Source organism: Rutidosis leptorrhynchoides, chromosome 5, assembly GCF_046630445.1.
Source record: "Rutidosis leptorrhynchoides isolate AG116_Rl617_1_P2 chromosome 5, CSIRO_AGI_Rlap_v1, whole genome shotgun sequence".
NCBI classification, from domain to species: Eukaryota; Viridiplantae; Streptophyta; class Magnoliopsida; order Asterales; family Asteraceae; genus Rutidosis; species Rutidosis leptorrhynchoides.
This window is the reverse complement of record NC_092337.1, coordinates 129,990,036-130,062,124: the sequence shown is the minus strand read 5'-3', so window position 1 is coordinate 130,062,124 and position 72,089 is coordinate 129,990,036. Positions and strand designations below refer to the sequence as shown.

Here is a 72,089-nt window from a genome sequence, read left to right as displayed (position 1 = left end):
AACTATCTAACGACAAAATTAAGCATACAAGCATGCATAATCCTATATATTCGAGCACTAGTCAGGGATACACTAATAATATATAAAAGTTAAGTTATGAGTGCTCACATATCAATATTGTGATTCAATATTGCAGGAAAGTACGTAGACGCAACGGAGATGATAAACACTAGATTGACCTCACGAGCATACCCTCGAACATTACCAATAATCTCCATAGTTATAACCCATAATTTCCTTAGCTCTATCCCTCTCAAAAAACTCATTTTGAAAACATGCGAGCAGAACCTCGTCGTAGTATTTTATGTATAATAATAATTATACTGCCACTAATAATAAGATTAATAATAATATTATTAATAATAATAATAATAATAATAATAATAATAATAATAATAATAATAATAATAATAATAATAATAATAATAATAATAATAATAATAATAATAATATTTATATATGTATTAAGAGTAGTTGAGAGATAGATAGATGAGAACTGAATCAAACGAAACTGAAATCGATCATTTTAAAGAGATGTAATCCCAACTACCACCTCATTCGATCGCATGGGAGGCAATGGAAGAAGCCATGCGATCGCATGAGCTTCTTTTTCATTCCATATTCGATTGCCGACACTTATATTATGCATATTTATATTTATTTAATATATAATATATTTAATCATTAGAATTAATTAAATATTATATTATATTCTCGTGCATAGTTGATTTGTAATTTTAGCACCGATGAATTGTACGTTGACGCTCGACTTACGTGCCAGTTCCGGTTTTTCGAACGTCCTTTCGTACACTTAGAAAACTTGTACTTTACGTTTCGCGACACGTACCTTTATCAATAATTAGACTTATTTCACCAATAATTATACTCCATGAAATGTAACTTATACATTTGAATGTTTTGGTCATTTGCTTCTATAAATCGACGTCTCGTTATATATACATATGATAATTTAAATCAAAACGTTTTGTATCTAGTTAATATTATATTTAATCACTTTGCAAAATATATATATATAGTGGTAGGATCAAGAAGGAAGTAACCATTCGGGGAGAAGCTGGGGGAAGCAAATTTTTTTTTTTTCGTTTTTTGAAAAAACTTTGTTCACGAACATTATAGATGAGATGAAAATATGAATATTTAGTAGAGACACTTTGTGATAAATGTTTTTATTTTGGCGGGAAAACGCTCGAAGAAGTAATATATAGCAATTATCGTGTTTTTCGAGCGTATTTTGAGGTTTTAGCTATTGGGGTTTAGATATTAGGGTTTAGATATTAGGGTTTAGAAATTTAGGGTTTAGGGTTTAGATTTAGGATTTAAATTGACTTTTTAACACGAACGGTTTAGAGTTTAGGGTTTAGGGTTTAGGGTTTGGTGTTTTGGGTTTATGGAATAAACCAAAAACACCAAACCCTAAACCTTAAACCCTAAACCCTAAACTCTAAATCGGACTAAATTTTACTTCACAAAACATGAAGAAAAAAAACGTTCATATTCTTCACGAACAATATTATCTTGAATGTTATTTTTGTCGATCATTTTTCCGCCTAAATAATAACATTCATCACGAAGTGTCTCTTCTAAATGTTCATATTTTCGTGTGATTTTGATGCCGGAAAAAAACTTTTCAAAAAAAACGAAAAATAAAATTTGCTTCCCCCCGCTTCCCTCCGATTGGTTACTTCCCCATTGATCCTGCCCCTATATATATATATATATATATATATATATATATATATATATATTCTCAAAGAAAAATATAATTTTGTACATATTGTATCGGATTGAAATATTTATTTAATAATATTATATTTTAGTTTTTCAAAAATAATTATATTTCAACGTTCAATATATATAATTTAAAATCGTTTAAATAATATATATTATTATATCACCTAACGTTTATGCTCTAGAACTTAATTTGATATAATTAATTTATGCGCCAACATTTATTTTAACTTCTCAAACGTTCTAAAAAACAATCAAATCGAATAACCAAATGTTACTATCGTCTATTTAACTAATTTTGAAATAATATATATTCAATATTCATAAACACATTTTAAATACACGATGCAAGTTATTTATATATATAGTTCTAACAATTTACATTCCGACTTATTGTATATATTCAACTTTATTCTTTAAAAGGTTTCACCTATATCATAAACGTTTTCAATAATATGAAAACTAAATAATTATCTTATCACAGACACGAGGCAATCACTGTATTGAAAGTTAAGCAGGAATCTCTACTAACCTTTGTCCAGTTATCATATTTGTTCTTACTTGTAATTCACTTTACCATATTCCTAATATTGTTAAAATGGAAAGATTTCTCAAATCAAAGTGGACCTCATAACAGAGACCCGTAATCATATCACTATGTATCTGATAGTTCAATCATTTGAAATTATCTTTTAATTTCGTCGATAATATATTGAACATATATTGAAACTAATACGTTTAGGTAAAGTATTATTATTCATCAAATACTTTGTTAACGTTTTCAAGTCATATAATAATTTCATAACTTATTTTCATATCAACCAAACTGTTAAATGTTTTATTAATATTCCTCAATTTAATAATCACACATATGTATATATTCATACATATCTATTTACACATAATTATTCGTGAATCATCGTAACAGTCGAAGTGTAATTGATTACATGAACACAGTTCAAAGTTTTTGAGATTTCAACATTACAAACTTTGCTTATCGTGTCAGAAACATTAAATCATATAAAGATAAAGTTTAAATTTGTTCGGAAATTTCTGGGTTGTCACAGTACCTACCCGTTAAAGAAATTTCGTCCCGAAATTTGATTGGGATGTTCATGGCTGACAATAAGTATGTTTTCATGACCCATACGAGCTGAAAATTAGAGTTTTATCATCATCAAGTAATGTAGACAAACCAATTTGATTTTGTGAAGAGTACGAGTGAAGCTATCCCAAAAGAGTGAAATGAGTAAATGTAGATTCGTCATATCTTTTGACATAGATAGGATTAATTTCTAGAGTTTATGGTGTAGTGACCCGAACTTTTCCATGTTTATATATATTAATTGAGATTGATATTTACATGATTAAATATTTCCAACATGTTAAGCAATCAAACTTGTTAAGACTTGATTAATTAAAATATGTTTCATATAGACAATTGACCACCCAAGTTGACCGGTGATTCACGAACGTTAAAACTTGTAAAAACTATATGATGACATATATATGGATATATATATAGTTAACATGATACTATGATAAGTAAACATATCATTAAGTATATTAACAATGAACTACATATGTAAAAATAAGACTACTAACTTAATGATTTTTAAACGAGACATATATGTAACGATTATCGTTGTAAAGACATTTAATGTATATATATCATATTAAGAGATATTCATACATGATAATATCATGATAATATAATAATTTAAAATCTCATTTGATATTATAAACATTGGGTTAACAACATTTAACAAGATCGTTAACCTAAAGGTTTCAAAACAACACTTACATGTAACGACTAACGATGACTTAACGACTCAGTTAAAATGTATATACATCTAGTGTTTTAATATGTATTTATACACTTTTGAAAGACTTAAATACACTTATCAAAATACTCCTACTTAACAAAAATGCTTACAATTACATCCTCGTTCAGTTTCATCAACAATTCTACTCGCATGCACCCGTATTCGTACTCGTACAATACACAGCTTTTAGATGTATGTACTATTGGTATATACACTCCAATGATCAGCTCTTAGTAGCCCATGTGAGTCACCTAACACATGTGGGAACCATCATTTGGCAACTAGCATGAAATATCTCATAAAATTACAAAAATATGAGTAATCATTCATGACTTATTTACATGAAAACAAAATTACATATCCTTTATATCTAATCCATACACCAACGACCAAAAACACCTACAAACACTTTCATTCTTCAATTTTCTTCATCTAATTTATCTCTCTCAAGTTCTATCTTCAAGTTCTAAGTGTTCTTCATAAATTCCAAAAGTTCTAGTTTCATAAAATCAAGAATACTTTCAAGTTTGCTAGCTCACTTCCAATCTTGTAAGGTGATCATCCAACCTCAAGAAATCTTTGTTTCTTACAGTAGGTTATCATTCTAATACAAGGTAATAATCATATTCAAACTTTGGTTCAATTTCTATAACTATAACAATCTTATTTCAAGTGATGATCTTACTTGAACTTGTTTTCGTGTCATGATTCTGCTTCAAGAACTTCGAGCCATCCAAGGATCCATTGAAGCTAGATCCATTTTTCTCTTTTCCAGTAGGTTTATCCAAGGAACTTAAGGTAGTAATGATGTTCATAACATCATTCGATTCATACATATAAAGCTATCTTATTCGAAGGTTTAAACTTGTAATCACTAGAACATAGTTTAGTTAATTCTAAACTTGTTCGCAAACAAAAGTTAATCCTTCTAACTTGACTTTTAAAATCAACTAAACACATGTTCTATATCTATATGATATGCTAACTTAATGATTTAAAACCTGGAAACACGAAAAACACCGTAAAACCGGATTTACGCCGTCGTAGTAACACCGCGGGCTGTTTTGGGTTAGTTAATTAAAAACTATGATAAACTTTGATTTAAAAGTTGTTATTCTGAGAAAATAATTTTTATTATGAACATGAAACTATATCCAAAAATTATGGTTAAACTCAAAGTGGAAGTATGTTTTCTAAAATGGTCATCTAGACGTCGTTCTTTCGACTGAAATGACTACCTTTACAAAAACGACTTGTAACTTATTTTTCCGACTATAAACCTATACTTTTCTGTTTAGATTCATAAAATAGAGTTCAATATGAAACCATAGCAATTTGATTCACTCAAAACGGATTTAAAACGAAGAAGTTATGGGTAAAACAAGATTGGATAATTTTTCTCATTTTAGCTACGTGAAAATTGGTAACAAATCTATTCCAACCATAACTTAATCAACTTGTATTGTATATTATGTAATCTTGAGATACCATATACACGTATACAATGTTTCGACCTATCATGTCGACACATCTATATATAGTTCGGAACAACCATAGACACTCTATATGTGAATGTTGGAGTTAGCTATACAGGGTTGAGGTTGATTCTAAAATATATATAGTTTGAGTTGTGATCAATACTGAGATACGTATACACTGGGTCGTGGATTGATTCAAGATAATATTTATTGATTTATTTCTGTACATCTAATTGTGGACAACTAGTTGTAGGTTACTAACGAGGACAGCTGACTTAATAAACTTAAAACATCAAAATATATTAAAAGTGTTGTAAATATATTTTGAACATACTTTGATATATATGTATATATTGTTATAGGTTCGTGAATCAACCAGTGGCCAAGTCTTACTTCCCGACGAAGTAAAAATCTGTGAAAGTGAGTTATAGTCCCACTTTTAAAATCTAATATTTTTGGGATGAGAATACATGCAGGTTTTATAAATGATTTACAAAATAGACACAAGTACGTGAAACTACATTCTATGGTTGAATTATCGAAATCGAATATGCCCCTTTTTATTAAGTCTGGTAATCTAAGAATTAGGGAACAGACACCCTAATTGACGCGAATCCTAAAGATAGATCTATTGGGTCTAACAAACCCCATCCAAAGTACCGGATGCTTTAGTACTTCGAAATTTATATCATATCCGAAGGGTGTCCCGGAATGATGGGGATATTCTTATATATGCATCTTGTTAATGTCGGTTACCAGGTGTTCACCATATGAATGATTTTTATCTCTATGTATGGGATGTGTATTGAAATATGAAATCTTGTGGTCTATTGTTACGATTTAATATATATAGGTTAAACCTATAACTCACCAACATTTTTGTTGACGTTTAAAGCATGTTTATTCTCAGGTGAATACTAAGAGCTTCCGCTGTTGCATACTAAAATAAGGACAAGATTTGGAGTCCATGTTTGTATAATATTGTGTAAAAACTGCATTCAAGAAACTGATTTCGATGTAACATATTTGTATTGTAAACCATTATGTAATGGTCGTGTGTAAACAGGATATTTTAGATTATCATTATTTGATAATCTACATAAAGCTTTTTAAACCTTTATTTATGAAATAAAGGTTATGGTTTGTTTTAAAATGAATGCAGTCTTTGAAAAACGTCTCATATAGAGGTCAAAACCTCGCAACGAAATCAATTAATATGGAACGTTTTTAATCAATAAGAACGGGACATTTCAGTTGGTATCAGAGCGTTGGTCTTAGAGAACCAGAATTTTGCATTAGTGTGTCTTATCGAGTTTGTTAGGATGCATTAGTGAGTCTGGACTTCGACCGTGTTTACTTGAAAAATGATTGCTTAACAAATTTTGTTGGAAACTATATATTTTTAACATGTGAATATTATGTGATATATTAATCTCTTAACGCGTTTGATATTATGTGATAGATGTCTACCTCTAGAACAAGTCCCATTGACTCACCTAATAATAATGAAGAGTCAAATGTAAATTGTAATGATTCGTGGACTGATTCACAAGTTCCCGAAGAGGAACCGGAAGAAGAGTCGGAACCGGAAGAAGAATCGGAACCGGAAGAAGAATCGGAACCGGATGAAGAAATAGAACCGGTGGGGGAAATAATAAAACGGTTAAGTAAAAGAAAATCCTCAACCAACCGACCAAGGTTAATTATGGTCAATGGTGTTTCCGCCAAGGAAGCAAAATATTGGGAGGATTACCAATTCTCCGATGAATCGGATTCCGACGAGAATTCCGATGATATTATAGAAATTACCCCAACTGAATTTAAAAAGGCAAAAGAAAATAATAAGGGAAAGGGCATAAAAATAGAGAAATCTAATTCCAACCCCGATGAACTTTATATGTATCGTCAACCCCCGAAGTCCTTAAGTTGTAACAATGACCCGGGAACCTCTAAACCACCAGGTTTTTCTAAACCGTTGTGGAAAACGACAGTTAGTATTAGGGGAACATCATATATTCCTAGAAACTTGGCAAAACGAACCAAAACCGAAGAAGAAGAAACGAGCGAGTCGGAATAAGATAGTTGTATTCGTGTGGTGTAATATATGTAATATAGTGTGCTTATGCTTTATGATATATGTAAAAATTGCTTGTATTAATAAGTATTTTTTTATGAATCTAACTCTTGTCTATTTTACAGTTTAAAAACACAAAATGGATAGACAACCCAATATTTTAAGAGACCTACCCGGAGACATGATTGATGAAATCTTGTCTAGAGTCGGTCAGAATTCCTCGGCACAACTATTTAAGGCGAGATCAGTTTGTAAGACATTCGAAGAACGTTCCAAGAATGTCTTGGTTTATAAGAGACTTTCGTTTGAAAGATGGGGGATATCACATTGGGAAACCCATAAGTTACGATGTGTTTACTTTGACGCATATATTGCGGGGAACCCAAATGCTATTTTACGCAACGGGTTAAGAAATTATTTTGACTCAATATATCCGAATATTGGACTTCGTGATTTAGAAAAAGCGGCTAACATGCAACATAAAGAAGCATGTTATGCTTACGGATTAGTAATGTTCGCTTCTCACCAAAGTGAGAACAAGAACATCGGGCTACAACTATTAAACAAAACGTTTCCACAAGTGACGGAGTCGGTAATTGGGGTAAGAAATGAGGTTTTTAGATTGTTACGGGACTGTTGGACATTACGTAACCCTCGTCCTTTTGACGACGTTACAACACGCTGTCTTATCAATGGCCATAACGGTTATGTTCCACAAGACCAAGGATGGGAAGTAATCCTAGTAAAACCAGAATGCATGACTTGTTTCTGGACGTATGAATTACGTGTCTTTATTGCCTTTGCTGAACGACTTGTGTACTAGCTAGAATTATCTTCACAACTATCTTGTATCAAAGTTATTGTGTGCTATATTTCATGCTTTATGTAAAATAAGCGGTATTGTAAGTTTGTAAAATATTGTATAAAAGTTTGAACGCGAAATATTATTATAATCAGTTTTTCATATAGAATTGTAGTAGTTGAATTGTATATTAGCTACTAAGTATGAACTTAATGGGTAGGTACTACCCGAATTTAAACTTATAAAACGCTAATATGAAGAAAAAGCTTTTATAAATGAGTTCATATTATGCTACGAAATACTATTAACTACTCTTAATATTCTGTATGATTAACTTGTTCCATTTGACTATTTTGAAGGAAATGGCACCGACTACTCGACACACCGTGAATATGAATGAAGAGGAATTCCGTACTTTTCTAGCTTCAAACATAGCCGCAGTACAGGCTGCGCTACATACCAACAATAACCTTGGATCTAGCAGTACAGGAAATCGTGTAGGATGCACCTACAAAGAATTCACTGCCTGCAAACCTTTGGAATTTGATGGAACCGAAGGACCGATCGGATTGAAACGGTGGACCGAAAAGGTCGAATTGGTGTTTGCCATAAGTAAGTGTACTGAAGAGGACAAAGTGAAGTACGCTACGCATACCTTCACAGGTTCTGCGTTAACATGGTGGAATACCTATCTAGAGCAAGTGGGACAAGACGATGCGTACGCACTACCATGGTCAACATTCAAGCACTTGATGAACGAGAAGTACCGTCCCAGAACCGAGGTCAATAAGCTCAAGACAGAACTTAGAGGGTTACGAACCCAAGGATTTGATATTACCACGTACGAAAGACGATTCACAGAATTGTGCCTATTGTGTCCGGGAGCATTCGAAGATGAGGAAGAGAAGATTGACGCGTTTGTGAAAGGATTACCGGAAAGAATCCAAGAAGATATAAGTTCACACGAGCCCGCCTCCATACAACAGGCATGTAGAATGGCTCACAAACTAGTGAACCAGATTGAAGAAAGAATTAAAGAACAGACTGCTGAAGAGGCCAATGTGAAGCAAGTCAAAAGAAAGTGGGAGGAAAACGGTGATAAGAATCACCAATACAACAACAACAGCAATTACAACAATAATCGCAACAATTATCCCAACAATTGCAACATCAATCGAAACTACAACAAACGGCCCAACAACAACAACAACAACAACAACAACAACAACAACAACAACAACAACAACAACAACAACAGCAACTACAACAATCATCCCAACAACAATAATAACCGCAACAACAACAACAATCAGAAGCAGCTATGCCAAAGGTGTGAAAAGTATCACTCGGGGTTCTGCACCAAATTTTGCAACAAGTGTAAAAGAAATGGTCATAGCGCGGTGAAGTGTGAGGTCTACGGACCAGGGGTTAATAGAACGAAAGGAGCAAATGGTGTCGGAACGAGTAATGGCGGAGCAAGTAGTGTCGGAGCAAGTTATGCCAATGTAGTTTGTTATAAATGTGGAAAACCGGGCCACATTATTAGAAATTGCCCGAACCAGGAGAACACAAATGGACAAGGCCGCGGAAGAGTTTTCAATATTAATGCGGCAGAGGCACAGGAAGACCCGGAGCTTGTTACGGGTACGTTTCTTATTGACAATAAATCTGCTTACGTTTTATTTGATTCGGGTGCGGATAGAAGCTATATGAGTAGAGATTTTTGTGCTAAATTAAGTTTTCCATTGACGCCTTTGGATAGTAAATTTTTACTCGAATTAGCAAATGGTAAATTAATTTCAGCAGATAATATATGTCGGAATCGAGAAATTAAACTGGTTAGCGAAACATTTAAGATTGATTTGATACCAGTAGAGTTAGGGAGTTTTGATGTGATAATCGGTATGGACTGGTTGAAAGAAGTGAAAGCAGAGATCGTCTGTTACAAAAATGCAATTCGCATTATACGAGAAAAAGGAAAACCCTTAATGGTGTACGGAGAAAAGGGCAACACGAAGCTACATCTTATTAGTAATTTGAAGGCACAAAAACTAATAAGAAAAGGTTGCTATGCTGTTCTAGCACACGTCGAGAAAGTACAAACTGAAGAAAAGAGCATCAATGATGTTCCCATTGCAAAAGAATTTCCCGATGTATTTCCGAAAGAATTACCGGGATTACCCCCACATCGATCTGTTGAATTTCAAATAGATCTTGTACCAGGAGCTGCACCAATAGCTCGTGCTCCTTACAGACTCGCACCCAGCGAGATGAAAGAACTGCAAAGCCAATTACAAGAACTTTTAGAGCGTGGTTTCATTCGACCAAGCACATCACCGTGGGGAGCTCCTGTTTTGTTTGTCAAGAAGAAAGATGGTACATTCAGGTTGTGTATCGACTACCGAGAGTTGAACAAACTTACCATCAAGAACCGCTACCCACTACCGAGAATCGACGACTTATTTGATCAACTACAAGGCTCGTCTGTTTATTCAAAGATTGACTTACGTTCCAGGTATCATCAAATGCGGGTGAAAGAAGTTGATATTCCAAAGACTGCTTTCAGAACACGTTACGGTCATTACGAGTTTATGGTCATGCCGTTTGGTTTAACTAATGCACCAGCTGTGTTCATGGACCTTATGAACCGAGTGTGTGGACCATACCTTGACAAGTTTGTCATTGTTTTCATTGATGACATACTTATTTACTCAAAGAATGACCAAGAACACGGTGAACATTTGAGAAAGGTGTTAGAAGTATTGAGGAAGGAAGAATTGTACGCTAAGTTTTCAAAGTGTGCATTTTGGTTGGAAGAAGTTCAATTCCTCGGTCACATAGTGAACAAAGAAGGTATTAAGGTGGATCCGGCAAAGATAGAAACTGTTGAAAAGTGGGAAACCCCGAAAACTCCGAAACACATACGCCAGTTTTTAGGACTAGCTGGTTACTACAGAAGGTTCATCCAAGACTTTTCCAGAATAGCAAAACCCTTGACTGCATTAACGCATAAAGGGAAGAAATTTGAATGGAATGATGAACAAGAGAAAGCGTTTCAGTTATTGAAGAAAAAGCTAACTACGGCACCTATATTGTCATTGCCTGAAGGGAATGATGATTTTGTGATTTATTGTGACGCATCAAAGCAAGGTCTCGGTTGTGTATTAATGCAACGAACGAAGGTGATTGCTTATGCGTCTAGACAATTGAAGATTCACGAACAAAATTATACGACGCATGATTTGGAATTAGGCGTGGTTGTTTTTGCATTAAAGACTTGGAGGCACTACTTATATGGGGTCAAAAGTATTATATATACCGACCACAAAAGTCTTCAACACATATTTAATCAGAAACAACTGAATATGAGGCAGCGTAGGTGGATTGAATTATTGAATGATTACGACTTTGAGATTCGTTACCACCCGGGGAAGGCAAATGTGGTAGCCGATGCCTTGAGCAGGAAGGACAGAGAACCCATTCGAGTAAAATCTATGAATATAATGATTCATAATAACCTTACTACTCAAATAAAGGAGGCGCAACAAGGAGTTTTAAAAGAGGGAAATTTAAAGGATGAAATACCCAAAGGATCGGAGAAGCATCTTAATATTCGAGAAGATGGAACCCGGTATAGGGCTGAAAGGATATGGGTACCAAAATTTGGAGATATGAGAGAAATGGTACTTAGAGAAGCTCATAAAACCAGATACTCAATACATCCTGGAATAGGGAAGATGTACAAGGATCTCAAGAAACATTTTTGGTGGCCGGGTATGAAAGCCGATGTTGCTAAATACGTAGGAGAATGTTTGATGTGTTCTAAGGTCAAAGCTGAGCATCAGAAACCATCAGGTCTACTTCAACAACCCGAAATCCCGGAGTGGAAATGGGAAAACATTACCATGGATTTCATCACTAAATTGCCAAGGACTGCAAGTGGTTTTGATACTATTTGGGTAATAGTTGATCGTCTCACCAAATCAGCACACTTCCTGCCAATAAGAGAAGATGACAAGATGGAGAAGTTAGCACGACTGTATTTGAAGGAAGTCCTCTCCAGACATGGAATACCAATCTCTATTATCTCTGATAGGGATGGCAGATTTATTTCAAGATTCTGGCAGACATTACAGCAAGCATTAGGAACTCGTCTAGACATGAGTACTGCCTATCATCCACAAACTGATGGACAGAGCGAAAGGACGATACAAACGCTTGAAGACATGCTACGAGCATGTGTTATTGATTTCGGAAACAGTTGGGATCGACATCTACCATTAGCAGAATTTTCCTACAACAACAGCTACCATTCAAGCATTGAGATGGCGCCGTTTGAAGCACTTTATGGTAGAAAGTGCAGGTCTCCAATTTGTTGGAGTGAAGTGGGCGATAGACAGATTACGGGTCCAGAGATTATACAAGAAACTACCGAGAAGATCATCCAAATTCAACAACGGTTGAAAACCGCCCAAAGTCGACAAAAGAGCTACGCTGACATTAAAAGAAAAGATATAGAATTTGAAATTAGAGAGATGGTCATGCTTAAAGTTGCACCTTGGAAAGGCGTTGTTCGATTTGGTAAACGAGGGAAATTAAATCCAAGGTATATTGGACCATTCAAGATTATTGATCGTGTCGGACCAGTAGCTTACCGACTTGAGTTACCTCAACAACTCGCGGCTGTACATAACACTTTCCACGTCTCGAATTTGAAGAAATGTTTTGCTAAAGAAGATCTCACTATTCCGTTAGATGAAATCCAAATCAACGAAAAACTTCAATTCATCGAAGAACCCGTCGAAATAATGGATCGTGAGGTTAAAAGACTTAAGCAAAACAAGATACCAATTGTTAAGGTTCGATGGAATGCTCATAGAGGACCCGAGTTCACCTGGGAGCGTGAAGATCAGATGAAGAAGAAATACCCGCATCTATTTCCAGAAGATTCGCCAACACCTTCAACAGCTTAAAATTTCGGGACGAAATTTATTTAACGGGTAGGTACTGTAGTGACCCGAACTTTTCCATGTTTATATATATTAATTGAGATTGATATTTACATGATTAAATGTTTCCAACATGTTAAGCAATCAAACTTGTTAAGACTTGATTAATTAAAATATGTTTCATATAGACAATTGACCACCCAAGTTGACCGGTGATTCACGAATGTTAAAACTTGTAAAAACTATATGATGACATATATATGGATATATATATAGTTAACATGATACTATGATAAGTAAACATATCATTAAGTATATTAACAATGAACTACATATGTAAAAACAAGACTACTAACTTAATGATTTTTAAACGAGACATATATGTAACGATTATCGTTGTAAAGACATTTAATGTATATATATCATATTAAGAGATATTCATACATGATAATATCATGATAATATAATAATTTAAAATCTCATTTGATATTATAAACATTGGGTTAACAACATTTAACAAGATCGTTAACCTAAAGGTTTCAAAACAACACTTACATGTAACGACTAACGATGACTTAACGACTCAGTTAAAATGTATATACATCTAGTGTTTTAATATGTATTTATACACTTTTGAAAGACTTCAATACACTTATCAAAATACTTCTACTTAACAAAAATGCTTACAATTACATCCTCGTTCAGTTTCATCAACAATTCTACTCGCATGCACCCGTATTCGTACTCGTACAATACACAGCTTTTAGATGTATGTACTATTGGTATATACACTCCAATGATCAGCTCTTAGCAGCCCATGTGAGTCACCTAACACATGTGGGAACCATCATTTGGCAACTAGCATGAAATATCTCATAAAATTACAAAAATATGAGTAATCATTCATGACTTATTTACATGAAAACAAAATTACATATCATTTATATCTAATCCATACACCAACGACCAAAAACACCTACAAACACTTTCATTCTTCAATCATCTTCATCTAATTGATCTCTCTCAAGTTCTATCTTCAAGTTCTAAGTGTTCTTCATAAATTCCAAAAGTTCTAGTTTCATAAAATCAAGAATACTTTCAAGTTTGCTAGCTCACTTCCAATCTTGTAAGGTGATCATCCAACCTCAAGAAATCTTTGTTTCTTACAGTAGGTTATCATTCTAATACAAGGTAATAATCATATTCAAACTTTGGTTCAATTTCTATAACTATAACAATCTTATTTCAAGTGATGATCTTACTTGAACTTGTTTTCGTGTCATGATTCTGCTTCAAGAACTTCGAGCCATCCAAGGATCCATTGAAGCTAGATCCATTTTTCTATTTTCCAGTAGGTTTATCCAAGGAACTTAAGGTAGTAATGATGTTCATAACATCATTCGATTCATACATATAAAGCTATCTTATTCGAAGGTTTAAACTTGTAATCACTAGAACATAGTTTAGTTAATTCTAAACTTGTTCGCAAACAAAAGTTAATCCTTCTAACTTGACTTTTAAAATCAACTAAACACATGTTCTATATCTATATGATATGCTAACTTAATGATTTAAAACCTGGAAACACGAAAAACACCGTAAAACCGGATTTACGCCGTCGTAGTAACACCGCGGGCTGTTTTGGGTTAGTTAATTAAAAACTATGATAAACTTTGATTTAAAAGTTGTTATTCTGAGAAAATGATTTTTATTATGAATATGAAACTATATCCAAAAATTATGGTTAAACTCAAAGTGGAAGTATGTTTTCTAAAATGGTCATCTAGACGTCCTTCTTTCGACTGAAATGACTACCTTTACAAAAATGACTTGTAACTTATTTTTCCGACTATAAACCTATACTTTTTCTGTTTAGATTCATAAAATAGAGTTCAATATGAAACCATAGCAATTTGATTCACTCAAAACGGATTTAAAATGAAGAAGTTATGGGTAAAACAAGATTGGATAATTTTTCTCATTTTAGCTACGTGAAAATTGGTAACAAATCTATTCCAACCATAACTTAATCAATTTGTATTGTATATTATGTAATCTTGAGATACCATAGACACGTATACAATGTTTTGACCTATCATGTCGACACATCTATATATAGTTCGGAACAACCATAGACACTCTATATGTGAATGTTGGAGTTAGCTATACAGGGTTGAGGTTGATTCCAAAATATATATAGTTTGAGTTGTGATCAATACTGAGATACGTATACACTGGGTCGTGGATTGATTCAAGATAATATTTATCGATTTATTTCTGTACATCTAATTGTGGACAACTAGTTGTAGGTTACTAACGAGGACAGCTGACTTAATAAACTTAAAACATCAAAATATATTAAAAGTGTTGTAAATATATTTTGAACATACTTTGATATATATGTATATATTGTTATAGGTTCGTGAATCAACCAGTGGCCAAGTCTTACTTCCCGACGAAGTAAAAATCTGTGAAAGTGAGTTATAGTCCCACTTTTAAAATCTAATATTTTTGGGATGAGAATACATGCAGGTTTTATAAATGATTTACAAAATAGACACAAGTACGTGAAACTACATTCTATGGTTGAATTATCGAAATCGAATATGCCCCTTTTTATTAAGTCTGGTAATCTAAGAATTAGGGAACAGACACCCTAATTGACGCGAATCCTAAAGATAGATCTATTGGGTCTAACAAACCCCATCCAAAGTACCGGATGCTTTAGTACTTCGAAATTTATATCATATCCGAAGGGTGTCCCAGAATGATGGGGATATTCTTATATATGCATCTTGTTAATGTCGGTTACCAGGTGTTCACCATATGAATGATTTTTATCTCTATGTATGGGATGTGTATTGAAATATGAAATCTTGTGGTCTATTGTTACGATTTGATATATATAGGTTAAACCTATAACTCACCAACATTTTTGTTGACGTTTAAAGCAAGTTTATTCTCAGGTGAATAGTAAGAGCTTTCGCTGTTGCATACTAAAATAAGGACAAGATTTGGAGTCCATGTTTGTATGATATTGTGTAAAAACTGCATTCAAGAAACTGATTTCGATGTAACATATTTGTATTGTAAACCATTATGTAATGGTCGTGTGTAAACAGGATATTTTAGATTATCATTATTTGATAATCTACATAAAGCTTTTTAAACCTTTATTTATGAAATAAAGGTTATGGTTTGTTTTAAAATGAATGCAGTCTTTGAAAAACGTCTCATATAGAGGTCAAAACCTCGCAACGAAATCAATTAATATGGAACGTTTTTAATCAATAAGAACGGGACATTTCATATGGAATTTGGAGAAAATCTTTGTAATAAGGTTTGATTCTTCGGTAATTAAGGAAATTAGGATCTTCTTTGGTTAAATGTGATGATCTGTCTCGATTGTTCTGTCGGATCTGTCACTATAAATCCACTCCCTTCGTTTCCTTATTTCCACAATTCACACCTTCTATTCTTTCTCCCCCAATTCATACTTTTTAGCATTCGTTAATATGCTCCATCGAGTTCTGCTTCTTGATATACTCCTAACTTTCATATCTGTCATTCTTCTTTTCCATCTGCCGCCAGAAGAATCTATTCACTTCTACTATACTCTGGGTTTTATAGTGTTTTTAGTTCTCTCGTGTCTTTATATTGCTATATGCATCGATATATACGGTTTGTAATTTCTGCGTTGTTGTTGGGTTTTTTATCTTCCCTTATATTTCGATGTCCCTACTTCTGTCTTCCATAATCATTGTCATCCACAATTAATAATCTCTCTTATTTGCTGCGATTTATAATCCCATTTTTATTTCGGAGCTTCATTCTTTTGTTTTCTCTTCCCGATTTTAAATCAAGCGATTAATGGTCCAGAATTCATAGGTATGAAATTCGTAATGAACATAATTAGTGTTCTAAGAAGGAAATTGTAATGACACGATCTTGATATGTCAAATTACCAGAATATCTGGAAAATAGAACTACCAAGAAGATATGTTTTTAATGTGTTTGGAGATGAGGTAGAATGTAAGAGTCGTGTAACATGGCACATGATGACGTTATGATCTGTGAATCATCACGTTCTATTTAGAAACTCAGCATGACTTACTGTAATATAATCACGTTGATCAAGTGTCATTATATTATACTAACTTATGCTTCAGTTCCCAACATTACTTCAAAAACATTCATATTTTAAACTCAAAGGTTTTCAGAATATAGAAACTAAACAGTTTCCTTATAGATAGCGCGAAGAGATAATTGATTTCAGATAATAATAGTTATGAAGATATCTTCAGAAATATCGAGGATATTTATACTGAAAGATACGAGGATATTTTAGAATTTTTAATATCAGAAGATAATGAAGAATATTGTCCGCAAGGGTTTATAGTCAGGAGCAAGGTATTCGTTAATGACTTCAATAGATACTGAATCATTTGGATTCTTTAAAGGCAGGCTTAGTCTTTGTGATTTGTCCACCGCTTCCTCTATAGTTTGCTCAATCCGTTTTCCAGTTCCAAACCTTCTCTTTTTCTGAGCTTTGCCAACACACTATTCTTTATCATCAAACTTTTTACTGTTAAGGTCGTTTACAGTTTTTGCTGCTTCCTCAGCATTTTTCGAAATTTCGAGAACTAGTTCGCAGTTTAGGGTATTTTTCAGAAACTTCACATTCGAAGCATGTAAGTCTAGGAGATAAACGTTATATGTATATATATAACTGTTGGCGTAGAAATACTGCAAAATTCAAGAATAATGATTCAAGCTTTTTGGTATGGTAACTACCATTACAAGATGCAGATGAGTACCTGATAGGGTTTCAATGAATAAGTATAGTGATTTTTCGGAGAGGCTTAAAGATCAATGAAATTGTTGGTAAGTTTACTGCTACTGTGGTGGAATATAAACGGTTCCCCGGTAACAATGACATACAGGGCAACGTATATATCAAGGTTATAATAAGGCTAATTTGGATGAAAAGTCGAAATTGATTTTGTTGGAGGTGTGACAAAATTGGCTATTTTGAAAGGAATTGCAAAGTTATTTTTTAGCTAGTAAATGCCAAAGGTCTGACACGGATACGTGTTAAACTATGACATTAGTTTTGAGAGTTTTTCAGGTGCAAGACTGTGGGTAATATGTGGTTGGATCCTCATCTCGATTGTTCCTTGTTTAAAGTGTCTTCAGGAATTTCGAAGGGTTTGAACACAGATTGTAATTGTTAATATCCATATGATGTTCTAGAATTTTGAATGATACGAATATTTTTCTGGGTAGAAGTGATGTTCTAGCACAATTTTGAAGTCAAAGTATAACTTTGAAAGATGTAGAGATTTAAAAGTGATGTCTCCTGTTGAGTCTTGACTAGGATTCTGATCTATCAAAATTAGAATATGAAATTGAATTTGGATGAGAACGGTTGTTTTGATTTCTATGAAAGAATGTATATCGTTGTGAAAGTAGTGAGTATAGTTGATGATTTGCTGAATCAGGTTCGAAGAATGTAATATATTAATTGTGAATTTATATATCTCTCGGGTATTACCTACCCGTTAAAAAAATTTCACAAGTAATATTTTGGTACAAAAGAATTTTTATTACAGTCTTTATAAAAATATATGTATATTTTCTTCAGATGTAATATAGCTTTGATGAGTTAATACCGAATTAAGCTCATTTGATCTTAGGCTGGAATTAGAAATGAATAATCTCTAACATTAGAGATTACATAATCTTCACAGAGTATTTCACTACTGTGATCAATACTTCATTATTTATTCTTATGGATATTTCCTTAGTGAATCATGTTGATGCTCATAGAATTCTTGCTAACTTCACAAGGTACGAATGATGTTTTCTAGAAAGTTTTGAGTATATCGAAAATGTAAAATCAAACATTTAATTTAATAATACACTTAGTTATTATGAAATGGAAGTCATTGAGTTGAAACAGAGATCGTAGTTAACGATGGTTAAGTTGTTAAGGAAGGATGTACATCTTAGTAAATTAGTAATATGAATTTAATCGAGTAGTATCTACCCTTATTTAATTCATACATAATAGCTTAGTACGAAAAGAAATTATATAAAATATACATATAATTTCTTCAGAGAGAATGAGTTAATACTTCATAACTCGTTGATACAATATACGCGTTATTGATTCGTAATGATGTCCACGGTGATTCTTGAACTGGCGGAGCTTGCGATGTTATAGGTGTTGCTGATTCTGACGATGCCGACGGCACTGACTGTGCTGGTGATGCTAACGGTACTGTTGATGCTGCTGGTAAAACAAGTCTAGCTTTTAAATCACGCACCATTCGTTTCAGGGTTTCTACTCTTCCTTCTATCATTTTGGTTCACTCATCTGATTTATGGTTAAAGCTAGATCATATAATCTCTGAGACTTTGGAGATTACATAATCGTTGCGTAAAATTCATCCACTGAAGTTATGAATCAATACTTCCTCGGTTATTGTTGTTGGTACTTCCTTGTTATCTATGGTGCGTATGACGTTGATGTTCGAGGTACAGATTGTGATGTTGAGGTGTGGGATACAGATGTTGTTGTTGGTGGTGGTGATGGTACTGTTGGTGTTGCGGATGGTGGTACCGTTGCTGCCAGTGCTGCTGCTGGTGCTTGTAATCTTTACACCATGTTCTCCAAAGCCACTACCCGAGCGCGAAGTTCGTTAACTTCTTCTATTACACCGGGGTGATTGTCGGTTCAGACGAGCGGATGAATAAGATCTAAAATTCGAGATAGTATATAGTCATGACGAGATGCCCTGGAAATGAGAGAGAAAATGGTATCACGAATAGGTTCGCCGGTAAGTGCTTCAAGTTCTTAGCCAAGAGGGAAATGTGCGGGATGGAAGGGGTCACCTTTTTCTTGCCTCCAATTATTTAGTAGACTAGGAACCCATCCCCAATTCATCCAGAATTGATGATGGCTGATTGGTTGATCCATTCCGGTTACACTGCCTTCGGAGTTCAGGTGAATATCCATATCGGAATAGCTGTCGGAGTTTAAGGAGTTTGAACTAGATACGGGATCTATCTTGTGTAATTAGGGAGATGATTTATGATTTAAAATAGGTTATAGAATTTAGATTGGTACTCTTCAATACATAATTTACATATGTATATATATAATACCAAAATTCCATAATTCACGGAGGGATTTTTGGAAGATATCAGATAAGGTTTAAAGTAATAGATATGCTAAGATATGAATTCGTCTATACACTATGTATGCAATAAATGCAGAAAACGTGTCTAGACTTAAGGATGATAGCATGTAGTTTCCAACAAGAATTGATAAGCAAAAACTTTTTCACATGCAGCTAAGGTCGAAGTCCATCACTAATGCATCTTAATAACTATCCGTTAGACACACTAATGCAACACCTGGTTCGCTAAGACCACCGCTCTGATACCACATGAGACGACCCATCCTAATCCATAAGGAAGAATACAATAACATATGATTACATTGCCAGGGATTTGACCTCTATATGATAAATTTTACAAACATTGCATTCGTTTTTAAAAGACAACCTTTCCTTTACATTGAAAGTTGGCAGGCATGCATACCATTCCATAATATCCAATCTATAAATGACCTAATATGACATTTGCTTAATAATAATCTTTATTGAACTCAACGTTCTGAAAGCAACGTCTTTTGAAATATGCCATGAATGACTCCAAGTAATATCTTTATAATGAGCAAATTCACAGCGAAAGATTTCTTTCAATCCTGAGACTGAACATGCTTTAAAGAGTCAACCAAAAGGTTGGTGAGTTCATTAGTTTATCATCAATATACATTTCCATCATTTTTAATAGATCACAAGATTTCATATTTCCATTTCTCATAAACATCATGCATGCATATAGCCATCTGCATAAAAATCATTCATGGTAACCGACATTAACCATAATGCATAGAATATCCCCACAGACATCGACGTCTGTATAATAATAATCTCGAAGTACTAAAGCCATCCATAGACATGAATGGGGGTTGTTAGGCCCAATAGACCTATCTTTAGGATTCGCGTCAATTAGGGGCCATTTCCCTAATTCTTAGGTTACCAGACTTGAAGGGAGATATTCGATTTCGATAATCCAACCATAGAATGTAATTTTCGAGTACTTGTGTCTATTTTGTCAAACATTCATAAAAGCGCATGTATTCTCAGTCCCAAAAAAATATATTGCAAAAGCATTTAAAAAGGGAGCAAATGAAACGCACAATACTGTATTTCGCAGTAGATACGCATATGATGGCACTGAACAAATGTAAGGTTGGCCTCAGATTCACGAACCTATATTAATTATATATATTTATATGTTGTTCAATATCTGTCTAACAATTTAGGTCAAACCGTAGTGTATCATCCTAATGCTCGAGACTAATATGCAAAGGTCAACAAAAGTCAACTTGACCCAAAATAACTTCCAAAATCTATACATGATTATTATATAATTTAAATATAGTCGTTATATATATTTAAATATATTTAACAGATTTTATTAGAATAATATAAATCATTTATTAATAAATAAAGTTTATATTAAAATTTATATATAATAAAATATACTTTTATATATCTTAAGTAATAAAATTTATAAAGTTCACTTAACATCATAAAAATGTAGTGGTATGTATTATTAATGTAATTATATTACATGTGGTAAATTATCTTTGTATCACATATTCATTTGATAAAATAATATTGATAATAATAATAATAAGTAAAAGTTGTATTATTTTGTAATAATAATAATTATTATTCTACTAATAATAATAACAAGATTGATGATTAAAATAACATGATAATTCTTATCACGATAACGATACTTTTTAATATTAGTTGTAATAATAATATTTTATATAAAAAATAATAATTTTATTCAAATGATAATTTATAATAATAATACTAAAATGATAATAATAATGCTGTTTTATAATAACAATGATATTTCTATTAAAAATGATAATTTTAGTAAAAGTGATAGTTTTAATATAAGTGATACTAACAAATAATGAAAACGATATTTTTCTCTTAAATCAATATCTTACAATATTTTAAATTTCATCATGATACTCATACTCATTATTTCCTAATCGAATTGTTTAATAGCTTTTAGTCCTCTTTTATATCGTATTCATAATAATAGTAATAATCATAATAATTAGATGTTACTAATATTAGTTTTAATGATAATGATACTATTAATAATAAATATTATAATAATATAAATGATACTACTAATAGTAATTATAATGATAATAATAATAATAATAATAATAATAATAATAATAATAATAATAATAATAATAATGATAATATTAATAATAACCTTAATAATAATAACGATAGTAATAATGATAACAATAACAATTTTTAATGATAGTACTTATATTAATAACGATAATGATGATGATGATAATAATAATAATAATAATAATAATAATAATAATAATAATAATAATAATAATAATAATAATAATAATAATAATAATAATAATAATAATAATAATAGTTATTAAGTAGTAATAATAACGACGATAATAATGACGATAGTTTTAATAATAATCATTTTCAATAATAATACTAAAATTAGTGAAAATTCAGTTGACGATATCTTTTAATCCGTTCATCGAAACCATACGCTTTCTAAATGAAAAGTTATTAATTTTTCGTCACCTTTCCAACGACATGCATATCATATACCTTATCCCAGTAGCATATGTACCTAATTTGTGATTTATCATAAACTATCTAATGACAAAATTAAGCATACAAGCATGCATAATCCTATATACTCGAGCACTAGTCAGGGATACACTAATAATATATAAAAGTTAAGTTATGAGTGCTCACGTATCAATATTGTGATTCAATATTGCAGGAAAGTACGTAGACGCAACGGAGATGATAAACACTAGATTGACCTCACAAGCATACCCTCGAACATTACCCATAATCTCCATAGTTATAACCCATAATTTCCTTAGCTCTATCCTTCTAAAAAAAACTCATTTTGAAAACATGCGAGCAGAACCTCGTCGTAGTATTTTATGTATAATAATAATAATACTAACTCTAATAATAAGATTAATAATAATATTATTAATCTTCATAATAATAATAATAATAATAATAATAATAATAATAATAATAATAATAATAATAATAATAATAATAATAATATTTATATATGTATTAAGAGTAGTCGAGAGATAGATAGATGAGAACTGAATCAAGTGAAACTGAAATCGATCATTTTAAAGAAATGTAATCCCACCTACCACCACATGCGATCGCACGGGAGGCAATGGAAGAAGCCATGCGATCGCATGAGCTTCTTTTTCATTCCATATTCGATTGCCGACACTTATATTATGCATATTTATATTTATTTAATATATAATATATTTAATCTTTAGAAATAATTAAATATTATATTATATTCTCGTGCATAGTTGATTTGTAATTTTAGCACCGATGAATTATACGTTGACGCTCGACTTACGTGCCGGTTCCGGTTTTTCGAACGTCCTTTCGTACGCTTAGAAAACTTGTACTTTACGTTTCGCGACACGTACCTTTATCAATAATTAGACTTATTTCACCAATAATTATACTCCATGAAATGTAACTTATACATTTAAATGTTTTGGTCATTTGCTTCTATAAATCGACGTCTCGTTATATATACATATGATAATTTAATTCAAAACGTTTTGTATCTAGTTAATATTATATTTAATCACTTTGCAAAAATATATATATATATATATATATATATATATATATATATATATATATATATATATATATATATATATATATTCTCAAAGAAAAATATAATTTTGTACATATTGTATAGGATTGAAATATTTATTTAATAATATTATATTTTAGTTTTTCAAAAATAATTATATTTCAACATTCAATATATATAATTTAAAATAGTTTAAATAATAGATATTATTATATCACCTAACGTTTACGCTCTAGAACTTAATTTAATATAATTCATTTATGCGCCAACGTTTATTTTAACCTCTCAAACATTCTAAAAATCAATCAAATCGAATAACCAAATGTTACTATCGTTTATTTAACTAATTTTGAAATAATATATATTCAATATTCATAAACAAGTTTTAAATACACGATGCAAGTTATTTATATATAGTTCTAACAATTTACATTCCAACTTATTGTATATATTCAACTTTATTCGTTAAAAGGTTTCACCTATATCATAAACATTTTCAATAATATGAAAACTAAATAATTATCTTATCACATACACGAGGCAATCATTGTATTGAAAGTTACGCAGGAATCTCTACTAACCTTTGTCCAGTTATCATATTTGTTCTTACTTGTAATTCACTTTACCATTTTCCGAATATTGTTAAAATGGAAAGATTTCTCAAATCAAAGTGGACCTCATAACAGAGACCCGTAATCATATCACTATGTATCTGATAGTTCAATCATTTGAAATTATCTTTAAATTCCGTCGATAATATATTGAACATATATTGAAACTAATACGTTTAGGTAAAGTATTATTATTCATCAAATACTTTTTTAATGTTTTTAAGTCATATAATAATTTCATAACTTATTTTCATATCAACCAAACCGTTAAATGTTTTATTAATATTCCTCAATTTAATAATCACACATATGTATATATTCATATATATCTATTTACACCTAATTGTTCATGAATCATCGAGAGCAGTCGAATGGTAATTGATTACATGATCACAGTTCAAAGTTTTTGAGATTTCAACATTACAAACTTTACTTATCGTGTCGGAAACATTAAATCATATAAAGATAAAGTTTAAATTTGTTCGGAAATTTTCGGGTTGTCACATTACAGGTACATATTTTCTATTTACTGAATACTTCAGTTTAAAAAACATCTTCCTTGTATTTGGCTTACATTAGTGATGACCCCAAAATCTGAATTATTCTATTAGGCTATAAACCTGTGCTTTTTTTATTTAATCTCATCATGTATACATGTTAATATCTTTTATGTGTTAGAACGTACTATAGTTTTGATAATTATAAATAAATGAGTATATGGTTATAAGATACAGTAGTCATTAGGTAGGTTTGGGTAAACCCAGTTATCAAGACAATAGCTATTATCTTTGGGTAGTCTACACATTGCTTGTTTAGTTGTTTATGTGCCCCATCACTGACAACTTTGTTGTTTGACCTGTGTATATTACGTACGACTTCTAGTGCAATTTTAAAAAGGTCATGAACGATTCTAGTCGTACCAATTTAAAGGGATTGATTTTTGTAGTTTAATTAGTTAAAGATTACGTGGATAGTCCTTGTGCATAGTTTTAACAGATTTAGTTAACCTTCATTAGGATGAGGGATGAAATTGGAACCTTAAGATGCTTTTAAGGATGAAAAATATAGAAGATAAAATACAGTGATGAAACAGGCAAAAAGTGGAAAACACGGGGACGAAATGGGCAATTTTGTCTAAAAAAAAATCCATTTCCTCACTTACAACTTCAATATGTTTGAGTGAAGTAAGTATGACATGTTAGTTTAGTCATGTTGACTAACAATACTTCTAGCTTAGTCTACATTTGGTGCTGGCTAGATAGTGATAATTTGAAATAGTGCACTTATAAGCATTATCAAGGAAAAGGCTATGAAGAAATCATCTAGAAAGTAAACTAAATTGTTTGGTCCATTGCAATTGACTCATTTGAATTATGTGGTCTTATGAACGTTAGAGAAAGACAAAGTACATATTGTTAATAATTTCCACGTGTTAGTTGATCTCTTGAAAATCCAAAGCATTGGATTAAATTTCAAATTATGTGAATTTTGTTGAGAATTAACTTACACGAAAAATTATTAGAAACATATACTTCGTATAAAGGTCCAATCGAGGATGTGAATATCTTGTGATTAGTTTATAGCACTATGTGATGCTAAAGGTATTCAAACGTCATTTCTTTACTCCAATAACCCCACAGCAAAATGATGTTTTGGAAAGTTGGAATAAATAGTCCTCGAATTGGTTAGGGAGATGATGGGGTAATGTGAAAAATCCCACATTAGTACCTAACTGAATGTCCTTAAAAATTAGTAACTTTCACACCATATAAGTTATGGAAAGATTGTAAGCACAATTACAATGTCATAAGGTATTATGATTGTGCAATGTATATAATTTTCTGGACAATGGGTCTAAGAGGGTGAAATGTGTTTTCACTAAATACATTGTCAATCAAAAGATTTTGTGTTCATAGGTGAACACCACAGTGGGAGGTTGACTAAATTTGAAATGTCCCGTTCATATTGATTATAAACGTTCCGTATTAATTGATTTCGTTGTGAGGTTTTGACCTCTATATGAGACGTTTTTCAAAGACCGCATTCATTTTTAAAACAACCATAACCTTTATTTTATCAATAAAGGTTTTAAAAGCATTACGTAGATTATCAAATAATGATAATCTAAAATATACTGTTTACACATGACCATTACATAATGGTTTACAATAGAAATATATTACATCGACATATGTTTCTTGAATGCAGTTTTTACACAATATCATACAAACATGGACTCCAAATCTTGTCCTTATTTTAGTATGCAACAGCGGAAGCTCTTAGTATTCACATGAGAATAAACATGCTTTAAACGTCAAAAACTGTTGGTGAGTTATAGGTTTAATCAAATCATAACAATAGACCATAAGATTTCATATTTCAATACACATCCCATACATAGAGATAAAAATCATTCATATGGTGAACACCTGGTAACCGACATTAAAAAGATGTATATATAAGAATATCCCCATCATTTCGGGACACCCTTCGGATATGATATAAATTTCGAAGTACTAAAGCATCCAGTACTTTGGATGGGGTTTGTTAGGCCCAATAGATCTATCTTTAGGATTCGCGTCAATTAGGGTGCCTGTTCCCTAATTCTTAGATTACCAGACTTAATAAAAAGGGGCATATTCGATTTCGATAATTTAACCATAGAATGTTGTTTCGCGTACTTGTGTCTATTTTGTAAATCATTTATAAAACCTGCATGTATTCTCATCCCAAAAATATTAGATTTTAAAAGTGGGACTATAACTCACTTTAACAGATATTTCCTTCCTCGGAAATAAGACTTGGCCACGGATCGATTCACGAACCTTTACAAATATGTACATATATATCAAAGTATGATCAAAATATAATTAAAACCATTTTTATTATGTTTTAAATATTTGAGTGTATTAAGTCAGCTGTCCTCGTTAATAACCTACAACTAGTTGTCCACAGTTAGATGTACAGAAATAAATCGATATATATTATCTTGAATCAATCCACGACCCAGTGTATACACGTCTCAGGCTAGATCACAACTCAAAGTATATATATTTTTGTAATCAACCTCAACCCTGTATAGTTAACTCCAACATTACTGCATATAGAGTGTCTATGGTTGTTTCAAATAATATATATACATGGGTCGATATGATATGTCAAAACATTTGCATACGTGTCTATGGTATCCCAAGATTACATAATATATTAGAATACATGTATAATACAATATAAGTTAGCTAGGATATGATTTGTATAGATTTGTTAAACATTTCCCGTAGCTAAAAAGATCAAAAATATCCAATCTTGTTTTACCCATAACTTCTTCATTTTAAATCCGTTTTGAGTGAATCAAATTACTATGATTTTATATTGATCTCTAATTTAAGAATCCAAACAGAAAAAGTATAGGTTTATACTCGGAAATTTAAGTTACATGTCAATTACTAAAGAGGTAGTCATTTTCTTCGAAAGAACGACATCTTGATGACCATTTTGAAAAACATACTTTCACTTTGAGTTTAACCAAGATTTTTGGATATAGTTTCATGTTCATATAAAAAATCATTTTCCCAGAAGAACAACTTTTAAATCAAAGTTTATCATAGTTTTTAATTATCCAAACCAAAACAGCCCCCGGTTTCACTACGACGGCGTATATCCGATTTTATGGTGTTCATCGTGTTTCCAGGTTTTAAATCATTAAGTTAGCATATCATATAGATATAGAACATGTGTTTAGTTGATTTTAAAAGTCAAGTTAGAAGGATTAACTTTTGTTTACGAACAAGTTTAGAATTAACTAAACTATGTTCTAGTGATTACAAGTTTAAACCTTCGAATAAGATAGCTTTATATGTATGAATCGAATGATGTTATGAACATCATTACTACCTCAAGTTTTCTGGATAAAACTACTGGAAATGAGAAAAATGGATCTAACTTCAAAGGATCCTTGGATGGCTTGAAAGTTCTTGAAGCAGAATCATGACACGAAAACAGTTCAAGTAAGATTTTCACTCGAAATAAGATTGTTATAGTTGTAGAAATTGAATCAAAGTTTGAATATGAATATTACCTTGAATTAGAAAGATAACCTACTGTAAATAACAAAGGTTCCTTGATCTTAGATGATTACTTGGAATGGATTAGAAATCTTGGAAGTAGACTTGCAAACTTGGAAGTATTCTTGATTTTTATGAAACTATACTTATGGAATTTATGAAGAACACTTAGAACTTGAAGATGGAACTTGAGAGAGATCAATTAGATGAAGAAAATTGAAGAATGAAAGTGTTTGTAGTTGTTTTTGGTCATTGGTATATGGTTTAGATATAAAGGATATGTAATTTTGTTTTCATGTAAATAAGTCATGAATGATTACTAATATTTTTATAATTTTATGAGATATTTCATGCTAGTTGCCAAATGATGGTTTCCACATGTGTTAGGTGACTCACATGGGCTGCTAAGAGCTGATCATTGGAGTGTATATACCAATAGTACATACATCTAAAAGCTGTGTATTGTACGAGTACGAATACGGGTGCATACGAGTAGAATTGTTGATGAAACTGAACGAGGATGTAATTGTAAGCATTTTTGTTAAGTAGAAGTACTTTGATATGTGTCTTGAAGTCTTTCAAAAGTGTAAGAATACATATCAAAACACAACATGTATATACATTCTAATGGAGTCGTTAAGTCTTCGTTAGTCGTTACATGTAAGTGTTGTTTTGAAACCTTTAAGTTAACGATCTCAATTAATGTTTTTAACCCAATGTTTATTATTTCAAATGAGATGTTAAATTATTATGTTATCATGATATTATGATGTATGAATATCTCTTAATATGATATATACATTAAAATATCGTTACAACGATAATCGTTACATATAAGTCTCGTTTCGTAATTCTTGAGTTAGTAGTCTTGTTTTTACATATGTAGTTCATTGTTAACACACTTAATGATATATTTAAATATCATTTTATCATGTTAAATATAGTGTATCAATATCTTAATATGATACATATGTATTTAGTAGACGTTATCATAACGATAATCGTTATATATATCATTTCGAGTTTCTTAACTTAGTAATCTCATTTCTTATGTATATCACACATTGTTAATATACTTAGTGAGATACCTACTCATCATAATCTCATGTCAACCATATATATATGTCTATATATACCACAACATTTAGTTTTTACAAATTTGTAACGTTCGTGAATCGCCGGTCAACTTGGGTGATCAATTGTCTATATGAAACTTATTTCATTTAATCAAGTCTTAACAAGTTTGATTGCTTAACACGTTGGAAACATTTAGTCATGTAAATATCAATCTCAATTAATATATATAAACATGGAAAAGTTCGGGTCACTACAGTACCTACCTGTTAAATAAATTTCATCCCGAAATTTTAAGCTGTTGAAGGTGTTGACGAATCTTCTGAAAATAGATGTGGGTATTTCTTCTTCATCTGATCTTCACGCTCCCAGGTGAACTAGGGTCCTCTACGAGCATTCCATCAAACCTTAACAATCGGTATCTTGTTTTGCTTAAGTCTCTTAACCTCACGATCCATTATTTCGACGGGTTCTTCAATGAATTGAAGTTTTTCATTGATTTAGATTTCGTCCAACGGAATAGTGAGATCTTTTTTAGCAAAACATTTCTTCAAATTCGAGACATGGAAAATGTTATGTACAGCCGCGAGTTGTTGAGGTAGCTCCAGTTGGTAAGCTACTGGTCCGACACGATCTATAATCTTGAATGGTCCAATGTACCTTGGATTTAGTTTCCCCCGTTTACCAAATTGAACAACGCCTTTCCAAGGTGAAACCTTAAGCATGACCATTTCTCCAATTTCAAACTCTATGTCTTTTCTTTTACTGTCCGCGTAGCTCTTTTGTCGACTCTGGGCGGTTTTCAATCGTTGTTGAATTTGGATGATTTTCTCAGTAGTTTCTTGTATTATCTTCGGACCCGTAATCTGTCTATCCCCCACTTCATTCCAACAAATCGGAGACCTGCACTTTCTACCATAAAGTGCCTCAAACGGCGCCATCTCAATACTAGAATGATAACTGTTGTTGTAGGAAAATTCTGCTAACGGTAGGTGTCGATCCCAACTATTTTCGAAATCAATAATACATGCTCGTAGCATGTCTTCAAGCGTTTGTATCGTCCTTTCACTCTGCCCATCAGTTTGTGGATGATAGACAGTACTCATGTCTAGACGAGTCCCCAATGCTTGTTGCAACGTCTGCCAGAACATTGAAACAAATCTACCATCCCTATCAGAGATAATAGAGACGGGTATTCCATGTCTGGAGACAACTTCCTTCAAATATAATCACGCCAACTTCTCCATTTTGTCATCTTCTCTCATAGGCAGGAAGTATGCTGACTTGGTGAGACGATCAACTATTACCCAAATAGTATCATAACCACTTGCAGTCCTTGGCAATTTAGTAATGAAATCCATGGTAATGTTTTCCCATTTCCATTCCAGGATTTCAGGTTGTTGTAGTAGACCTGATGGTTTCTGATGTTCAGCTTTGATCTTAGAACACGTCAAACATTCTCCTACATATTTAGCTATATCGGCTTTCATACCCGGCCACCAAAAGTGTTTCTTGAGATCTTTATACATCTTCCCCGCTCTGGGATGTATTGAATATCTGGTTTTATGTGCTTCTTTAAGTACCATTTGAAACGTCCCGTCAAAGTACACTTGACGACCATCGTTATCTTGGTCCCACAGCTTGATCATAACACTATATGAATTTGAGAAATAACCTTGCATTATTTATTTAAAAATGATTTCCTATAAAGGAAACCTACCAAAATATGTAAGTTTAGAAAAACCATACATTATTACTTAATTAAAAGTTGACCAAAACAAAGTCAACAAACACCTACAATCTAATGTATCAAAAATAGAATGCAAGTTAATGTTTAACAAAAGTTGCCATCAAAAATATGCAGACTCTCTAAGTACAGCGGAAGCAATCAATCATGAACCTGAGAATAAAACATGCGAGTAACTGTCAACAAAAATATTGAGTGAATTATAGGTTTAATATTGCAAACAATATTTAATTTAAACCATAAAAATTTATGTTTGAAAACATAAAAACCCCTTTTGGACCACAAAATTATATGCTCGAAAACATATAAAAACATTATTCCATTTTCCGTGAGCCACCTGGTAACCACTTAACCCTTTATTTACCCTTGCCAAACACAATAAATAATATACACCGAACAAGTGTATCTTCAACTAAATACGAAGTACTAAACATTCTGATTATAAATTGCTAGCGCGACTAGCTCAAAATGGGGTTGTCAAACCCGATAGATCTATCCGTAGGATTCGCGTTCACCAGTAGAAATCAGTGATTACAGTTACTAGACTAGGGAATATTTTTGTTCAACTCACAATGAATAATTTAAACCAACTTCCACATGTGTCCAAAATATAAAATAAATAGCATGTATTCTCATCCCAAAAGATTTAAAATAGAAAAATGGGACTATAACTCACCTTAATAGTAACGAAGTAATCAACACAAATAAGCGAATAGCAAATGGAGTATAGTGATCAGGAATGATCACAATGCCGACCTATAAATAAAGCAGGTCGATATAAATAACTAACTTAGGTCAAGTCTTAGTATGATAGCTATTGTACATGTTGCAAGTAGACATAGAACAATACTCAGCATGCATCGGTTTGATCGGAACAACGTACGGACACACACTTTCTATTTTTAGAAAGTTTCTATTTTAGCAGGTTTTCATTTTTGGAAAGTTTCTATTTTAGGAAAGTTTCTATTTTAGGAAAGTTTCTATTTTTGGAAAGTTTCCAAATTTAGAAAGTTTCTATTTTTAGAAAGTTTTTAAGTTAGGAAAATTTCCTTATTTAGAAAGTCAACAAAAGTCAACTGAAAGTCAAAGTCAACCGAAAGTCAACCCAAAAGTCAACCTTGGTCAAACATAGTCAACATTAATTTTAAAAGTATAAGTTGTAGTAGTAATATAAGTTATAATGTTTATTAAAGTTAAATATATATAATTATGTCATAGCATAAGTTTAATTAAATTAAAATGAATTGTTAAGTTAACATAAGTTTAAATGATATAATTAATATAACCTAAGTATTTAATTAATTAATTAAATATTAGACATAATATAAGTATTATTATTTAATAATAAATTTTAATCATATCATAAGTATTATTAATTAATAATGAATTATTAATCATACCATAAGTTTCTAATTATAATTATTAAATCATAAGTATTTAATAATTAAATCATAATTAAATAATAACTAAGTCTTATAATAATTAAATAATTATTTAATCCTTATTATAAGTCTTATTATAATAATCTCATAATATAATTTTAATACTTATCATAAGTATTTTTCATTAATAATAAAAGTATTATTAATCATAAGTTTAATTAAAAGTTTATTTAAATCATAAGTAATAATTAAATGATATAATAAATGTATATCATAAGTCTTAAATTATAATAATTACTTTTATATCATAAGTAATTTAATAATAATGAGAATCATTATTTATATCATAAGTTTTAATAATTAACCATAAGTTTTAATTAAAAGTTCATCGGGTCATAACTTGAGCCCCGGGAATCGTTTTTTGGCGAGTTTTATATATATCTTCGCCTAACCAACCCACCCGACACATTAGTGTGCTCAAGAACATCCCAAGAATAGTCACCAAGTCGTGACTTACAGCTCTTAATCAGTTTGGACCTTTAATCCGCTCAAAAACGTGTTTTAGTCATAACGGGTGATCCGTGGTTCGCATTTCGATGACCCGAACATGAAAGTTCATCCCATCATCAATCCTAACACACTAGTACACCCTAAGGACTCTAAAAATGGTCACAAAGTTGGACCAAACCTGGTTCAATTCATTTTCATAGTATAATCTCCACATAACACCATTTTAATCATAACTAGACATCCGGGAATCGAAATGACATGAATCCAGAGTCTAAAATTAATGTATTAATGAGAGGAACTCATCTAGACACTTTAATTTCACTTTTATAACAGTTAAATTTCCAGAAAATAACAAACAAGCTGCTGTCCCAAATTAATCAAACCGAAAACATGAATTAACGAGCATTTCTACGCATACAATCAACAATACAATAACATATAAGCATCATACTATCATTATAACATATAAAAACATAAAAGTTAAAGAAAAATTGAAAAGCTAGGGTTAGGGTTTATACCCTAATCAAGAATTGATTTATATGAACGCGTAGAGAAGAACGGGAGCAATCCGATTATGCAAAAAGCCCTATGATCCAAGCTTGATTTGATGATGAATTGATGATGATGATGGTGAGAAGGTGACAGCCAAGAAAAAAAGAAAAGAGGAAGGGGAGATAAATTAGGTTTAGGAAAAAACAAGGAAATTTAAAATGATAATGAAATGAAAAATGAAAAAAAATGAAAATGGGGAGGGCGTCCCATTTGGCTGAATTTTTGATGGTGTGGGCCCCTTTGTGGCCCAACTTTGATAAATAAAAGAATTCTTGTGGCCCGAATGCCCGAACGAAAACCCGAAACGCGAAAACACCGCTACGCGATTAAATATTCGGAGAGATAACGCATACGCGACAAATAAAATATATAAACACTATATATGATCATATGACATCAAAATATCATATTTAAAATAATTTAGATTTAAAAATCCCAAAAGTTTGACCGTTGGTTTGAAAACCGAAAAGATTCGCTGGATAGAAATCCATGACACGTAGAAACGTACAACTTAAAATATGAATACAAATATTCATATAACACATAATAATTAATATATTATTACAAAAATAATAATATAGATCATAGAAATGACATGGCACAAATAACAATTAACGGACGTTAAATAATAAACGGTAAAAGATAACGGAAAAAGTAGGGTCGTGACACCATTTCTCTCACATCTCCAAACCTTGGTACCCAAATTCTATCAGCCCTATATCGGGTTCCATCTTTCCGAATATTAAGATGTTTCTCTGATCTTTTGGGTATCTCATTCTTCAAATTTCCTTCTTTTACAACCCCCTGTTGCGCCTCCTTTATTTGAGTAGTAAGGTTAGTACGAATAATTATATTCATAGCTTTTACCCGTATAGGTTCTCTGTCCTTTCTACTCAAAGCGTCAGCTACCACATTCGCCTTCCCCGGGTGGTATCAAATCTCAAAATCATAATCATTCAACAGTTCAATCCACCTGCGTTGTCTCATATTCAGTTGCTTCTGATTAAATATATGTTGGAGAATTTTGTGGTCGGTATATATAATACTTTTGACCCCATATAAATAATGCCTCCAAGTCTTTAATACAAAAACAACAGCACCCAATTCCAAATCGTGAGTCGTATAATTTTGCTCGTGAATCTTCAGTTGTCTAGATGCATAAGCAATCACCTTCGTTCATTGCATTAATACACAACCGAGACCTTGCTTTGATGCGTCACAATAAATCACAAAATTATCATTCCCTTCAGGCAGTGACAATATAGGTGCCGTAGTTAGCTTTTTCTTCAATAACTGAAACGCCTTAAAATTTTTTCCCTTTATGCGTTAATGCAGTCAAGGGTTTTGCTATTTTGGAGAAATCTTGGATGAATCTTCTGTAGTAACCAGCCAATCCTAAAAATTGACGTATATGCTTCGGAGTTTTTGGGGTTTCCCACTTTTCAACGGTTTCGATCTTTGCCGGGTCCACCTGGATACCTTCTTTGTTCACTATGTGACCGAGGAATTGAACTTCTTCCAACCAAAATGCACACTTTGAAAACTTAGCGTACAGTTTTTCTTTCCTCAATACTTCTAGCACTTTTCTTAAATGTTCTTCGTGCTCTTGATCATTCTTTGAGTAAATAAGTATGTCATCGATGAAAACAATGACAAACTTGTCAAGATATGGTCCACACACTCGGTTCATAAGGTCCATGAACACAGCTGGTGCGTTAGTCAATCTAAACGGCATAACCATAAACTCGTAATGACCATAACTCATCCTAAAAGAAGTTTTTGGAATATCATCCTCCTTTACTCGCATTTGATGATATCCAGAACGTAAATCGATTTTCGAATAAACTGACGAGCCTTGTAGTTGATCAAATAAGTCGTCAATTCTCGGTAGTGGATAACGGTTTTTGATGGTAAGTTTATTCAACTCTCTGTAGTCAATACACAACCTAAATGTACCATCCTTCTTCTTGACAAACAAAACAGGAGCTCCCCATGGTGATGTGCTTGGTCGAATGAAACCACGTTCTAATAGTTCTTGCAGTTGGCTTTACAGTTCTTTCATCTCGCTGGGTGCGAGTCTGTAAGGAGCACGAGCTATTGGTGCAGCTCGTGGTACAAGATCTATTTGAAATTCAACAGATCGATGTGGAGGTAGTCCCGGTAATTCTTTCGGAAATACATCGGGAAATTCTTTTGCGACGGGAACATCATTGATGCTCTTTTCTTCAGTTTGTACTTTCTCGACGTGTGCTAGAACAGCGTAGCAACCTTTTCTTATTAGTTTTTGTGCCTTCAAATTACTAATAAGATGTAGCTTCGTGTTGCCCTTTTCTCCGTACACCATTAAGGGTTCTCCTTCTTCTCGTACAATGCGAATTGCATTTTTGTAACATACGATCTCTGCTTTCATCTCCTTCAGCCAGTCCATGCCAACTATTAAATCAAAACTCCCTAACTCTACTGGTATCAAATCAATCTTAAATATTTCGCTACCCAGTTTAATTTCTCGATTCCGGCATATATAATCTGCTGAAATTAATTTACCGTTTGCTAATTCGAGTAAAAATTTACTATCCAACGGCGTCAATGGACAACTTAATTTAGCACAAAAATCTCTACTCTTATAGTTTCTATCCGCACCCGAATCAAATAAAACGTAAGCAGATTTATTGTCAATAAGAAATGTACCCGTAACAAGTTCTGGCTCTTCCTGTGCCTCTGCCGCATTAATATTGAAAACTCTTCCGCGGCCTTGTCCATTCGTGTTCTCCTGGTTCGGGCAATTTCTAATAATGTGGCCCGGTTTTCCACATTTATAATAAACTATATTGGCATAACTTGCTCCGACACTACTTGCTCCGCCATTACTCGTTCCGACACCATTTGTTCCTTTCGTTCTGTTAACCCCTGGTCCGTAGACCTCACACTTTGCCGCGCTATGACCATTTCTTTTACACTTGTTGCAAAATTTGGTGCAGAACCCCGAGTGATACTTTTCACACCTTTGGCATAGCTTCTTCTGATTGTTGTTGTTGTTGCGGTTGTTATTGTTGTTGGGATGATTGTTGTAGTTGTTGTTGTTGTGCCGTTTGTTGTAGTTGCGATTGATGTTGCGATTGTTGGGATAGTTGTTGTTGTATTGGTGACTCTTATCACCGTTTTCCTCCCACTTTCTTTTGACTAGCTTCACGTTGGCCTCTTCGGCCGCCTGTTCTTTAATTCTTCCCTCAATCTGGTTCACTAGTTTGTGAGCCATTCTACATGCCTTTTGTATGGAGGCAGGCTCGTGCGAACTTATATCTTCTTGGATTCTCTCCGGTAGCCTTTCACAAACTCGTCGATCTTCTCTTCCTCATCTTCGAACGCTCTCGGATACAATAGGCACAATTCTGTGAATCATCTTTCGTACGAAGTAATATCGAATCCCTGTGTTCATAACCCTCTAAGTTCTGACTAGAGCTTATTGACCTCAGTTCTGGGATGGTACTTCTCGTTTATCAAGTGCTTGAATACTGACCACGGTAGCGCGTAAGCAGCATCTTGTCCCACTTGCTCTAGATAGGTATTCCACCATGTTAACGCAATACCTGTGAAGGTATGCGTAGCGTACTTCACTTTGTCTCCTTCAGCACACTTACTTATGGCAGACACCGATTCAACTTTCTCGGTCCACCGTTTCAATCCAATTGGTCCTTCGGTCCCATCAAATTCTAAAGGTTTGCAGGCAGTGAATTCCTTGTAGGAGCATCCTACACGATTTCTTGCACCGTTAGCTGTATTGCTAGATTCAGAGTTATTGTTGGTATGTAGCGCGGCCTGTACTGCGGCTATGTTTGAAGCAAGAAAGGCACAAAATTCCTCTTCGCTCATATTCAAGGTGTGTCGAGTAGTCGGTTCCATTTCCTTCAAAATAGTCAAATGAAACAAGTTAATCATACAGAATATTAAGAGTAGTCAATAGTATCTCGTAGCATAATATGAACTCATTTATAAAAGCTTTTTCTTCATATTAGTGTTTTATAAGTTTAAATTCGGGTACTACCTACCCGTTAAGTTCATACTTAGTAGCTAATATACAATTCAACTACTACAATTCCATATGAAAAACTGATTATAATAATATATCACACACAAATGTTCTTCAAACTTACAACTTCGCTATATTACATATAACATGAAATATAGTACACTATGATACAGGGCAGTTTTGAAGATAAATCTAGTTAATACGCAAGTTGTTCAGCAAAGGAAATAAAGACACGTAATTCATAAGTCCAGAATCAAGTCATGCATTCTGGTTTTACTAAGACGACTTCCCATCCTTGGTGTTGTGGAAAATAACCGTTATGACTATTGGCTAGGCAGCATGTTGTAATGTCGTCAAAAGGACGAGGGTTTCGTAATGTCCAACAGCCCCGTAATAATCTAGAAACCTTGTTTCTCACCCCAATTACTGAATCCGTCACTTGTGGGAAAGTTTTATTTAAAAGCTGCAATCCGATGTTCTTTTTCTCACTTTGGTAAGAAGCGAACATCACTAACCCGTAAGCATAACATGCTTCTTTATGTTGCATGTTAGAAGCTCTTTCTAATTCACAAAATCCTATGTTGGGATATGTTGAGTCAAAATAGGTTCTTAACCCGTAGCGTAAAATTGCATTTGGGTTCCCCGCATTTAACGCTTTAAAGAAAACACGGCGTAACTTAAAGTCTCCCCAATGTGATATACCCCACCTATCAAAGGAAAGCCTTTTATAAACTAAGGCATTTCTGGAAAATCTTTCAAATGTTTGACAAGTTAATTTCGCCATAACTAAATGTGCTGATAAATTCTGACCGACTCTAGACAAGATTTCCTCAATCATATCCTCTGATAGGTCTTCTAAAATATTCGGTTGTCTACCCTTAACGTCCATTTTTTTTATACTGTAAAATAGACAAGGATTAGATTCATAATAACAAACAATACAAGCAATTTTTACATAGAACATAAAAGTACAAGCACACTACAATACATTTATTACACAACATGCTCACACCCCTCTAATCTGAATCACTGGTTTCTTCTTCTTCGAACTTGGTTCTTTTTCCTAATTTTCTAGGGATATATAATGTTCCTCTAATACGAGCTGTCGTTTTCCACATTGGTTTATAAAAACCTGGTGGTTTAGAGGTTCCTGGGTTATTGTCACGATATTGAAAATACGGGTGTTGAAGGTACATATAAAGTTCATCGGGGTCGGAATCAGATTTCTCTATTTTGATGCCTTTTCCCATATTATTTTCTTTTGCCTCATTAAATTGGGTCGGGGTAATTTCTATAACATCATCGGAATCCTCATCAGGATCCGATTCATCGGAAAATTGGTAATTTTCCCAATATTTTGCTTCCTTAGCGGAAACACCATTGACCATTATTAAATTTGGTCCATTGGTTGAGGATTTTCTTTTATTTGACCGGTTTTCTGTGGTTCCTACTATTCCCCCCTCCGGAACCTCTTCTTCTTCCAGTTCCTCTTCATATGGTTCCTCTTCTTCCGGTTCCTCTTCTTCCGGTTCCATTTCCTCTTCTTCCGGTTCTTCGGGAACTTGTGAATCTTGCCAATATATATTCGACTCTTCGTTATTATTAGGTGAGTCAATGGGATTTGTGCTAGAGGTAGACATCTATAACACAATATCAAACATGTTAAGAGATTAATATATCACATAATATTTACATGTTAATAATATATAGTTTCCAACAAAAATGTTAAGCAATCATTTTTAAAGAAAACACGGTCGAAGTCCAGACTCACTAATGCATCCTAACAAACTCGATAAGACACACTAATGCAAATTTTCTGGTTCTCTAAGATCAACGCTCGGATACCAACTGAAATGTCCCGTTCATATTGATTATAAACGTTCCGTATTAATTGATTTCGTTGCGAGGTTTTGACCTCTATATGAGACGTTTTTCAAAGACTGCATTCATTTTTAAAATAACCATAACCTTTATTTTATCAATAAAGGTTTTAAAAGCATCACGTAGATTATCAAATAATGATAATCTAAAATATATTGTTTACACATGACCATTACATAATGGTTTACAATAGAAATATATTACATCGATATATGTTTCTTGAATGCAGTTTTTACACAATATCATACAAACATGGACTCCAAATCTTGTCCTTATTTTAGTATGTAACAGCGGAAGCTCTTAGTATTCACCTGAGAATAAACATGCTTTAAACGTCAAAAAATGTTGGTGAGTTATAAATTTTAACCTATATATATCAAATCGTAACAATAGACCACAAGATTTCATATTTCAATACACATCCCATACATAGAGATAAAAATCATTCATATGGTGAACACCTGGTAACCGACATTAACAAGATGCATATATAAGAATATCCCCATCATTCCGGGACACCCTTCGGATATGATATAAATTTCGAAGTACTAAAGCATCCGGTACTTTGGATGGGGTTTGTTAGGCCCAATAGATCTATCTTTAGGATTCACATCAATTAGGGTGTATGTTCCCTAATTCTTAGATTACCAGACTTAATAAAAAGGGGCATATTCGATTTCGATAATTCAACCATAGAATGTAGTTTCACGTACTTGTGTCTATTTTGTAAATCATTTATAAAACCTGCATGTATTCTCATCCCAAAAATATTAGATTTTAAAAGTGGGACTATAACTCATTTTCACAGATATTTCCTTCCTCGGAAATAAGACTTGGCTACGGATCGATTCACGAACCTATACAAATATGTACATATATATCAAAGTATGATCAAAATATAATTACAACCATTTTTATTATGTTTTAAAGATGTGAGTGTATTAAGTCAGCTGTCCTCGTTAATAACCTACAACTAGTTGTCCACAGTTAGATGTATAGAAATAAATCGATATATATTATCTTGAATCAATCCACGACCCAGTGTATACATGTCTCAGGCTAGATCACAACTCAAACTATATATATTTTTGGAATCAACCTCAACCCTGTATAGCTAACTCCAACATTACTGCATATAGAGTGTCTATGGTTGTTCCAAATAATATATATACATGGGTCGATATGATATGTCAAAATATTTGAATACGTGTCTATGGTATCCCAAGATTACATAATATATTAGAATACATGTATAATACAATATAAGTTAGCTAGGATATGATTTGTATAGATTTGTTAAACATTTCCCGTAGCTAAAAAGATCAAAAATATCCAATCTTGTTTTACCCATAACTTCTTCATTTTAAATCCGTTTTGAGTGAATCAAATTGCTATGGTTTCATATTGATCTCTAATTTAAGAATCCAAACAGAAAAAGTCTAGGTTTATAGTCAGAAATTTAAGTTACATGTCAATTACTAAAGAGGTAGTCATTTCCGTCGAAAGAACGACATCTTGATGACCATTTTGAAAAACATACTTTCACATTGAGTTTAACCAAGATTTTTGGATATAGTTTCATTTCATATGAAAAATCATTTTCCCAGAAGAACAACTTTTAAATCAAAGTTTATCATAGTTTTTAATTATCCAAACCAAAACAGCCCCCGGTTTCACTATGATGGCGTATATCCGATTTTATGTTGTTCATCGTGTTTCCAGGTTTTAAATCATTAAGTTAGCATATCATATAGATATAGAACATGTGTTTAGTTGATTTTAAAAGTCAAGTTAGAAGGATTAATTTTTGTTTGCGAACAAGTTTAGAATTAACTAAACTATGTTCTAGTGATTACAAGTTTAAACCTTCGAATAAGATAGCTTTATATGTATGAATCGAATGATGTTATGAACATCATTACTACCTCAAGTTTTCTGGATAAAACTACTGGAAATGAGAAAAATGGATCTAGCTTCAAAGGATCCTTGGATGGCTTGAAAGTTCTTGAAGCAGAATCATGACACGAAAACAGTTCAAGTAAGATTTTCACTCGAAATAAGATTGTTATAGTTGTAGAAATTGAATCAAAGTTTGAATATGAATATTACCTTGAATTAGAAAGATAACCTACTATAAATAAAAAAGGTTCCTTGATCTTAGATGATTACTTGGAATGGATTAGAAAGCTTGGAATTAGACTTGCAAACTTGAAAGTATTCTTGATTTTTATGAAACTATACTTATGGAATTTATGAAGAACACTTAGAACTTGAAGATGGAACTTGATAGAGATCAATTAGATGAAGAAAATTGAAGAATGAAAGTGTTTGTAGGTGTTTTTAGTCGTTGGTATATGGATTAGATATAAAGGATATGTAATTTTGTTTTCAAGTAAATAAGTCATGAATGATTACTAATATTTTTGTAATTTTATGAGATATTTTATGCTAGTTGCCAAATGATGGTTCCCACATGTGTTAGGTGACTCACATGGTCTTCTAAGAGCTGATCATTGGAGTGTATATACCAATAGTACATACATCTAAAAGCTGTGTATTGTACGAGTACGAATACAGGTGCATACGAGTAGAATTGTTGATGAAACTGAATGAGGATGTAATTGTAAGCATTTTTGTTAAGTAGAAGTACTTTGATATGTGTCTTGAAGTATTTATAAAGTGTAAGAATACATATCAAAACACAACATGTATATAAATTCTAATGGAGTCGTTAAGTCTTCGTTAGTCGTTACATGTAAGTGTTGTTTTGAAACCTTTAAGTTAACGATCTCAATTAATGTTGTTAACCCAATGTTTATTATATCAAATGAGATGTTAAATTATTATGTTATCATGATATTATGATGTATTAATATCTCTTAATATGATATATACATTAAAATATTGTTACAACGATAATCGTTACATATAAGTCTCGTTTCGTAATTCTTGAGTTAGTAGTCTTGTTTTTACATATGTAGTTCATTGTTAACACACTTAATGATATATTTAAATATCATTTTATCATGTTAAATATAGTGTATCAATATCTTAATATGATACATATGTATTTAGTAGACGTTATCATAACGATAATCGTTATATATATCATTTCGAGTTTCTTAACTTAGTAATCTCATTTCTTATGTATATCACACATTGTTAATATACTTAGTGAGATACTTACTCATCATAATCTCATGTCAACCATATATATATGTCTATATATACCACAACATTTAGTTTTTACAAATTTGTAACGTTCGTGAATCGCCGGTCAACTTGGGTGATCAATTGTCTATATGAAACTTATTTCATTTAATCAAGTCTTAACAAGTTTGATTGCTTAACACGTTGGAAACATTTAGTCATGTAAATATCAATCTCAATTAATATATATAAACATGGAAAAGTTCGGGTCACTACAAAATTTAAATCTTAAAAGGTAACGTTCTAGAAAATGAATTCCTAATATATCGAGATATAAATAAAGATTTGTCTTTATTTGATGCCACATAATTATCTCATTCGAGTGGGAGAAATTTGAGGAATAATGACAGATAATTTGTTTATCTATGTAAAATTCCTCAACCTATTGTGAATGAGAATAATTCTAAGTTGAGTGGGAGCTTTTGAGTTACCAATAATTCAAATACTTGAGAATTAGTTAAGCTTCCAAAAGGACATAAATCTTTCGAGAATATATGTATTCTCAAAATTAAAAGTTGTGGGAGTTTTCAGAAGATTTAAAAGCTCGATATGTAGCAAAAGGCTACAACTAACAAGAAAAGTTTTCTATGTGAAAACCTCATTTCTTGAATAGAATTCACCAATTTAGTTTGATTCTGGCCATAATGACAATTATGAACCTTAAGTTACATTTTTTAAATGTGAAAAGTCTTGTTTGTTTAAGAGAACCATATCAAGAAATCTATGTGTAGATTTCATGAAAGCTTGCTACAAACAAAAGGTTCATAGATTGTTAATGACCATAAATAGTCTTTGATATATATTTTCACAATGTAATCATATCGAATGAGTTCATTATGATCATGAGTATATACTAAAAGGTCTAAATGTCGTTATCGTTATACGTTAATGATATTTTGTGGCTTGGGTCAATAAGAAGAATGTTAGTGTGGGAGAATTTTTATGTATTCTTGAAATTAGAATTTAAAGAAATTGTTCAAGGAAGTTATTATATTAACAAGATCCTTGTACACGTTACGTAATCTCACTAACAATCTTATGGTGGAAATTGAGCATATCTTTTTGTCCTTACACTCCAAAATGAAATGAGCAAATGGAGATTGTTCTCTATGCGAATAAAGTAGGAAGTTCTTTGTACGTTTTGAAATGTACAAAGTTAATTACTTTCTTTCCATTTAGAATGGAATGTAATTAAAATCCATGAAACTGATACTAAGGTATCTAAGTAGTAATGTTAGCTTATTGTGCTTTGACAAAAATGATTTTCAAACAGGAGGTTGTACATATATTAACTAGGTTGTTATCTTATGGAGTAACAATGATTAGTCGTAGGAAGCCATATTTACAGTGAAGGCTGATTTTTCGGCTAAGGTTCAATAAGTTGTGTAGCTTAACCAATCATTTGAGAAACTTGGAGTTTATTACAAAGTTATTAATTGAGTAATAGTTTACTCAAGTTAATAATTTGTTGGTTACGAAAATGACTCCAAGGTCCATTGTAAATCAAGCACATAGTCGTAAAATGTAACATTACTTATAGACATGGTTGCAAGAAATAATAAATATGTAGTACATATCTACGAATAAAATGGTTCCAAATAATTTGAGAAATCCATGCCTAGAGATATATGTTTATGTGACATGTCACATCTCAGGGGTTGCGTAGATTTTGAGATTGCATTGAGTATTATTTTTCCCAACATATTTAGTGTTTAATATCCATGACAATGTGTTTGTCAAATCCTATATACAAAGTATTATTGTGAGAAAAGTATGTCGGACAGATTAGAGATCAGCCCACTCACATGGGTGATCAGCTCCATCACTATAGTAGTGACTGGTGAAGTAGCGCATTTTAAGTATATTGTCTGAGTGACAACTGAGCACAAACTTAAAATATATGATGCTACAGTTGTAACATTTACAACAATATGTGAATTATTAAAGTATCACATTATCTGTCTTATATCCAGATGTGAGTTCTTGTGAGAAAGATGTGTTTTGATGAGTAGATGAGTGAACTCGAGTTTGAACATTAAGTATGTTTAAACTATCATCTGTGCAACATTGGTTTAAAGATATACCTCCATTGGGAAAGGAGAAATCTTGCAGCATGTGATTCATACCACATGTAATCAAGACGACCAATAAGGGAAATAGGAGAAACGATCTCTACTTCTATGTTATGTGAGTCCCTTAAGGTATTAGTAACCTCAATTAATATCCTTATGGCTTTTTCTCGTCTCTTGAGGCTTAGTTTAATGTTTGCTATCTCAAGCGTTGCTTAAGGGTTATGAGTGATTCGACCGGGCAGGACGTTATTAGAAAAGCAAGTTGGGTTAAGGCCAAAGGATTGTAAGAGAAAGAAAGATCATTTGAAGTTTACATTAAGTTGTATTCACCGGCTGGCCAATTATCATGTCTTAGGGATAAGTCTTAGTGATAAATGATAATTGGGAATACAATATGGTTTTATTAGCGAAACTGAGATCATGTGAGTTATTAATGTGATTAATGATCTAGGATATTGCATACTAAATCTACTCTTGTCATTTTTTTGAGGCGCTATATATTCCTAACAGATGTATAACATGTGTGCTCTCAACGTATGCCGGTCGCACGACCTATTTTTCCAGTATGAACGGTTCGCAAATTACACGTTTGTTCTCTCGAGATATAATGAGTATATCAAGTCAGTCTGTGTGCGAGTGGGAGATGTTGGAACTTGGATTCGTTTTTGACTCGGATCCAATCTGGCCACTAACTTCCTTTGTACTTAATACCATTATGTCGGTATTTATTTGGAATTAAGTACTCATTTATGCTAGTGCATAATTACAATTAACCATCCATTAATATGTGGATTAATGGTGACTTTTCACTTGCTAAGTGGTTATATGTAATCACTACAAAAAGGAAGTACAGTGATACTAAGAAGTGACCTAACATAATTAGCATATACATAAAGAAAGAGAGAAATAGACAGGGTATTGTTCTTGTTAAGTTCGTGTATGTTTGAGGCAAACAAGATAAGAGAATCTTAGGTTGTGAACCTCGAAAGCTTTCCGTTTGTGATTGTTTTTTTCGACCGGTGATATAAACGTCGATTCTTTCCGCTTCTGCTACTATTTTCGTGTACGTTCCGAATTCTCTAAATACTACAATAACATATTGTGATGTTTTAAGAAAAAAAGAAAAACAAGGAAAGCCATGACAACGCGCCCTGATTGACATTGTCCTTGAATACACGTGACATGATTTTTGTAGTTGCATTATTATTGCCCGAGGATTAGTCTCTTGAGAGTTGAGACCAACTTTTGTTGAAACAAAGCCATATATCAAAAAGACAAAAAAGGGGCTCTGATATTTTGCATTAAGATCATTGCAAAACCCTACTGTTTCATTTGGTTCCTGTAATTATATAAAGATATAGATATAGATTCGATATGTCTCTGCATATATTGCCTTTATTTTAGCTTCCTTCCAAACAAGTACGTACCATTTGAATCCACAATATTTTCGTCGTACAAAATTACATCACTTATTGAACCAAAGCTCACATGGGCTAACCACTGCGTGCTCACAGCCGGGATCCGATCAAGGTTAGGTTAATTAAGTAAAGATAATGTGATTATGGGATGCAAAAATGCAAACTAATTGGAAGTAGTTGATATTGCCCAAGAATCATGTGCCTAAATGCTTTGTGTTTTTGACCACCCTAAAACACGGTCCTTGCTAGATGCAACACAAATTAGGAGTAGACAAAATCACTTGTTAATGAATATTTGATAAGAAATTAGGCAGACAAGGAAGCATTTTTGTGAAGGTTAGTGTTGGATATGTACAATGTAATCCAACATGCAAATCTTTTTCTTGGAAGATGAAATCATATGAATTGCTCATGGAGCATAAAAGCTTTGGTCCCTCTGTTTTTGCTTCGTAAACATGCAAATATTATAAAGTAATTCCAGTCTTAAACACCGGAATATATTTTACTCCTTCCTTCTCACCATCACCACAAGTCTCTACATTTCTATTTTGAGATGTCCCGTTATAAGCAGTGGCGGAACGTGAAGTTTATGAATGGGAGGGCGATAATTACTAACATTCAAAAGATTTAAGTTTAATTACGAACATTCAAAAGATTTAAGTTTGACACTTTACAAAAATATACATCATCATAGTCACATATACGATGATGAAAATCATTACAATTCAGCGCGACGACCTTTAAGCATTTTTAAATCATCGATAATAGAATCCGAATCAAATTTTTCAGCAATTTCTCTTTCAATATAAACCAGCAAATTATCTACAAGAAAGTCATCAGACATCTTATTGCGAAGCCGATTCTTGCATAATTTCATCCCGGAAAACGATCTCTCGGTTGTGGCAGTCGAAACGAGAAGCGTTAAGATCAGTCGAATTAACTTGTCTAGCATATTATCGTTCTCATGTTTCTCAGTCTCGACAAGACCTCTAGATACTTCAACAAGATTTGATGCACCACTAAGATTTGGGTATTTTGCATCTCAATATTGAACAAATCTATCTCAGATTTCAATCGGGTCCTCTCTTGCTCTGTAAAAATCTGCAGGATAGTATTTCTCAACAAGAGAACAAAGATGATCAATATTTAACACTTTCGATTTTTTCTGGGAATTAAAGTGGAGCTAAGAGTTAATAACTCCATAGCTTGATCATTAAATCTATTATTTAACTCTAACAACTTTTTGTCAAGTGTGTTAATGAAGACGTCTACCCGATAATAATGTTCAAAAGTAACTTGATTATCTTGTTGATGATGGAGATATCGACCAGACTTGTATAAAGCGCTCACATCAGAAATATCTACTTCGTGCTTCTCACAAAATATTTTTAACTTTGCAAGTAAAGAATCCCATCCATTATTTCTCAAATCATTAAGACTTTCCTTCGTTGCAGCAAGTAGCTTCATGGCATTAATTATATCTTGTGATTTCTTTTGCAAAGCTTGAGAAAGAATTTCAATCTTTCCCATTATGTCTTTCATAAGTGTAAAATCGACACGAACTCAAATGACTTTGTATAACAATAAGCTGAATCAGCATCTCCACGTTGTAGAGAACAAGATCCATCATCAATTATTGCTTTAAGAACAACACGTGTAGCATTAAACATTGAAAGCAAACTACAAATCGAAGAGAAATGAGAGCCCCAATGAGTATTGCCTCCTTTATTTAAGGTCTCAACCTGGTTTAGTCCTTTACTCGTTTCAATTTCATCAAGTTCCAATAAACGTACAGTTTCAACAACCTTTTCTGAAAGGACCCGTCCTAATCCATCCGGACAAAGTCCACATCGATTACAAACGATTCACAATAGTTGGTTACATCGCGAGGTACTTGACCTCTATATGATACATTTTACAAACATTGCATTCGTTTTGAAAAGACAAACTTCCTTACATCGAAAGTTGACGATATGCATACCATTTCATAATATATCTAACTATAATTGACTTAATAATAATCTTGATGAACTCGACGACTCGAATGCAACGTTTTTTTTTAATATGTCATGAATGACTCCAAGTAATGTCTCTTAAATGAACAAATGCACAGCGGAAGATTTCTTTCATACCTGAGAATAAACATGCTTTCAAGTGTCAACCAAAAGGTTGGTGAGTTCATTAGTTTATCATAAATAATCATTTCATAATATTAATAGACCACAAGATTTCATATTTCCATTTCTCATAAACATACGTCCCATGCATAGAGACAAAAATATCATTCATATGTATTGGACACCTGGTAACCGACATTCACAATATGCATATAAGAATATCCCCCATCATTCCGGGATCCTCCTCCGGGCATGATATAAATTTCGAAGTACTAAAGCATCCGGTACTTTGGATGGGGCTTGTTGGGCCCAATAGATCTATCTTTTGAGTTCACGTCAATTAGGGTGTCTGTTCCCTAATTCTTAGATTACCAGACTTAATAAAAAGGGGCATATTCGATTCGATAATTCAACCATAGAATGTAGTTTCAATTACTTGTGTCTATTTCGTAAAACAGTTATAAAATTTACGCATGTATTCTCAGCCCAAAAATATAAAGGGTAAAAAGGTAAATGAAACTCACCTAATGTATTTTGTAGTAAAAATACATATGACAACATTAGACAAACTGAACAATGCAGGGTTGACCTTGGATTCACGAACCTATATTATTTGTATATATATTAAAACGTATAATCGTAATCGAATAAATATATATATTTCATTATTAGTGATATAGTTTTTATATTAATAAACTATTTATCTTATTAAGTATATTCATTTTTATATATATTAATAAATAAGATATTATTATAGTTTTATGATATGTATTAAGTATATCGTTATATAATTATCATTTGCTGGTTAACTCTATGAAAATATTAAATAAAGGTAATAATACTATTAGATTTGATAATATTAATAATTAGAAAAGTTAAAAAAAGAAAAAATACGATTATTTTAATGATACTTATAATGTTAATAATAATGATGCTACTAATAATATTTTTGATAATAATACTAGTTTTTTATAAAATGATAGATTTAAAATTTAATGATACTTCTAGTATTAATGATAACGGTGATAATTCTGATATTAATAATAACTATAAAAGTAATTATTTTATTTCTAAAGATAATAATTTTAGTAGTAGTTCATTAAATGATACTTATGTTATTTATAATAATAATAATAACAATAACTTGATACTAATACTAAAATTAATGATAATAATAATATTTTGTTTTACTTTTGTAATATCAACAATAATAATAATCATATTCATAATAAGCATACTTATATCAAGGATAATAATAATAATACTATTAATACTTAATGATATTACATAATAACTAAAATGATAATAATAACAATAATCCTAAATAATGATAAGTGCTAGTGATAATAATGTTAGTAATATTAATAATAATAATCCTATTTATAATCATGATAGTAATAATAAATTCTAACTAATACTTTTATTAGTAATAATAATAACAATCATAATAATAACAATAATAATTATGAGCATAACAATATCACTTATAATAATAATAATAATAATAATAATAATAATAATAATAATAATAATAATAATAATAATAATAATAATAATAATAATAATAATAATAATAATAAAAGAAAAAGGTATACCCTTATAAAAGCTTTTGTAAAAAGAATTGCTCACGACGGGGCTCGAACCCTCGACCTCCCGCTCACCCGTAACAACACTAACCACTGCACTGCCGTGTACTTTTCTGATATAATTCCAACTCAGTTTTATTTAACCCGTTTATTATTCAATTAAATTTTCTTCTTCATCATTCAACTCAGACTGTCGACTCATAATCAATCAACACAACCATTTATGAATTTGGATTTTTTTTCTTTTAGGATTCATACAGACACAGAAGACGAATAATAACTGATTACATGATTTAAAACAGAATTAAAATAAAAAAAAACTGAAACAGTCCCTTTTGAACGTTTACAAACTCGAAATCAATCTCAAGTTTTTAGAATGTTTTAGATAACGACTTCTACATGAAAAAGGTGCTAAATCCTAATTAAAAACTTTCTGTAACCTCAATTTAGCTGGAAACCTCAAAACAAGTTTGAATTTTAATGAAGAACACAGTTTGACTTTTTGAATTTGAAGGTTTGACTCGGAAATTCGAATTGGATGCGAAGAATTAGAAGATGAAACTTTGCAGTTAGTTTACATAAATGTTTCCTAACAACACTGCACTTTTAGATTTTTAAATAACACTCTATCTCGAAGTTTGACTAAAAATATGAAGAACAGAGGCATTGCGAATGGTATTACTTGGTTTTTATTCCAGACTGCAGCTCTTGAATTGTATAAGGTTATTAAGTACATGATTTAACAGTTGATTTGGATTCTATTTGATCTTTGAAACTGACCTCTAACGGAAATCAGACAGGTTGTATCATCAAGGACAGAAAATAAAAAAAAATAAAAAAAAATCGTGATTGCTGTAACTGGTTGATACTGATATGTAGCATTTTCTATTTTGTAGCACTTGGAATCAACCTGATCAGACAGTAGAATGTAATTCGATAGGGACAGGAAATATAAGCGTTCATTTGATTGATTATATATATATATATATATATATATATATATATATATATATATATATATATATTAATAATATGTAAATATATTAATAATAACAATAATAATAATAATAATAATAATAATAATAATAATACTTTTACTAATAATAATTAATAATAATAATTAATAATGATACTAATATCATACAATAATAATATTTATTTTATTAAAGATAATGATAATAGATTGTATTATTTTCTAATAAATATTATTAATAATAATAATGTTAACATAGAAAATAATAACAAATAATCATAATAATATAAAATTAATACCTTACTACTAATGTTAATGATAAACTAAATGTATAAACTTTATACTGTATATTAAATAATTGTTTACTGATATTAACATTGCTATTAATAATGAAAGTAAATATAATAATATTGATATAACAATTTATACATATCGAATTCCATATATATATATATATATATATATATATATATATATATATATATATATATATATATACTATATATTAACTAATCTATTAATAATACATATATCCACATTGATAATGGAAGTAATATGATAACTATATTTCATCTTGTATTATTAATTATGTGATATAATATATTATATATTAACTTTTATTTATAAATTTTATATATATTACTATATACATATAATAATAATTTATACATAGAAATCATAAATATATATATATATATATAGATTCATTTTAAATTTACACTTAATTATTTTGTATCTTGTTTTACATATTTATTTCTAATGTTTATTTTATAATTTCAAATTATTATTTATATATACATACACACATATCTATTTACAATTAATTGTTCGTGAATCGTCGGAATCGGTCAAAGGTTAAATGCATTAATGTAATCTGTTCCAAAGTTTTCGAGACTCAATATTACAGACTTTGCTTATCGTGTCGAAGTCATATAAGGATTAAGTTTGAATTTTGTCGGAAATTCCCGGGTCATCACAGTACCTACCCGTTAAAGAAATTTCGTCCCGAAATTTGAGTGAGGTGGTCATGGTTAACAATAAAAATGTTTTCATGACGAATATGAGTTGATAAATAGAGTTTTATCATTATTGAATAATAATGATAAAATGATTCTATTATTCTAAGAATACGAGTGAAGCTATCGCAAAAGAGTGAAATAGGAAAGTAAAGATTCATCTTAACTTTTGACAGAATCAGGGTTGGATTTAGAAAGTAAGGTGCGTCTTAACTTTTGACGTTGTCTTTGTTGAATTTCGGAATTCAAGGAATTTGAAGAAAATCTTCGAAATCTAAAAGATTTGATTCTTCGGCGAACAAGGAAATTAAGATCTCTATAATTAGATGCGGTGATCTGCCTCGATTACTCTGTCTGATATTTCCATTATAAATTAAACTCTTCCGTTCCATTATTTCCACCATTCCTATACTTTCCTTCTTAGTTCATACATCCAAAAGATTGTGAAAATGCTTAATCCAGTTCTAATCCTTGTTCTTATTCTGACTATCTCAATGATTGTTCTTCTTTTCCAACTCCCACCGGAAGAATCTATTTATCTCTACTATGCTCTAGGGATTATTGTATTTATAATCCTCCCGTGTCTTTATATTGCTATACGCACTGACATCCACAGTTTGTAATTTCGGTGTTGTCATTGGGCTTTATATTTTCTCTTATACTTCGAAGTCCTTGCTTCTGTTTTTCTATAATCATTGTCATTCCCAGTTAATACTCCCCCTATTTGCTGCGATTTATACTCCAATTTCTATTTCGGAGATTTGTCCCTTCGTTTCTTCTTCTTGCGATTGGGCATCTCTTGTAATGGTCCAGAATTCGCGGATATAAGTTTTAGAATGAACATTGTTAATGTTCTAAGAAGGGAATGGTAATGGCACGATCTTGATTTGTTAAATTACCAGAATACTCTGGAAAAGACCGAATCATCAAGGAATATTTTCTTGATATTTTAGAGGTTTAAATAGAATACAAGAGTCGTGTAACATGGCACATGATGACATTAGAGTCTGTGAATCATCATGTTTCATTAGAAACTCAGCATGACTTACTATAATATAATCACGTTGATCAAGTGTCATTATATTATACTAACTCATGCATCAGTTCCCAACATTACTTCAATAACATTCATATTTTAAGCTCAAAATTTTACAGAATATAGAAACTAACAGTTTCTATATTATGTAATACTGATAGCACGAAGGGATTAATGATTTCAGATAAGAATAGTTATAAAAATATCTCCAGAAATATGGAGCATATTTATAATGAAAGATACAATAATATCTCGGAATATCTAAGATCAGAGGATGATAGAAACTATTGTCTGCAAGGGTTTAGAGTAAGGAGCAAGATATTCACTAAAGACTTTAGTAGACATTGAATCATTTGGATTCTTCGAAGTCAAACTTATTCTTTGTAATTTGTCCAAGGCTTTCTTCATAGTTTCGCATAATCTGCTTTTCGGTACTAAATTTTCTATTGAATGTTTCCAATATAATGATACACAGGAAGCACGAAGAGGTATATAATTTCGGACGAGAATATTTATGAAAATATCCTCAGAAATATCGAAGATATTGATGATGATATTTTGGAATTTCTAAGTTCGATGGTTGATGAGGAAGATTTTCCGCAAGATTTTAACATGAGTACAGAGCAAGATATTCGTTGAAGGTTTCATCGGATCCAGAATTACCTGGATTTTTTGAATATATGGTATGGTCCTTATATTTTTTCTTGGTCTCCTTCGTGGTTAGCTCAATCCGTTTTCCAGTTACAACTTTTCTGAGCTTTTCCAACATACTATTCTTTATCATCAAACTTTCGATGATTAAGGTCGTTTACGGTTGTCTATGGTTTCTGTTGCTTCATTCAGCTTTTTCAACATTCAGAGTATTGATTTGTGACTGAGTGCTTTTCAGAATTTTAGAATGAAAGATCATAGTTCTAAGAGATAAATGTTATATGTATAAATATAACTATTGATGTAGAAACGTTGCGAGATTTAAAATACTGATTTGCTGATTCCCGGTAAGGCAATTCTTGTTACAAAACGAGGATGAGTATATGATAGGGTATTTTATGAATAAATATAGTGATTTATCGAAGTGACTTACGCCAAAGAGTAGTGAAGTTGCTGGTACGTTTACTGTTAATGTGGTGGGATATAAACAGTTCCCCGGTAACGAAGGCGAAAAGACAACGTATGTATCAAGGTTATAATAAAGTTATTTCAAACGAAAAGTCGAAGTTGACTTGCTAGAGCTGTGACAAAATTGGCTATTTTGAAGAAGAACTGCAAAGTTATTTTTGGGTAATAATAACGCTAAAGAAATTAGCACAGTTATGTGTTAAACGTTTACTCAGTTTCCGAGAGTTTTTCAAGTGCATTACTATATGCATCAATCTTTTCTTCCGTAGATGAAGTGCGGTTGGTTCATCCTATCGATTGAGGCATTTTCAAGAATCATGAAAGGTTTGAACGCATATTGTAATCTTCAAGATACAAATGAGGTTTAAGGTGAAATCAAGTGGCAAACTTGAAGACTTGTTTAGTTTCATATGTTATAATCAATATTTTAATTTATTTTAATTTTTTAATGTTATTAGTCCACAGTCGATAGTCCATAGTTGACAGTCCAATAATTTATATATATAGTTTAATATATAATATTCGAATTAATTAATACGTGTCGTGACCCGTATACGTCTCAGACTCGATCACAACTCAAACTATATATATTATTGTAGAATCAACCTCAACCCTGTATAGAGAACTCGATCATTACCGCATATAGAGTGTCTATGGTGATTCCAAATAATATATATAGATGCGTCGATATGATATGTCAAAACCTTGAATACGTGTTCCGATATTTAAAGTGCGTAAAATAAATAACAGAAATTAAATAACGATAAATAAAGTGCGTAAAGTAAATAACAGAAATTAAATAACAATAAATAAAATTGCGAGAATTAAATTGCGATAAAATAAATTACGATAATTAAATTGCGATAAATAAAATGTAATACGGAATTAACAGTTAGCTAGGAACAGTTAGCTAGGATTTTGTTAGCGTGAATTCTTAACAAAATTTCATATTGTTAATTAGTGTGTTTCTAATCAATTTTTATTGTGTCCATTTTTTTCTTCATTATGCCACTTGTTGGATTCTGATATGTCAAAATCCTAATATGAAATTTGAATTTGAATGAAAATAGTTATTCTTTGGTGAACGGATACGTATTTCGGTGGATGTAAGTAGGATAGTAATTGACCGTTGAATCAGATTCGAAGAATGTACAGTATAACTTATTAAAGTGAGATCTAAATATTCCTCGGGTATTACCTACCCGTTAAAATATTTTTACCATTAACAGTTTGTACGAAATAATTTTTAATTACAATCTTTATGAAAACATATATACATATATATTTTCTTCAGATATAATCATGGATTTAGTGAGTTAATATGATATTAAGCTCATTTGATTTACCGTTAGAATAAGAATATATAATCTCTAAAACATTAGAGATTACATAATCGCCATGTCGAACGAAGAAAACTGATGTAGAACAATTCGTAGAACGATAATTATACTCAAGGTATAGAATGAGATATTGAGGCATGGATTGTTGATGGTAATGGTGCTGTTACTGATGGTACTGTTGGTGCCGATGATGTTGTTGAAGCTGGTACATTTTGCACCATATTTTCCAAATTGATTACTCGAGTGCGAAGTTCGTTGACTTCTTGTATTACTCCGGGATGATTGTCAGTCGGAACGAGTGGATGAATATGGTTTAGAATTGTAGATAGAATATAATCGTGTCGAACTACTCTGAAAATGAGGCTGAAAATGGTGTTTCGGATAGATTCGCCGGTAAACGTTTCAGGTTCATTGTCAAGAGGTGAATTCGGTTGGTGGAAGGGATCGACTTTTTCGCGTCTCCATTGATTAGGTTGACTACGAACTCATCAGATGAATTAGGGATGGATGATTGATTCATTCATTCTGGTGACACTGCTTTCGAAGCTTAGGTGAAACTCTAAATCAGAATAGCTGTCGGAATCCGAGGGATTCGAACTGGTTGAGGGATTCATCTTGTACGATCAGATGAAGGATTTTCGATAAGAATAGTTTATAGGATGTAGATTAGTACCCTGCAATACATAATTTACATATGCATATAAAATACTAAAATCCCATAAGTTACGGAGGAATCTACGGAATATGTCAGGCAAGGTTTACAATAACAGATACGCTAAGATACGAATTTATCTATACACTATCTATGCAATAGAGGCAGTAAGATGTGTCTAGACTTTAAGGATGATAAGCAAGTAATTTTAGACACGAAAAGATAAGAAAAACTTTTGACATGCTGACACGGTCGAAGTCCAGACTCACTAATACATCTAAACAACTATTAGTTAGACACACTAATTCAAGACCTGGTTCGCTAAGACCACCGCTCTGATACCAACTGAAAGGACCCGTCCTAATCCATCCGGACAAAGTCCACATCGATTACAAATGATTCAGAATAGTTGGTTACATCGCGAGGTACTTGACCTCTATATGATACATTTTACAAACATTGCATTCGTTTTGAAAAGACAAACTTCCTTACATCGAAAGTTGACGATATGCATACCATTTCATAATATATCTAACTATAATTGACTTAATAATAATCTTGATGAACTCGACGACTCGAATGCAACGTTTTTTGTAATATGTCATGAATGGCTCTAAGTAATGTCTCTTAAATGAACAAATGCACAGCGGAAGATTTCTTTCATACCTGAGAATAAACATGCTTTCAAGTGTCAACCAAAAGGTTGGTGAGTTCATTAGTTTATCATAAATAATCATTTCATAATATTAATAGAACACAAGATTTCATATTTCCATTTCTCATAAACATACGTCCCATGCATAGAGACAAAAATATCATTCATATGTATTGAACACCTGGTAACCGACATTCACAATATGCATATAAGAATATCCCCATCATTCCGGGATCCTCCTCCGGACATGATATAAATTTCGAAGTACTAAAGCATCCGGTACTTTGGATGGGGCTTGTTGGGCCCAATAGATCTATCTTTTGAGTTCGCATCAATTAGGGTGTCTGTTCCCTAATTCTTAGATTACCAGACTTAATAAAAAGGGGCATATTCGATTCGATAATTCAACCATAGAATTTAGTTTCGATTACTTGTATCTATTTCGTAAAACAGTTATAAAATTTACGCATGTATTCTCAGCCCAAAAATATAAAGGGTAAAAAGGTAAATGAAACTCACCTAATGTATTTTGTAGTAAAAATACATATGACAACATTAGACAAACTGAACAATGCAGGGTTGACCTTGGATTCACGAACCTATATTATTTGTATATATATTAAAACGTATAATCGTAATCGAATAAATATATATATTTCATTATTAGTGATATAGTTTTTATATTAATAAACTATTTATCTTATTAAGTATATTCATTTTTATATATATTAATAAATAAGATATTATTATAGTTTTATGATATGTATTAAGTATATCGTTATATAATTATCATTTGCTGGTTAACTCTATGAAAATATTAAATAAAGGTAATAATACTATTAGATTTGATAATATTAATAATTAGAAAAGTTAAAAAAAGAAAAAATACGATTATTTTAATGATACTTATAATGTTAATAATAATGATGCTACTAATAATATTCTTGATAATAATACTAGTTTTTATAAAATGATAGATTTAAAATTTAATGATACTTCTAGTATTAATGATAACGGTGATAATTTTGATATTAATAATAACTATAAAAGTAATTATTTTATTACTAAAGATAATAATTTTAGTAGTAGTTCATTAAATGATACCTATGTTATTTATAATAATAATAATAACAATAACTTGATACTAATACTAAAATTAATGATAATAATAATATTTTGTTTTACTTTTGTAATATCAATAATAATAATAATCATATTCATAATAAGCATACTTATATCAAGGATAATAATAATAATACTATTAATACTTAATGATATTACATAATAACTAAAATGATAATAATAACAATAATCCTAAATAATGATAAGTGCTAGTGATAATAATGTTAGTAATATTAATAATAATAATCCTATTTATAATCATGATAGTAATAATAAATTTTAACTAATACTTTTATTAGTAATAATAATAACAATCATAATAATAACAATAATAATTATGAGCATAATAATATCACTTATAATAATAATAATAATAATAATAATAATAATAATAATAATAATAATAATAATAATAATAATAATAATAAAAGAAAAAGGTATACCCTTATAAAAGCTTTTGTAAAAAGAATTGCTCACGACGGGGCTCGAACCCTCGACCTCCCGCTCACCCGTAACAACACTAACCACTGCTCTGCCGTGTACTTTTCTGATATAATCCCAACTCAGTTTTATTTAACCCGTTTATTATTCAATTAAATTTTCTTCTTCATCATTCAACTCAGACTGTCGACTCATAATCAATCAACACAACCATTTATGAATTTGGATTTTTTTCTTTTAGGATTCATACAGACACAGAAGACAAATAATAACTGATTACATGATTTAAAACAGAATTAAAATAAAAAAAAAACTAAAACAGTCCCTTTTGAACGTTTACAAACTCGAAATCAATCTCAAGTTTTTAGAATGTTTTAGATAACGACTTCTACATGAAAAAGGTGCTAAATCCTAATTAAAAACTTTCTGTAACCTCAATTTAGCTGGAAACCTCAAAACAAGTTTGAATTTTAATGAAGAACACAGTTTGACTTTTTTGAATTTGAAGGTTTGACTCGGAAATTTGAATTGGATACGAAGAATTGGAAGATGAAACTTTGCAGTTAGTTTACATAAACGTTTCCTAACAACACTGCACTTTTAGATTTTTAAATAACACTCTATCTCGAAGTTTGACTAAAAATATGAAGAACAGAGGCATTGCGAATGGTATTACTTGGTTTTTATTCCAGACTGCAGCTCTTGAATTGTATAAGGTTATTAAGTACATGATTTAACAGTTGATTTGGATTCTATTTGATCTTTGAAACTGACCTCTAACGGAAATCAGACAGGTTCTATCATCAAGGACAGAAAAAAAAATAAAAAAAAAAAAAAAAATCGTGATTGCTGTAACTGATTGATACTGATATGTAGCATTTTCTGTTTTGTAGCACTTGGAATCAACCTGATCAGACAGTAGAATGTAATTCGATAGGGACAGGAAATATAAGCGTTCATTTGATTGATTTTATATATATATATATATATATATATATATATATATATATATATATATATATATATATATATATATATATATATATATATATATATATATATATATTATATTTAATATTAGTAATTAATAATATGTAAATATATTAATAATAATATTAATAATACTTTTACTAATAATAATTAATAATAATAATAATTAATAATGATACTAATATCATACATAATAATATTTATTTTATTAAAGATAATGATAATAGATTGTATTATTTTCTAATAAATATTATTAATAATAATAATGTTAACATAGAAAATAATAACAAATAATCATAATAACATAAAATTAATACCTTACTACTAATGTTAATGATAAACTAAATGTATAAACTTTATACTGTATATTAAATAATTGTTTACTGATATTAACATTGCTATTAATAATGAAAGTAAATATAATAATATTGATATAACAATTTATACATATCGAATTTCATATATATATATATATATATATATATATATATTAACTAATCTATTAATAATACATATATCCACATTGATAATGGAAGTAATATGATAACTATATTTCATCTTGTATTATTAATTATGTGATATAATATATTATATATTAACTTTTATTTATAAATTTTATATATATTACTATATACATATAATAATAATTTATACATAGAAATCATAAATATATATATAGATTCATTTTAAATTTACACTTAATTATTTTGTATCTTGTTTTACATATTTATTTCTAATGTTTATTTTATAATTTCAAATTATTATTTATATATACATACACACATATCTATTTACAATTAATTGTTCGTGAATCGTCGGAATCGGTCAAAGGTTAAATGCATTCATGTAATCTATTCCAAAGTTTTCGAGACTCAATATTACAGACTTTGCTTATCGTGTCGAAGTCATATAAGGATTAAGTTTGAATTTTGTCGGAAATTCCCGGGTCATCACATTTTCCTTTTTCAATTCATCCTGACGTTTACTAGAAGCACATATCACATTTATAAGAGAAGTTAGCTTTTCGAAGAACTGGTGAACTGGGATTACTTCTCTCGAGGCTGCAACTAAAGAAATTTGTAATCTGTAAACAAAACAGTGGACATAGTATGCATAAGGACAATCTTTGAGAACAAGAGCTTTTAATCCATTCCATTCCCCTCTCATGTTACTAGCTCCATCTTAACCTTGACCTCGAATTTTACTAGTATCAAACTCATAACGCGAAAGTCGTTCCCATAAATAGTTTTTAAAGTTATAGTTGTAGTATTTTGAAGATGAACAAAATCAAAGAACCTTTCAATTAAGATCCAATTTGTATCAAGGAATCTTAAAACTATGGCCATTTGCTCCCTTTTGGATTCATCACGTGATTCATCAACCATCACACAAAAGTAAGAATCTCCAACTTCAGTACGAATATGTTTTCGAACTTTATTGGCGATTATATTTAAAAGTTCCTTTTGGATTAACCTTGAAGTATACATCGAACAATGAGGAGCATTCTCCAACACAATTCAAGAAAATTACCACAGTTTTTTTAATTAGTTGACTCATCGTGCCCTTGAAAAGCACAAGCTTGAAATGTTAACCAACGAACTACATCAAATGAAGCTTTCAATCGTAAATGGTTATTTGAAACCAACTATGACTGTTGCTTCTCAAAGATGTTTGCAATATGTCCAGCTTGGTTCAACAAATTTTCACGAAATACTAAAGCAATTTTATGTTGTGAACTTTGAATGTGCTTAATGAACGCACATCGTTTTCCATCATTAACCTTTTTCCATTTATCAAATCGTTTGACAATAAAAGTGTCAGGCAAAACTAGTTTGTCACAAAGTAAGTAACATAAAAAGCAATATGCGACATCTCTTGTAGGAGAATACTCCAACCAATTAGGATATAAACTAAACCACGAGTATTGAAACCTATGAGCATGAGTAGATATACGTTTAGTATGATACTCTTCCAAATGAATATGAAAAGGTGCCTTATTCAAATAAAACCGTCTTACTTCTTCCCTTTTACCAACCAGATAATCCCATATTTGTTTGTGCTTTCGAGGATCTCTTTCAAAGTAATTAGGGTCCACATCTTCTATATTTGGTCTTGAAGCTTCAAAAATTGGTGGCTCTGGTTGATTAATTTTGAGAAATCAGTCGGTCGATGGAAGTTTAGAGAATACGTACAGTTGTTTTGAAGATAAAGATTTCTTGGTTGATTTGTAAAGTAAAATCTGCACAAATTAACTTTAGGATGACCCAATAGAGTAAATTATTTTTTAACCCATAGAATATTAATAGATGTCTACTAGTAGCCCAAAATTCTGGGATGGCCATGGCCCTTCTACAGCCCAAGGAGAATCCGCCTCTGGTTATAAGTACACAGTTTGTATATTCAATCAATGAGAAAATTTTATTCTAGATAGAAAAAATTTGTGATTGGTAGATAATGAAGTTAGTTAGATTTTCCAAAACTGTATGCAAAAAACTTGTAACGGGATGGAGGGAGTACGTATTTACATATTTATGTTTATATAATTAAATTTATACTCATCATATATATATATATATATATATATATATATATATATATATATATATATATATATTTTTGGTTTTATTCGTCAATTTTGTTTTCCAAATCCTGACTTACTATACGGAAATACCGAAATATTTCGAAACACAGGTTGAAAGGGAAATAATCATTATGATTTACGAAACATCTTATCTTCACTAATACAAATGTTACGCTTCGTTTTAAGTTTTTATCATATTCAAAATATAATTAATATCAACTTCAAAAAAATTATATATAATACTATTACAAACTTCTCTAGAAAACTTAACATAATCACATAACTTATAACACTTAACCACAAATACACATTGTTTGTATATTTTCCGGCAAGCCTTATCAAAGTAATAAGGTTAGGTAATCCAAGTCAAGAAGATATAATAGAGGTGAATGCAAGAGGTTTATCCTCTTCGTTGGCGATTACCCGAAGGTAATAATAAATGTATTGCTTTACACCACCGAGAGAGAATATTAAACTTGTATATGTACAACTTCATATCGAATAAAGTGTGTGTTGAGAATGATCTTCCCATACAGTACACCCGTATTTATAGAAATATTATATCATCTATGATTTTTGAAACTGAAATTTCGATATAGAATGATCTCCTTATTCCTGAGGTTTTGCTAGTTCCCAATGCATTATCGAAAGATTCCTTGACTTTACCATTTTGAACGCCTACAAGAGAAAGCAAGATGGTGTAAAGGTAGAATTAGTTGGACAGATTGGTTGAACAATCCCATGAATATTTTGTAATTTCTTTCTAGCGTCTTGCTAGTTTATTTTTTTATATATTCTTTCGTTCAAAAAAAAAAAAAAAAAACAAGAGAAAGCAAGATGGTCTCTTGCCTTAGTTAGATACGGTGGCAGCCGAGCTAGAAATTGTCCCCTAACCATGACTATTACTTGACTGAGGTTTATTGGCACTGAGTTTGATGCCATCACTCCGTTGGCAAGTGTTGATACCTTTGTGCGCCTTTGTTTTCTTCGTGAATGTTTGTCCAACGAAGCTGTTATTATCGTGCCGAAGGTGGGATACCTTATCAAGTCTGCTAGGCTAAATTTATGGAGCGAGTGATTTAGCGAGCTTCGTGAATTTAAACCTCATAGTAAGTTAGGTGCCGATTTGACAGCATTTGCATGTTGTCATTTGTGTATTACATTTTTTGCCCTTCTGATCGTTGTTTTTAGGTGGAGGGTACATACATCTTTTCGTGGTGTGATTACCAAAGGTTTATTTGGACTTGATTGATTGGACGGTTACTCCTTTGTGTAATAAATTATTACCCTATATACTAATAGTCGTGGGAAGTTTGGTCGTTCGACCCCCAACCCCGCCCAAAATTTGGTCAAAATGACCAAACTTCACCAAAAAAAATGCAAAAAACCACCCTCAACTTTCGATAACTTACATAAACTACCCTTAAATCCGGGGGGTAAAACGTCAATTTACTTAATTAAAATAAAAAACTCCCCCAACCCCTATGACAGCCCGTATCTTCCTCCTCGCTCCGAGTTAAATTCCACCGACCACACTGTTAAACTCGAAATATTTTTGTGAACAAAACGAAACTAACTACGTTCGAAACGGACACTTTTTAAAAAACGCTAACCACAACGACAGCCCGTATCTTCCCGCTCGGCGCGAGTTAAATTTTTTCGAAAGCAGCGTCGTAATCGAAATAATTTTATGAACAAAACGATAAAAGGTACGTTCGAAACGGATACCTTTTAAAAAACGCTAAACACAACGACAGCCCGTTTCTTCCTGCTCGCCACGAGTAAATTTTCCCGCCACCCACATTATGACCCGAACGCCACCGCCGCAACGCGCGGTCGGTAACTTTCTAGTTATTTCTATTGATAATATCCTCTAACTTTTTACCAATTCTCATCTTTTTTCTTCCGATCAGGGTTTTATCTTCTCTCCGTCAATCAAGGTACTCTCGTCATCTTTTTTTTTTTTTTTTTTTTTTTTTTTTTTTCCTTTTTGTAACTGCTAAATTATGTATTAATTTTCATAGAATGTAATGTGAAGTTCCCACATTCGTCATTCTACCTGAGCGTGCTGAATATTTTAAAGTGCATGCTTTTGTCTTGCACCCTCTTTTTACCAAAATGATCATGGCTTTGGAAGTCATGTTTAGGGCTTACGGGAGTGACCCTTCTGTTATTTTTTTGGGTGCTGGACGTATGTATATGTGTTTTACAACATTGTATTCCTTTTAAATTGGAGTCCTTAATGTTTTCAGGGATACATTTTTGTATCCTTTACTTCAGGCATTGCGAAGACGTTTCTTCGTTATCCGGTTTGTCAGCATTCCATACATAGGATTTTTTGTTGCGATTTTCTCTTCCAATTTCTTGTTTCGGGCATTGCAAAGACTCCGCTTAGTTATATGATTTGTTAGTATCCATTTAAAAAGTAATCCTCATTTTTTCCAGAGTAGTTTTACATACCTTACTTCGAAGACATAGTAATCCTCATTGTTGTTTCGGCAATGAAGTCTGCTCGGACTTGCCCCTTTATTGGGTGTCTCACTTAAAAGTCAATATCATGTTCCCCTAATTCGATGGCCCACTTGGCCATTCGTCCTGACTTTTATGGTTTTGCGAGTATCTGACGAATAGGCTTATCAGGTACACAACGATAGAGTAAACTTGAAAATACGTTCATAATCTTTGAGTTGTATGCACGATTTCCAGAGTCAGTTTTTCGAGCTCCGGATAGTTAGCTTCAGCTCCTTAGAGGACACGACTTACAAACTATATCAGGATTTGTTTTTGATCTTTATCCCTTACTAAGACCGTGCTGATACTCTCTTTGGATGCAACCAAATATACATATGGTGTTTCCCCTTCTTTAGGTGATGTCGGAGTCGGGAGGTTAGCTATGTATGTCTTCATTTCAACGAAAGCCTTTTCTGCTTCTTCGTTCTAGACTACTATCTTTTTATCCATGAAACCCTTTAGTATTTTGAAGAAAGGCAATTGTTTCTCTGTGTCTCGAGATAGGAAACGGCTTAGCAATGCTAACTTCCCAAAAGTAATAAAGGTTCGAACTTTATCAAAGATTAAGCATTTATCTACTTATATTGTAGATCAAGTAATTACGAAGGCGATGCAAGAAGAATCAAATTAAACGGGCTTAAAACAAAGAATCTAGAGGAAAAATGGTGAAAAGCAAGTTACGATCTCGGAAACCAAGTTACGATCCCTGAAACAAATAAGTAGAGCCACCCGGCCTCCGTACCCGGGCTGCCACAAGCCACATGGGCTGCCAAGACTCCCAAGCCAACCGGTTAGAACACCCGAGCACTCCACCCGGCTGGCGCCCCGGTCTCGTGTACCGGGCTAGCCATCTCCTCCCGACTTCCATACCCGGCACGTCAGGGCCGGATTTGCCTATAAAAAAGGCTTTGATCACTCATTTGTAATATATCTCATTTTCTATCAACATATCTAAAATCAAAAAAATACTTAGTTGATTTAGTAGCTAGTAGTTAGCTCTTATTTTGGAAGATAATTCGGAGTCCCTACGATCTCGGATGAATTTCTCTACGCTACACTTTTCAGGCTTCAATATGAAGCGCACTTTTTTATTTAAACATGCACTGTTATTATTTGTGTTCACATATGCGTTTTGATTTTGCCATGTTAGGTTAAATTTATTCGTATATTGCCATGATAGAAGTTTAAGCTAAGCGTAGTTATGTAAATATAGTATGATTACTGTTGTTATGTTGCACCTGTAATCTCGATAGGCTTGTATGCTAGAATCTTGATGACTAACTGATAACTCCTAAATTATACAGAATTTTGATAACATATTGAGGAGTTATCTTGGTATTTTTAAACCATTCTGATACTTAAACACACTAAAATGGGTAAAAATAGGAAAATATGTATTTTTAATATTTTGTTGAAGTTATGTATTAAACAGTATCCAAACTATAAAAAGTTGCAGAAAACAAGATGAAGCCGCCGGCATGAAGGCACTGAAGCCGCCGGCTTCCTCACCATATTCCAGAAAGTTCCAGAAATTGAAGAACTTGACGACCAAGAAAAATAGATTCAGGCCGTCGGCTTTACCTTGAAGCCGCTGGCTTATGTCACACATTTTAAACATCTTGCTGCCCAAGTTCAAGTTAAAATTGGAAGTTATTCTTATCTTGATCCGGAAACAGTCAAGCCTATACAGAAAGATTCGACGTTCACTTCAAGATCACGTTTTATGTAAGCCCCACTCCAAGTCAATGGGAAGCCGCCGGCTTCATTTCCAAGACGCCGGCTTGGGGTGGTGGTTGCTGAAACATAAATTGAGGCCTTGGGGTCAGTTTTATTCATTCAGAATTATTTGTACTCTGCATTCAGAGGCAAACTCACGAATTTGTTAGGGTTTTTATTTATCACAACATTCAAGTTATTCAATCAATCATTTGTATTTCAATTCCTTTATGTGATATGATTTCTTCCATTAATTCTTGTCTTTTATTTACTCTTCTTACTTTAGTTATGGGCTAATTGCCTTGCATGTAATGTAACACCTTGTGAACATTGCTTAACTATTTAAATTGTATGAAACAAAACAGAAAACCGGATCTGGTGTATGAAGCCGCCGGCTTCATACCCCCAAGCCCATGGCTTCATCATATTATTATGCTAATTTTTTAAGTTTTGAACTCAGATAAATTAAAACAATATTTGACGAAAATATCCAACAGAGTCAACGAAGCCGCCGACTTCGTTGACCAAGTTGACGGCTTTATCCATTAAATGCAGAAAAAATTAAATTCGACATAATCTCTGGATTAGTTGTTATGTCTTATGTCTGGTTAAAATACTACTGTTTAAATAGTTTGATTTGAATAAAAACAATTACTATTAAGTTTTAACTAAAACATCACTAGGATTAAACTTAGTAAACTTAAACATGATAATAAATCAGATTATCATAATGGTGAGGGTTATAGCTAGTAACTATAATCAGGGTTTGGTTAATCATATTAAACCTACTATCAGGTCTTAAAAATGCGGTGAATCTAGACATCTATTCTAGGATTAACTTGATCAACTAGTCTTGGATTAGATATTCTTAGGTCTTTATTAAATCTGAGTTAAGCTTAGTTTCAAATGCAATTGTGATCAAGGTGAAATGTTCAAGCACGTGTTTTAGTTAATATTGTTTATTTCTTCAATTTATTTACCTGCAATTTAATTGTTTCTTATTTCTTTATTAATCAAAATCAAATCTTAAAATCAAAGTTATACCTTCTGAATCCACCCCTTCTCTTGGGATGAACCTTAACTTACTAAATACTATCTTACATCTGATCGGGTTTTGTTGCTCGTTAGGGTGTTAAAAGTAAACCGTAAATTAAGATATTATAAATTTAGAAGTTAGATTAAAAGATAAGCAATTCTGCACACACTTTTGACACATTACTAACCAACCTAGGTTGTAAATGAGACTTATCTACTTGAACTCAGTTATACTGTATTTGAAGCATCTATGAACTCGGTATGGCCGGCATTTATAACACCCTGTCAGAACACACTAACAGAATGTTAACTCTGGTCCAGTACTTGGCTTGATTTCTACGTAACAGCAATGTTCTACAGCGGAAGCAAATAATACCTGAGATAAAACAAACAAAACGGGTCAACATAAAGTTGAGTGAATCTACAGGTTTAAGTAAACAGTTCATCATATGTTTCATAAAACAGTTTCCATAAATTGTTTATCAAAAATCAGTTATTGAAATCGTGTATCAGTAATCGGTATCCAAAAATTAGTATTCAGAAATCAGTAAACATCTATCAGTATGAAACCACCAAGGTTTAATGTCAAAAGTTTGCATACAACAAATGCTAAGTGTTAAACTATTTGTAATCAGCGACGTCAAGTTTCAACTGTGTGTGACATCAAAAAGGTTCTGTTTCAAATGTTTGTAGACGATACCATGTCTAGTTTCTAGTTCGTAAACCACAGGTTTAAATAGCATAAAGCACAGTCTGAAAAGCAGTATTTAGTGTAATAATTTTTTGTTAACATTTATCGTAAGTTAAGCCACGAGATTTCTTTGCAAGCTTCGTGAAAGTATACATTTGTCATAGCGGATAGCTCATTCACTACGCGTCTTCCATTTACCCTTTCTAAACATACAATGATCAAGTGTACAAGTTACGACAGAATAAACACCCCATGCGTTGGGACGAGGTTTGTCAAACCTAACGGTATTGTCCTTACAAGTCCAGCTTACGTAAAGTAATTAAAATAATCAAGCTAAGGGATTTATGATCTGAACTGATATGTATATTGTTTAGTTACTCGTGCCTAATATGTAAAACATTTTAAATAGCATGTTATCTTATCCCAAAAATGTTAAAGAAAATGGGACTGTAGACTCACCTTTGTAAATGCACAGAAACTCTTAGTGAACAGTATAGTAGTCGGACGATCACGACCATAAAACACAACCTAGTCAAATAGATTACCTTAAGTAAATACATAAGTCACTCTATGTCAACCCATAGTGTACGCATAGTCCTAGTGCTCAGACTGACTCAACATGTAAGCAAAAGTCAACTAGTCCAAGCAAGTCAACAAAAGTCAACCAAAGTCAAACCAAAAGTTAAACTTGGTCAAAGTGGTCAACTAAAGTCAACCATATAAGTAGGTCATGCAATCTTGGTCAACATGTCAATCCTAAGTCAACTAACATGTTTTAGCTCACAGTTTCTCAAGCACGCGTTCACAGTTTATCGTATAGCATAAAATTCATGCACAAGTTACAAACAACAAACATAATTCATAGCAGATAAGTCATGGTAATATGGAAAACTCCAGATCACAACTAGACTCATAAACGTTTCCAAAAAGCCTATCCAGGGCCTCATACGATGTCTACAAGTCGGGTTTCAGATAAGGTCTAGTTAAGGTTTACCAAATCAGTTTCTGCTTGCGCAACAGTTTTAGAAAAAATCTCATTTAATTTAAAAAATAGCTATTAACGAACGGACAATTGGAGATGACTCTAGACTTCCAAATTTCCATTTATAAAATAATCAAAGCATTTCATTTAGCCATTTTGTACAGTTTATTCCCTAAAGTCAGACCTTCTGTTTTGGATAACATCCAGACATGTCATTTGGTGATGCATATAACACATAACAAACAATGTTTTCAAAAGCTATCATACAAATGAAATATGTTTATGAACATTTAAATAACAACATTCCAGAAGATCAAGGTCTCAAATTATATCTAGTTCATGTGAGGTCATTTAGAGTGCATATGAAAACAGTTTCAGCTCAATACGAGTTACCAATATTCGTTTAATCATATCGAGATCTTTACGTAACCTTTTAACATGATTATTAAGTCTATCCTGAGTGATTTTTAACAAGGAATTCAGTGGTTAGCATTTCAATGACTCATTCATAAAGCATAAACACCAGAAAATTCGTATTGCATACAAAACCCTAACAAAACTTCAATTGAGCATAACTTACACACACGGTAACGAAAATACGCAAATCCAAAGTCCAAATTTATTAATTTTTTGAGATCTATCCATATAGTTACATTATATTAACAGTAAGTAAACTCATTTAGTAAGATTCATGACAAATCAATTCGTGATTACATCAAAACACATCAATCGCGCAAAATAACGACTAACAACGAATATAATCACAACCAATTGAGCACTAGAATCTTGTACACTATGTAATTGAAAAATTTTAGATTTAAAACAACTAGGGTTAGTGATTTATACCTCAAAAACACAATTAATCGATACTAGCGCGTGTAGAATGATTAAATGAACAACGTTTATGCGCAAGACTTCTTCAAATTTTCAAGTTTTGATGGTGATGGTGATGGTGATGGTGTTCGAAGGCCAACAAGAGGGAGGAGGAAGCAAGAAAAGTCGATTAGGTTGAATGAACGAGGAGCCAGAGATGTTTATTTGTTACGTAAATCAACTTAGGCCCTAATCTAAAAGTCCAGTAATGAATTAATAGCCCAAACACAAGTCCATAAAGGGGTGATGGGGTGGGTTCAGCCGTAGGGCCCTATAGGGGTTTCCTGGGCTCGTTTTGCTTAATTAGTCGTATGCGCGTTGTCCGTTTCGAGTTCTGTTAACCGTACCGGCTCCCCGGAACGTTAACCGGTCGTTGAAACGCAATCCACCGGGTTTAATTCATTAAATAAATAATAAATTAAATAAGTTTTTCATAAAGTTAATAATTATTGAAAATAATTATTTTATCAATTTTCTGAGTTCCGTAAACTGAAGGGCTTTCTATGCGATTATCGAAATCGTGTCGTTTTCTAAGCATTTCGTTATCCGAAACAAGTTCATCAATTAATATAAACATATTAATTCAAGTAATCCACTAGGATCATGTATGCATTTAAATCAGTTAAACACATAAAGTTCTACGTATTCACCGTTAAATAATTAACGGACAAGTAACGATAGTAACGGAAAAAGTAGGGTTGATACATTACCCACCTATTATTGAAAATTTCGTCCCGAAATTTTAGTGCACGCCCGCCGTAGTCGTCTCCTCAGGAAATAGTTGCGAATACTTTTTTCTCATCTGATCTTCACGCTCCCACGTGAATTCTGGTCCTCTACGGGCGTTCCATCGAACTTTAACTATCCAAATTCTTCTTTGCTTTAACCGCTTGACCTCACGGTCCATGATCTCTACAGGTTCTTTAACAAAATGAAGCTTGGGATCCACTTGTATCTCTTCTAAAGGAATCACTAGGCTTTCGTCCGATAAACATCTCTTCAAGTTAGAAACGTGAAAAGTGTCATGAATTTCGCTAAGTTCTTGCGGTAGTTTCAATCTGTACACTACCGGTCTAATACTTTCGGTAATCTCAAATGGTCCAATGTATCTTGGACTTAGCTTGCCTCGTTTACCAAAACGCACTACACCCTTCTAAGTTTCAAACACACTCCGATAGGGTAACCTTAGTGTCATATCCACCTTCTGTTCAAAGAGAACTCTGAGAGCTCAAAGACCGATATGATTACACGATTGGCTCATCCGATAAGATATAAATTATCTTAATTAAAGGTTTATCTTTAACATAACTTCCTTTCCCTAGCCTAAGCAGATATCATGATCAGCATTTCCTTGATCTACAAACTCTAGATATCTTCCCATCTTTTAGCTTTTTTTGCAACTAGGACTGTTAATTTAGAAACCAACTACTATCTTTCTATCTAGGCAATTTAACCAAATATATACCCTTGATTTTCAATTCGTTAAACCATTTAAAATACATAAAATTCTAGGTTAACTTATGCTTTCTACCTAAGGAAGTAAAAAAAGATTTAGACCCACTCTTAAATAAAAAAAATTTAGTTAGCGTACCCTTTTGAGACTCGTTCTGTCCACCTTGTTACACGACAAATGAAACTGACTTTTTGAGCGATATCAAGGCTCCAGTGTTAGCGTTACCAGAAGGGTCAGATGATTTTATGGTCTATTGTAATGCGTCATTCGCTGAATTGGGTTGTGTATTCTTGCAGAGAGTCAGAGTTATTGCCTATTCCTCATGACATTTGAAAATTCAAGAGAGGAAATATCATGTACATGATCTAAAAATGGCTAAAGTAGTGTTTGCTTTGAAACTATGGACACACTGTTTATATAGGACACGATGTGTTATATATACAGTTCACAAGATTTTGCAGTATATTTTCTCTCAAAAGGAATTGAATACGCGTCAGAGACAGTGGCAAGAGTTAATCAAGCATTATGAATGGAAAATTAAATACCATCCGAGTAAGGCAAACGTGGTTGCAGATGCGGTGAGTCATAAAAAGTCCTCAAATAATGTTAAATTTATGCATTTAGAGAAAAAATCAGATTTGATAAACCATTTGATATTGGTTTAACTCGAGGCTTTGTGGGATGAACATCTTAAATCTGAGTTAATGACTAAACGAATAGTGGATTTAACTGATGATTCTCGTGGACTTAAGACCTAGAGTAATAGAATATGGGTGCCTATGCTTGGAAAATTGAGGGATTTAATCCTAAGCGAAGCTCTTAAATCTAGATTGATTGTTCATCCTAGTAATAAAGATGTATCATTACTTGAAAACCATGTATCGGTGGCCAACAATGAAGACAGATATTGCACATCTAGTGGAGAAATGTCATATTTGTGCACAAGTAATACCTTAACACCA

At 32.0% G+C, this 72,089-nt stretch overlaps 2 protein-coding genes across 2 annotated transcripts; both read right to left on the bottom strand.

Moving 5' to 3' along the window:
• Window positions 1-46,956: 46,956 nt before the first annotated feature.
• Window positions 46,957-47,768, bottom strand: LOC139849024 (uncharacterized). The gene is made up of 2 exons (XM_071838701.1): window positions 47,632-47,768; window positions 46,957-47,257 (listed from the first exon to the last, which is right to left on the bottom strand). Exons 1-2 carry the CDS (start codon window positions 47,766-47,768, stop codon window positions 46,957-46,959), a joined length of 438 nt encoding a protein of 145 aa, XP_071694802.1.
• An 8-nt stretch (window positions 47,769-47,776) lies between these two features.
• On the bottom strand, window positions 47,777-60,772 carry LOC139849023 (uncharacterized). Its single transcript, XM_071838700.1, has 3 exons — window positions 60,582-60,772; window positions 60,272-60,369; window positions 47,777-48,063 (listed from the first exon to the last, which is right to left on the bottom strand). Exons 1-3 carry the CDS (start codon window positions 60,770-60,772, stop codon window positions 47,777-47,779), a joined length of 576 nt encoding a protein of 191 aa, XP_071694801.1.
• Window positions 60,773-72,089: the final 11,317 nt, after the last annotated feature.

Excerpts from the sequence above, each read along its gene's own strand:
- LOC139849024 (XM_071838701.1), bottom strand. The coding sequence starts at position 47,768 with ATGGGAAAGATTGAAATTCTTTCTCAAGCTTTGCAAAAGAAATCACAA. Across the intron at positions 47,258-47,631 it reads TGGGATTCTTTACTTGCAAA|TGGTGCATCAAATCTTGTTG; the intron begins GTTAAAAATATT and ends CCCAAATCTTAG.
- LOC139849023 (XM_071838700.1), bottom strand. The coding sequence starts at position 60,772 with ATGTATACTTCAAGGTTAATCCAAAAGGAACTTTTAAATATAATCGCC. Across the intron at positions 60,370-60,581 it reads AATTGGATCTTAATTGAAAG|ATTACAAATTTCTTTAGTTG; the intron begins GTTCTTTGATTT and ends TTTTGTTTACAG. Across the intron at positions 48,064-60,271 it reads AAATGTGATATGTGCTTCTA|GACGGGTCCTTTCAGAAAAG; the intron begins GTAAACGTCAGG and ends CGGATGGATTAG.